Source organism: Pelobates fuscus, chromosome 5 (genome assembly GCF_036172605.1).
Source record: "Pelobates fuscus isolate aPelFus1 chromosome 5, aPelFus1.pri, whole genome shotgun sequence".
NCBI lineage: Eukaryota > Metazoa > Chordata > Amphibia > Anura > Pelobatidae > Pelobates > Pelobates fuscus.
This window is the reverse complement of record NC_086321.1, coordinates 281,311,713-281,372,660: the sequence shown is the minus strand read 5'-3', so window position 1 is coordinate 281,372,660 and position 60,948 is coordinate 281,311,713. Positions and strand designations below refer to the sequence as shown.

The 60,948-nt window shown below is 42.1% G+C and overlaps 1 protein-coding gene across 1 annotated transcript; it reads left to right on the top strand.

Annotated features, from left to right (window-relative positions):
• Window positions 1-6,993: 6,993 nt before the first annotated feature.
• Window positions 6,994-45,612, top strand: ABHD8 (abhydrolase domain containing 8). The gene is made up of 5 exons (XM_063457290.1): window positions 6,994-7,313; window positions 38,616-39,360; window positions 41,209-41,379; window positions 41,578-41,794; window positions 44,688-45,612. The coding sequence occupies exons 2-5, from the start codon at window positions 38,624-38,626 to the stop codon at window positions 44,838-44,840; spliced, it is 1,278 nt and encodes a 425-aa protein (XP_063313360.1). The 5' UTR covers window positions 6,994-7,313; window positions 38,616-38,623; the 3' UTR covers window positions 44,841-45,612.
• The last annotated feature ends 15,336 nt before the right edge of the window (window positions 45,613-60,948 follow it).

The window sequence follows — 60,948 nt, the reverse complement described above, 5'->3', positions numbered from 1 at the left end:
AGCCACTTAAAGTACTAGTTCCTCAATACGTCCCCAAATAGGACATTAGTAGATAAGGGCATTGCCGTGTTTAAAATTTACAAGGCAAACCTATGAAACCTACCAAATCAATTATCAGAGTATAATGGAAAAGATTGTTTATTTTAAGGACAGCAACATGGATACCTATAATAAGATATGGGCAAATCGGTCTGATTATTACAAATGATAGAGTTAATTCCTCCAAGTCAGCATTACCCTGGCATAGACACATCTACTTTGTAGTGTATTGATAAATCTTACTCCTAAGTGGCTCCGTTCTGATTTAATCTTGCTTAAGAAGTATCGCTGGAATTGAGCGTTTTCCCTGTTCTCTCTGGATATCTCCACAATCTATTTGTTTTATTTGTTGTATATATATTGTATGCTCTTGTGACGGATATACCTTTCGGGTGCAGTTTATTTTAGTACTATGGTATATTCTTAGTTATTCTTGTATAGATGTTATATATATTTGGATATATGCTGGAATACACTGGAATTACATATTTAATTTTGCTATATTAATATCAAACTGTTATGAAGCAACTTGTAAATATGAGGTCAGAATATACTTGTCATAATTGTCAATTATTAGGAAAATAAAATTATTAAAACAAATACTGATAAAAAAAAATTAATTTACAAGGCAAACCTACTTTTAATAATCCTTAAAAAAAAAAAAATACAGTTCAGAAGATGTGCCTATTAATTGGTTAATACTGTTAACCACGAGGGATACACTCCGGTAGCAAATTGGTTAGGATGCACGGAAATTGCTGAGCCCAATTATGTAAAATGCAGGGATTTTAATTATGGCAATAAAGAAGCTAATATGCCTAAGGCACCAAGAATACTTGGGCCTATCTTGCTTTATAAATATTTAATTCAATTCATCTCTCTTTTGACACCTGCCAACAATTTAATATATTTCTGCTGTTTGTAGTTGCTGGAAGTGCTTTTGAAATAAATGGTAGAGCTTGGCAAGTTTTGGCATGTTTTGTATGTTGACAATCTGCCACTACAAATTAATGTTTTGGTAATTTCTGAGATTTGAGCTGTGAAAAATATTTATTTATTTTTTCTCAAATTTAATCATATATGCTTTCATATGTATGTTTCTGGGATATAATATGGCTGTATTCTTTCCGGAAAGATATCATTTTCATGAGATATATTTTTATATATTTGGCTTGTAAACCATGTGCAATAGGTTTGAAGTTTTGTATGAATTGCTAAATGGCTGCCATGTGTTTAGTCATGCATTTATATTAATAATATCCAGTATTTAATCTCAATGACACATGACATAGATTTCTTCTGTAAATTTTGGGGGTTTATTAATTAAATATCTAATTGTAGTAAACTGAACCAACATGCTCACTTTGAGAGGGGGCGTGTTTATCATTGGTGTCCCCCTCTGTCCGTTTCGGCCCCCTGGGCCATGTGATCACGAGGTCCTTGCAGGGACCTCGCGATCACATGGACGGCATAGCCGTCCAAGACAGTGCCAGCTGGGGGAGTGCCTGTAATGACAGGTACTTCCCCTGCTGCTTGAAAAAAATAATAATAAATGTTAAAACAGTGTAAAATCAAATTATATATACTTACATCATATATATATTTATTATATATATGATCTAAGTATATATATACCCATACACATAAATACGCATACACTGTCTAAGTGTATTTTAATATTAAAGGACCACTCTAGGCACCCAGACCACATCAGCTTAATGAAGTGGTCTGGGCGCCAGGTCCCTCTAGGATTAACCCTTTTTATTATAAACATAGCAGTTTCAGAGAAACTGCTATGTTTATAATAGGGTTAATCTAGCCTCTAAATCCTCTAGTGGCTGTCTCATTGACAGCCGCTAGAGGCGCTTGCGTGATTCTCACTGTGAAAATCACAGTGAGAGCACGCAAGCGTCCATAGGAAAGCATTTTAAAAGGCACCCTCAGGGCACTATAGTGCCAGGAAAACAAGTATGTTTTCCTGGCACTATAGGGGTCCTTTAATATATATATATATATATATATATATATTAATATCAAAATACACGTAGAATAACATTGATTAAATATATATATATAATTATCATTATATTGATGATATTGATCCTGATGAAAGTCCTGAGAGAGGACTGAAACGTTGATCCTAGACCTTATGTTTTAATTCTTGACAAATAAAGAAGATTTTTAACTGAAGACCGTGAGTGCTACCATCACTACTTCTTGTTGGATATTGAAAGTCCCAGGTTTTAGCACCCGGCAAGTACCCTTTATAACTAGAGCCTGAGTGCAAGTTTTTTTTTACTATTTTGTAATTATCATTATATATATATATATATATATATATATATATAATATAAAATAAAAAATTAAAAATATATATGTGTAAATTCAATCTAACTGTATTTTAAAATAAATATATATTGATATATTATTGGTGTCCCCCTCTGTCCGTTTCAGCCCCCTGGGTCATGTGATCACGAGGTCCTTGCATAGCCGTCCAAGACAGTGCCAGCTGGGGGAGTGCCTGTAATGACAGGTACTTCCCCTGCTGCCTGAAAAAAAATAATAATAAATGTTAAAACAGTGTAAAATCAAATGATATATACTTACATCATATATATATATATATATTTATTTATTATATATATGATCTAAGTATATGTGGCACACACAGCTACTGTATGTTGTCCTTTAATGTATCTATCCTGTTATTACATGTGTATACACCTTTAAGAGAACCAAGCGTATGTATTATGTGTAATCTGGTTCAGGGGAACGATAGCGTTCGTATGCTGCCGGCATAAAAAAAAACGCCAGCATACATACAATCGTTTCATGAACGGTGAATTTCAACACCATTCGTGAAACGAACAAACTACCGAATGGAGACCACACACAGAAGGTAGTGTGGCTCCCATTAAGGATTGCAACATTGTTGCAATCGGTAATTAAGAGGATTCCGGGTGGCCATCGTTCGGCTACCACGCTACCACGCGGCGGTCGGCCATCTTGGATCCTTTGTTAGCCCAGCGGTATTTGGTCGTCGAGCGCCTGGAACTAAAATCGGCTACTCAGCGGCACGAATACCGCTGGACTTCCAAGCCGTTCGTATTTGTATTTCGTGCGGCGTTCGGTTATTTAAGCTGGGATCTGAGCGGCACTCTCACGAATTGTGCGCTCAGACCCCAGCTATCTACCGAACGTCCATTCGTTTGAATCTACCGAATAATATGCAAGTTATGTATTTTTATGTGAAATATTGGTTCTGCTGCACGAGGGGATAATCCACTTAACTGTATATTCTAGTGGGAGTGTCCCTCTCGTGCAGCAGTGTATTATGGGAGAAATGTCCAGGTTGTGAAGTCCCCCATGTAGTCCCCTACTGTACAACCCCTGTAATGTCAGTAGGGAAACCCCTTGCATGGGGAATCGCATAAATACTGTGACCTGTGAATAAAGCACGCAGTTGACTCCCAGCCTATGTTTCGTCTAGTTCTTGGGAGGGAAGGATTACTACACGCTACCGGGATTATTGTATGCTGTACCTGTCTATGTGGATTAATACCTGCTTTTCCTGTCTACCAGCGGAGACCTTGTGGATTATACTGCCTCTCCGCTACAGTGTATATATATACCCATACACATAAATACGCATACACTGTCTAAGTGTATTTTAATATTAAAGGACCACTCTAGGCACCCAGGCCACTTCAGCTTAATTAAGTGGTCTGGGTGCCAGGTCCCTCTAGGATTAACCCTTTTTATTATAGAAACTGCTATGTTTATAATAGGGTTAATCTAGCCTCCAAATCCTCTAGTGGCTGTCTCATTGACAGCCACTAGAAGCGCTTGCGTGATTCTCAGTGTGAAAATCACAGTGAGAGCACGCAAGCGTCCATAGGAAAGCATTTTAAATGCTTTCCTATGAGACCGGCTGAATGCGCGCGCAGCTCTTGCTGCGCATGCGCATTCAGCCGAAAGGGAGGATCGGAGGCGGAGAGGAGGAGGAGAGCTCCTCGCCCGGCGCTGGAGAAAGAGGTAAGTTTAACCCCTTCCTCTCCATCCAGCCCGGCGGGAGGGGGGCCCTGAGGGTGGGGGCACCCTCAGGGCACTATAGTGCCAGGAAAACGGGTATGTTTTCCTGGCACTATAGTGGTCCTTTAATATATATATATATATATATATATATTAATATCAAAATACACGTAGAATAACATTGATTAAATATATATATAATTAGCATTATATTGATGATATTGATCCTGATGAAAGTCCTGAGAGAGGACTGAAACGTTGATCCTAGACCTTATGTTTTAATTCTTGACAAATAAAGAAGATTTTTAACTGAAGACCGTGAGTGCTACCATCACTACTTCTTGTTGGATATTGAAAGTCCCAGGTTTGAGCACCCGGCAAGTACCCTTTATAACCAGAGCCTGAGTGCAAGTTTTTTTTTTTACTATTTTGTAATTATCATTATATATATATATATATATATATATATATATATATATTTATACATAATATAAAATAAATATGTAAATATGTAAAAAATAAATAAAAAATAAAAAATATATATGTGTAAATTCAATCTAACTGTATTTTAAAATAAATATATATTGATATCAAAATGTAGAACGAAATAATATATATATCACTATATATATATATACCTATATAAAATAATGAAAAAAAATATATGCATATATATATATGTGTATATATATAATATACACACGTATATATAATAATTCTATGTATATATTTATGTAATATTTTACATCATTAGGTCATTTTATTAATTAAATTTGTGGGACCTGCCTGACAACCCAGGCCAAATGTCCAGGGAATTTAATTTGCTAGAACTATTTTTAACCCTTTAACTTTCCAAGACATAAAACCTGTACATGGGTGGGTACTGTTTTACTCGGAAGACTTCGCTGATCACAAATATTAGTGTTTCAAAACAGTAAAATGTATTTCAACAACGATAACGTCAGTGAAAGTGAAATTTTTTACACACAAATGGCACTTACGATATAATTGTTGTGATACATTTTACTGTTTTGAAACACTAATATTTGTGTTCAGTGAAATCACCATGTACAGGTTTTATGCTGTTTTCAAAAGTTACAGAGCTTGCATTTCAGTTTTTTTCACATTGAAATTCGCTAGATTGGTTACGTTGCTTTTGAGACCGTATGATAGCCCAGGAATGAAAATTACCCTCATGATGATATACTATTTGCAATAGTAGACAATCCAAGGTATTGCAAATGGGGTATGTCCAGTCTTTTTTAGTAGCCACTTAGTCACAAACACTGGCCAAAATTGGCGTTCAAATTATTTTTTTGCATTTTTCACACTCAAACAAATATTAACACTAACTTTGGCCAGTGTTTGTGACCAAGTGGCTACTAAAAAATACATAACCCATAATGGTATAGTAATAGTTAATCTTCACTAATAATAAATAAAAATCTGTCTGTGTGTCTCTCTCTCTCCCTCTCTCTCTCTCCATTCTACATTGAAACTACCATAACACCTGTTTCCTTTCTGCCCAGTTACAAGACATATTTTCCTACTGTACACAACTATAATTACACCATCCAATGTAACAGCACATGCCAGAGGTCTGTTTCAGCTTCCAGTATCACTGGTCCATTTCCCATCTCCCTGGCAGAGAAAGGGTTACCTGTCACATACTATAGAACAGACAGAGAGCAGCACGGTTACTAAGTTACTCTCTCTATTTGCTCTACCCCATTGGCTGATACTAGCTGCCTGCAATGGATGCTGATAGGAGCTCTGTTCCCTCTGTCCTATCCTGTACACACCTTCAGGGGGTACAGGGGGTTTGTAAAAGGGGAGGGGGCAGTAGTTTGTAAAGGGATGGTGGATTGTAAAGGGAGGGGGGTTATAAAAGAGGGAGAGTTTAACAGGGGGGCAGAGGGGTCTGTTATAGGGGAGGGCAGGAGTTTGCAAAGGGGAGGGCAGCGGTTTTTGTAAAGGGGGGCAGTTTTTTTTAGAAGGGGTGGGTGGCAAGGAGTTTGTAGAAGGGGGACAGGGGTTTGTAAAAAGGGGAGGGGGGTTTGTAAAGGGAGGGGGGACTGTGAAAGGGTTGGCAGGGGGGGGGTTGTAAAGTCAGGGGGTTGTAAAAGAGGGAACGTTTAAAAGTGTGCAGGAGGGTCTATTATACGGGGGGCAGGGGGTTTGTAAAACTGGCAAGGGTTTGTAAAATGGAAGGGGAGTTTGAAAAAAATATCCAACTCAAGATACATACAGGGTTATTCACGAAACTTTTAACTGTTTTTAACGTTTAATGAAATCTGAATGGCAAAGTGTTGCCTTTAACCGGTGGTCCGTAAAAATTGTCTAATTCAGTAGTATTCAGAGCTTGACTATTTTAGCATGAAATTTACAATATAGATTAAATTCACTATATTTCATACATAACACTGTTGAGGTTTTCTTAAAATATACCCAGATCAATTCCTGACATTTACATGTTTAAAGCATAACTCATAATGGTATAGTAATCGTTAATCTTCACTAATAATAAATAAAAATCTGTCTGTCTGTGTGTCTCTCTATCTATGTCTGTCTGTCTGTCTGTCTGTCGATCTATCCACTCTACATTGAAACTACCATAACAACTGTTTCCTTTCTGCCCAGTTACAAGACATCTTTTCCTACTGTACACAACTATAATTACACCATCCAATGTAACAGCACATGCCAGAGGTCTGTTTCAGCTTCCAGTATCACTGGTCCATTTCCCATCTCCCTGGCAGAGAAAGGGTTACCTGTCACATACTATAGAACAGACAGAGAGCAGCACGGTTACTAAGTTACTCTCTCTATTTGCTCTCCCCCATTGGCTGATACAGCTGCCTGCAATGGATGCTGATAGGAGCTCTGTTCCCTCTGTCCTATCCTGTACACACCTTCAGGGAGGGATTCAGTGGGATTCTGTATGGCAACAGAATGTAAGGGATCAGGGGGAGGCTTAGATGTTTGGGGGTACAGGGTGACTGGGATGGAAAACACCGAGCAGGTAGCCAGACAGTGAAAAAGTAGCCCTATGCATCTAGCCTCATGTAGCACAGTGTGCATGTAGACCAATGAACTGGGTGCAGGATAAGAGAATTAGCCACAGAAGCAGATTTGCACTGCAGGATTTTCTCTCTTCATCCATTTCCCACCTAGATCTGTGTCTGCAAACAAATCCTTCCCAACGAATTCCTAAATTCTGAACCTTCTTGCAAATAAATGAGGTAAGCCTTCACCTATTCTATTGCATGCTGCTGAATGTGTTGGTCGAATTCCAGTGCATTGCATAACCTTTCATTCTTAGATGGGGGAGAAATAATCTCCCAGGTCACTTATTCTTAAGAAATAAATAAAAAAATATGCAAAATGTTTTGATTGACTCTGAAATATTCTGAAAGCTGATATCTTACTATCATTCAGAAGCATTATATTGTATAGCAGACCTTTGAATTCTTTTACATGCTGTGTGTTGTTATAATTTTATGCAAGAAAGTGTAAGTGTGTTAAACCAGTGAATTACAGGGCTTGATCTATGGTTTCAAAACAATGCAGGCTTCACTATAAAATGGTTACAATTTGATAATTGTCTTAGCTTGCAAAATGACATTGAATATAATGACACACACACACACACACACACACTCTCACACTCTGCATTCATTACACACACACACACACACACACACTATTTTACTGTATTTCTTTTATTCATATAGTCATATTAATGTTGATATTACTGTATGACCTTCTACCTGGAGCTAAAATGCAGACACATTAGGCCCAGACAAAGCATCACTTTGTGATGCAGGATTAAAAAGCATATTTAAACCACAACACTTACCCCTGATATTAACTAGAAATAAAAACTACACCACTTACACTCACAGTCACACACACACACACTGTTAGCTTTGAATCAGTCGCCAAGATCTGACTTTGTTCAGCTGGTTGTGATGATTCATGCAGTAACATATCTGTGACCTATTTATTCAAAATCAGGTGACACAGGGAGACGTTCTATACCTAGAAATCTTGGGATACAAAAAACTGGACATTCTGCAATAAATCCGAACCAATCTAACGCGCCTTAGTGATGGCCTGCTGTTAAAATGTGAATTAAATATATGAAAGGCCTTCTATATATGGTGTGTTGCTGTGTTGTTTACAAGTTTGGATATACAATATGCTCTGCAGTATTCTAAAGCCTAGTTCATTGTGAATGTAATCTGCAGAACACAATAAGCACTGCAGGTCTTTATTGAACCACCTATACAGTAAAAATGTAACTCAGGGCCAATAATAATTCAAAACAAGCTATAAAATGACTAGAGTTTTTTTTTTTTTAAATTAATGAGTATGCAGCCCTAGGCACAGCTATCAATGGCATTATAGGCCTCTAGTGACAGGAGTTAGTGAAGAGGAGACCTGGATGCAGGCTGTTTATGCCATAGGTTTGGTTAAATAAACTTACCAACTTTGAAATGGCTTTGTCACCTTGAGTGTTTTTTTTATTTTTTATTTTTTTTAAAGGATAAGATCTTCAATGAAATTAGCTATTGTTGGAAATTAACAAATGCATGTGTACATTTTCTCAACATATTACCTCAGAGTGTTGCTATTTGTTGGTAAATTTAGATATCAGTTTGCTTGTATTAGTGGTTGGGCTTTAAAGTGAACCTCCCACATTCACAAAATAAGGAAGGTATCGGTATGTATGATGGTTGAACTTTTTAAGTGCTTGCATGGTGTATGCATTCATTAGTGACCCGTAGTTCTGAATGTGTTGTTGAAAATTATGAAACCAGGTGGAGGATTGTTTGAAGTTGACCATCAAGTACCTGTCGGAAGTTTAGTTAAACATTTGCAACACATTGCAATGTAACTTGCATGCAATCACTTTGTGTAGCTTATTGTGCATGCATTGAATTACTGCATCTCTATGAGTGTCTCCATGCAGCACACACCAAGGAAGCTCCTCTAGTGGCCGTCTGAGTTACTGCCACTAGAGGTGTTCCTAGGCAGAAATGTAAACATTGCCTTTTCTCTGAAAAGATAGTGTTTTAATTAAAAAGCCTGCAGGGACAGGTAGTAGACTCCAGAACAACTACATTAAAGGGACACTATTGTCACCAAAACAACTTTAGCTTAACCCCTTCAGGACGGAGTCAATAGTGCACGTTCTGATCAAAACAAAACGTAAACAAAAACTGGAATTTGCGCTATATGTCTGTTCACCCGTAGTTCCCCTCTTTCAAATTATATGCACCCACACTTATTATATATCATTTTGTTCAGGAGAAACAGGGCTTTAATCTATCATTAACTATTCATATATGGGACATCATTTATTATGAATAAAAGTAAAAAAAATGTGAGAAAATAAGATTTTTTTTTAAATTTGCATTTCCGTCTGACATTTTAACTGTGAATGTCATAATACTGTTAGGTTTTACTGCAAAAAAATGCACATATTTGTAATCAGCGATGTCTCACGAGTACAACAGTACCCCCCATTAACAGGTTTTATGTTGTTTTGGAAAGTTACAGGGTCAAATATAGAACATTACATTTTCAAATTGAAATTTGCCAGATTGGTAATGTTACCTTTGAGACGGTGTGGTAGCCCAGGAATTAGAATTACGACCATAATGGCATACCATTTGAAAAAGTAGACAAGCCAAGGTATTGAAAGTGGGGTATGTTTAGTCTTTTTTAGTAGCCACTTAGTCACAAACACTGGCCAAAGTTAGCGTTCATATTTGTTTTTGTGTGAAAAAAGCAAAAAACGAATATTTGGCCAGTGTTTGTGACTAAGTGGCTACTAAGAAAGACTGGACATACCCCACTTGCAATACCTCGGGTTGTCTACTTTTGCAAATGGTATGCCATCATGGGGGTAATTCTCATTCCTGGGCTACCATACGCTCTCAAAGGCAACATAACCAATCTGGCAAATTTCAATGTGAAAAAAATGAAATGCAAGCCTTATATGTGACTCTCTAACTTTCCAAAACACCATAAAACCTGTATATGGGGGGTACTGTTATTCTCGGGAGACTTCACTAAACACAAATATTAGTGTTTTAAAACAGTAAAACATATTACAACAATAATATAGTCCATAAAAGTGCCGTTCGTTTGTAAAAAAATGCAAAAAACTTCACTTTTACTTAAAATATCATCGTTGTAATACAATTTACCAGTTTGAAACACGAATATTTGAGTTCAGCGAAGTCTCCCGAGTAAAACAGTACCCCCTATGTACAGGTTTTATGGTGTCTTGGAGAGTTACAGGGTCAAATATAGTGCTTGCAAATTAAATTCTCTGCACTTTCTCCCTGTGTTGTCAGGCATGTCAATCAAATTTTAATTAATCAAATCACATAATTACGTTAAAAGATTATTTAAATATACATGTAGAATTTTAATATATATGCATTTATAGGTATTTAAATTCTACGTGTATACTAATGTAATTTTTTATGTAATTATATGTATTTATCTATATATATATATTTGCGGTTATTTGTATTTTATATATATATAGATATATATAGAATGTCATTCTAAGTGTATTTTGTTACCGATATATATATATTAATAACAAAATACAGTTAGAATGAAATTACATATGCATATATAATTTATATTAAATTTTGTTTCAATATTTTATTTATTTATTTGATTATTTTATTTATTTATTATTTTAATTATACGTATTTATATATAATATATATATGTACATCTATTATATATATAATATATATACATATTATATATATGTAACGTCATTCTAAGTGTATTTTAATATTAATATATATACTTATATTAATATTAAAATACACTTTGTATGACGTTACATATATATAATATGTATATATATTATATATATAATATATATACATATTATATATATATAAAAATATATTTAATTTATTTTTACACTTGTCTTTTATTTATTTTTTATACTTCCCACCAGCAGGGGGACTGTCTGATATTTCAAACAGTCCCCCTGCTGGCATATCCACAGCCAGCTATAGGGGGCCATGTGATCGCTCTTTGAGAGCGATCACATGGCCCCCGGGGGCCTGATTTGCCGTGGGAGGGCTGCCTGGGCTGTGAGGCAGTCCTCCCGAAGCGGATCGCGGCGGAGGTAAGTATAACTTACCTCCTGGGGCTGCAAGCCGTTACGGCGTGCTATGCCGTCATAACGGCGTTAAAGCCCACTTAACCCGTGACGGCATAGCACGCCGTAACGGCGTTAAGGGGTTAATGAAGCAGTTTAGGTGTACTGATTCAAATCTAGTCCATTTAGGAGTCAAATCACTTTTGTTTCTGTTTATGCAGCCCTAACCACACCTCACCTGGCTGTGATTTACACAGTCTGCATGAAAAAAGGTTTAAAGGACCACTCTAGGCACCCAGACGACTTCAGCTTAATGAAGTGGTCTGGGTGCCAGGTACCTCTAGGATTAACCCTTTTTTTTATAAACATAGCAGTTTCAGAGAAACTGCTATGTTTATAATGAGGGTTAATCCAGCCCCCTCATTGACAGCCGCTAGAGGCGCTTGCGTGCTTCTCACTGTGAAAATCACAGTGAGAGCACGCAAGCGTCCATAGGAAAGCATTGTAAATGCTTTCCTATGCGACCGGCTGAATGCGAGCGCGGCTCCTGCCGCGCATGCGCATTCAGCCGATGACGTCGCGATCAAGATGGAGAGGAGGAGGAAAGCTCCCCGCCCGGCGCTGAAAAAGAGGTAAGTTTAACCCCTTCCTCTCTCCAGAGCCCGGCGGGAGGGGGTCCCTGAGGGTGGGGGCACCCTCAGGGTACTCTAGTGCCAGGAAAACGAGTATGTTTTCCTGGCACTAGAGTGGTCCTTTCACTTTTAATCAGATAGTAACTTACTTTAAATATTTGTATCTCCTGCTCTCTAAATTGACCTTTAATCACATACAGGGTCTAGCAAGCTTTTAACAGAGCAGGAGATAAGAACTTCTACTTTAAACAAAATTTGCAATAAAGGAAGTATAAATATTAGATGACTCTTTACAGGTAGTGTTAGGCAGTGTTAGTTAGGCACTAGGCTTGGACAAGGCTGTGCAAGTCATATGCAGGGAGGTGTGACTAGGGCTGCATAAACAAAGTGATTTAAGTCCGAAATGGCAGATAATTGAGTGGTAAGATTGCAGGAGCATGATCTATAAACTAGAACTGCTTTATTAAGCTGTTTTGTGACTATAGTGTCCCTTTAATATTTTTGGATTAGCTTTCAAATAATTTCATATTTTTGGATAAAGTTTTAAAATGATTTAAGATTTTGCCATTTTCAGATATGTTTGGGTATATTGATCATTTTATATATATATATATATATATATATATATATATATATATATATATATATATTTTAAAAAGATCAGTATCAAAGTTAATCGGAATATATTTAATCATTTGAAAAGCTTATCCAAAAATATTAACTAAAGGCACTCATTGTAACAAATTCTATGTTTTTGTGCCAAAATTTAATTGCATGCATTGCAAAATGTTTTTGTTTTTTCTGGCTGTATAATCCTTGTTATTTTTTGGAAAACTTTAATACACCTTTACTGGGGTAGACAACATTTGGCACTCCAGATGCTGTGGACTACATCCCCCATAATGCTCTTACAGCCATAATGCTGGCAAAGCATCATGGGAGGTGTAGTCCAAAACATCTACAGCGCCAAAGGTTGCCTATTCCTGACCTATACATAAAAAAAAAAAAGGTTCTGCAGGTTTTTGTACAATCTTTCAGTGCTCTGGCAGTTGTATCTCAAATGAATTGGAATTTATGTGTGACGGTGAACTGACAAGGCAATTGAAAAAGTTAGGGAAAAATAGACAAGTCAGAAAAATTCTTAAATATGGCAGTTCCACAATTTTGAGCTACTTTTTCAATTGCCTTGACAATTCATAGCAGTTCCATATTAAGCAAACCATATATTTTGGCCTGAATTGTGAAATTAGTATTCAGTTAAATTCACTGTTCAGTGGATAAATAGCTTTGGCCTTTACAGGCAGTATTTTAACATTTTGGTGTCACTGTTAATTTGTGCAGTGTTTTATTTACAAGTAGAGAAAACATTAAAGGAACACTATAGGGTCAGGAACACAAACATGTATTCCTGACCCTATAGTGTTCAAACCACCATTTAGCCCCCCTGGGCCCCTCATGCCTCCCTTAATATAGCAAAATCTTACTTGTATTCAAGCCTGAAGCTGTAGCTTTGCATGCTGTTTGCCTCAGAATAGCAAGCTGTCCACTGACATCATCACAAGTGGTGGCCTGATCCAGTCACAGTGCTTCTCTATAGGATTGGCTGAGACTGACAAGGAGGCAGATCAGGGGCAGAGCCAGCATGATTCAAACACAGCCCTGGCCAATCAGCATCTCCTCATAGAGATGAATTTAATCAATTAATCTCTATGAAGAAAGTTCAGTGTCTGCATGCAGAGGGTGGAGACACTGAATGTTTGGATGCATTTTAGGCAGCCATGACCCAGTAAGGATCTCTAACAGCCATCTGAGGAGTGGCCAGTGAAGTTATGACTAGGCTGTAATGTAAACACTGCATTTTCTCTGAAAAGACCGTGTTTACAGCAAAAAGTCTGAAGCTAATGATTCTACTCACCAGGACAAATTCAATAAGCTGTAGTTGTTCTGGTGACTATAGTGTATGTTTGCAGTGTTAATGCTGTTTGTTGTGAGCCAACAGAGAGGAGAAGTGTATGTGGCCAGCATTGCATCAGAAGGCAGGAGAATAAAAAAATACATAGGCATATTAGGAGCTGCTTATTGTTCTAGAATGGAATACATTTGAGGAACATTGAATAAAAACAGCAGAATCACAGAATCTGCTGTGCTTTGTTGGGTGGATTGTGGTTATTATCATTAACGGAAGCAAAGATATTAGTAGGATTAATAAAATAGATGAGCATGTCATATCTTTGGGTACAGAATAAATGCAGTTTGTATTGGAGTAGGAAGGAAGCAGGGGACTTTTGCTGGAGATAGCAATTAGAAATAGTAGGGGAGAATACACAATCAATAGAGCAAAGATAGACGTGTTGCCATGGCTTTTTATGGGTATTAGCCAATAAGGATAGAGTTATGGATCTCAATCAGTTACACTCTATTTGACTTCAGGGCAGTATATAGAAATATATTTTGTTATTACAAAGAAACACATCCTATCGTATGTTACTACTGTTGCCATGTGTTCGTTATCATTGTTATTTTATGGTTCTCATTAGATAGCCGAATAAATTTAACCCCCTAGTGACACTGCCAACATTTGTTTGTTTGGCATTTAAGGACCCAAACATTTGGTATTTTTCCTCTGTTTATTGAAATGTAATTAATTTCCCTTTGTCATTTAGCGCAAACACACATTTTAGTTCAGGGTCGTTTGGGATTTCTTTTTATTATATACGCTGATCAGTGACAACATTAAAACCAACTGCCTAATATAATGTTGGTCCCCTCATGCTGCCCGAACAGCTCTGATGTGTCAAGGCACGGAATTATAGGGTCCAAGGTTTCCCAGCAAAACATTGCCCATAGCATAACACTGCCTCAGCCAGCCTGCCTTTTTCCCATATTGCATCCTGCTGCAGTCTCTTCCCCAGGTAAATGATGCACACACACTCGGCCATCCACCTAAAAGAAAATGTGATTCATCAGACCAGGCAACCTTCTTCCAATGCTTCATTGTCCTGTTCTGATGCTCACATCCCCATTGAATTGCTACAAATGTTAGCATAGATTTGTGGAAAAATAGCCAAATGTTGATAGCCATTATGGAAGACACTTTTGGAGGTGTAGATGGTCATTATGACCAGTTTGTGGCTATGACACCTTTCCAGCATGGCCAGCATTAAGCATTAAAGGGAAACTATAGTGCCAGGAAAACAAAGTTGTTTTCCTAGCACAATAGCTCCCTGTAGTGCCTTCCCGCTCCTCCGTGGTGCAAAAGGAGTTAAAAAACCCTTCTGTCCCTTACCTTATTCCTGCGCTCATGTCCCTTGGCATTGGCTCGGGGTCTGCCTTTGCTGCTGCGCGGCAATGGCCATGCTCGCATTAGAGCAGCCCCATACGAATGCATTACACAATGCTTTCCTATAGGGTTTTGGATGATGCTGGATGTCCTCATGCATAGCGTAAGGACGTCCAGCCAGTGACGTTTTAGCCGCGAGGCAAACAAGGCATTTGCCTTGGGCGGCATTTTCCAGGGGGCGGCAAAAAACGCCTCCCCCAAATGCCCAGGGCAAATGCCTTGTTAGCCTTGCGGCTAATTGACATGCTGGGCTGGCGGGCGGCTGGCGAGGGAGAGCTCCCCATGAGCTGTCTGCTCAGCTCCCTCGTGCGCCGCAGAGTGAGGCTGGGAGCCGGAATATTACGTCATATTCCGGCACCCAGCCTCACTCTGCGGCGCGCGAGGGAGCTGAGCGGACAGCTCAGAGGAAGTGCTCCCTCGCCAGCGCCGCCCGCCAGTGCCGCCTGCTCGCCTAGCAGCCACTGGACCCCCAGGGAGAAAGAGAACCCCCCCCAGCATTCCCAAAGGTAAGGAGGCTGGGGGGAGGTTTTAAAAAAAAAGTGTTAATGTGAGTGTGTGTCTGTTAGTGTGTGTGTCTGACTGTGTGTGTGTTTGCCTGTTAGTGAGTGTGTGTGTGTGTGTCTGCTAGTGAGTAAGTGTGTGCCTGTTAGTGTGTGTGTGTCTGTTAGTGTGTGTGTTTGCCTGTTAGTGTGAGTGTGTGTGTCTGTTAGTGAGTGTGTGTGTGTGTGTGTGTCTGACTGTGTGTGTGTGTCTGACTGTGTGAGTGTGTTTGCCTGTGAGTGTTTGTGTCTGTTAGTGAGTGTGTGTTTCTGTTAGCCAGTGTATGCGTATCTGTCAGTGAATGTGTGTATGTGTATTTGGAAGGTGGGACGGGGCAAGGGGAAGGGTTGGTTGGGGATGGGGGGGAGGGGATGGGGGCGCCTGAGTTTTGTCCTGCCTAGGGCAGCACAAAACCAGGATACACCACTGCGTCCAGCATCAGTTAGGCGACCAAAAGTATGGTAGACAGGCACTAGAGGTGGAGTTAACGCATAAAGGTAGTTATTGCAGTTAATAAAAACTAAAATAATTACATTTCCAGGTTTAATGGACCTGGGAAATGCACAAAGACCACTTCAATGATCTGAAGTGGTCTGGGTGCCTATAGTATCCCTTTAAGTTTTTTCAGCAATTCGAGCTACAGTAGTTCTTCTATATGATCAGACCAGATGGGCTAGCCTTTGCTCCCCACGTGTATCAATGAGCCTTGGACACACATAATCCTGATGACGGTTCACCAGTTGTCCTTCCTTGCCCCACTTTTGGTAGGTACTATCCACTGTAAGACTTGCTGTTGCGGAAATGCCCTGACCCAGTTGTCTAGCCATCACTATTTGTCGATGTCACTCAGATCTTTTCGCTTGCCCAATTTTCCTGCTTCAAACACATACAATTCAAGAATTGATTGTTTAATTGCTTCCTTATATATATCCCACCCCTTGACAGGTGCCATTGTAACAATATAATCAATGTTATTCACTTCACCTGTCAATGGCTTTAATGTAGTGGCTGATCAGTGTATATAATTCTTTGTATAAATGCTTAGAAACTAGTTTTTACAGTGCCGGCCAGAAAGTGCAAGCAGGATAATAAAGTTGAAGAGCTGTTGTAGTCATGTTGCTTAAAGTGCCCCTTTAGAGATTTCTGAATTTGGAATGATTGGCCTCTAAGTTATTGATCAGTGGCAGAAACCAAAATAAACAATCTGTATTAAAGGGACACTCTCGGCACTAAAATAAATTTAGCTTAATGAAGATGTTTTGGTGTATAGATCATGCACATGCAGTCTCACTGTTCAATTCTCTACCATTAAGGAGTTAAATAATTTTGTTTTTGTGGCCCTAGCCACACCTCCTTGCACATGACCTTCTTGCACCACCTTTCTAAACACTTCCTGTGAAGAGTTTATTGCACAGCTTAATGTTCTTATCCTGCTCTGTTAATATCATTCTAGACCATGCACCTGCCTCCTGTGTGTTAATAAAGTTCAATTTACAGAGCAGGAAAAACTTCTAAAGCAAGTTAACATCTCATTGAAATAAAACCATATTTTTTAAATGCAGGCTGTGTCAGTGACAGCCAGGGGAGGTGTGGCTAGGGCTGCATAAACAGAAACAAAAGTGATTTAACCCCTAAATGCCATAGAATTGAGCAGTGATAATGCAGGGACAGCAAAAAACGGGGCGCAAGAGAATACTGAAAACAGGCAGCAGCTAAAATAGCCTGCCTTTCGGTGCATCCCCGCTCAGTTCTCAAGCTGGTTTTAGCTCAGCTTGTGCCATTACAGAGAGAACATCTCGGAAACATATCAGACTTGTCCCACCCATACGGGCAGTCCAGATGCCAGCAAGTTCCCTCTGCATGAGAGACACAGCAACTCCAGACGATCGTTTGAGCCTTGTTAGGCATCATCAGTGAGGCATAGCTGATATCTCTAGGCACCGTGAGCAAAGGGTCCACGTCTGGATTACCCTTTAAACTTATGGAGAGCAAAAAACGGCGCGCAAGAGAATACTGCAGGGACATGATCTGTGCACTAAAGCTACTTAATTATGCTAAAGTGGTTTTGAAACCTATAGTGTCCCTTTAAGCACTTAACAAATTGTGGTTAGCTACACCCCCAGAGCAATATCCTCCATATATAGCTTCCCTAGGGTTTTGTGAAGTTTCCTAGGGTTTCCTAGGGAACCTTTCCATTTCATATTTCAAATTTGGAATCTTGACCAATTGATTTGCTGGTATGTCTTACTTTTGGTCATTTTAGTATCTTACATACGGTATTTGAATTACTCCTTATATGCATACCATAAAAAAATAGGTCTCTCATATGATGTGTTTTAAGTCTTGTTTCTGTTATTATTTATTTACATATTATAGAGAAATACTAAAGTTTGCTGTGAATATCTTAAACATGAGGTATGCTACTCAAGTGAAACAAAAAACACAACAAAATTATGCTCTTAAAGGACCACTATAGTGCCAGGAAAACATACTCGTTTTCTTGGCACTATAGTGCCCTGAGGGTGTCCCCACCCTCAGGGTCCCACTCCCGCCGGACTGGATGGAGAGGAAGGGGTTAAAAACGTACCTCTCTCCAGCGCCGGGCTCCCTCGGCGCTGGGCACTCTCCTCCTCCTTCGGTCGTCATCGGCTGAATGCGCATGGACCTGGCACCCAGACCACTTCATTAAGCTGAAGTGGTCTGGGTGTCTATAGTGGTCCTTTAAGAACCACAGTACTCCCATGTATTCCTTGGTCAAGCTTTTCTGACGTTACACGGCCAAATTAGTAAACCTGACTTTTTGTTTGTGTTTGTTTTTTTCCATAAAAAATAGATATTACACACAACCTGTCACAGTAAATAACATTGTGAGGGGTGGGAATAAAACACATATATTTTAAAAAGGCCATGTACTAAATAAACTAGATGTAATTTTTGCACACGTTTAGGGTAGGTTAGAAGGAACCCGATCTAAACATGATGTGGACTATAACTCCCATCACTCTCAGGTAAAATAGTCCATCAGCTAATTTTCTTTGTACTCATAAGTGTGAAGGAATTAGGCACTTGTTACATTGGCTGTTACTATTATTCCCTTTCAAACTGTCTATCAACTGTCACAGTGAGTACATCACCATATAGATAGGCAAAGTATTTTTTTTCAAATGCATCTCTACAATTTGATACAATGTCTGGTGGAAAGTGTGTATGTTTGTATGTGTGTGCAGTGGTCAATCCAGGGGGCCCGGCTTCCCTGTTGACCCCTGCGACCGGGGTTCCTGCCGGCATTGTCGTCTAACCTCAGTCGCGTGGAACAATCGCCGGGGTCGCATTGAAGGGGCAATCGGGTGGCCCTTGCTCTTCGGGTCACCCGATGGCAATGGATTTCCTATGGCCCGGTCAGCGAAGTGGGGCTTTAAGAGCGCGATCAGGCCCCAGTGATGATGTCAGAGCTGGGAGGAAGCCGTCACTTCTCACCTGCTAACAGAGAGCCGCGCGGGTGAAGACTGCCGGGGAGGAGAGAAGGGAGTCAGAGTGGGAGCTCTGACTCCATCAGCATGAGGCAACAGGAGGATAACTTCATTTTTTAACAGTTTGCATGTGTGTATGTCTGTGTGTGTGTATCTCTTGTCTGTTTGTATCTGTTTGTCTGTATGTATATCTGTTTGCTTGTGTGTCAATGTGTGCCCTATGTGTGTGTATGTCTGTGTGTGTGTATCTCTTGTCTGTATGTGTATCTCTTTGTCTGCATGTGTGTCTGCACGTGTCTCTCTTTGTCTGCATGGGTATCTGTTTGTCTGTATATGTATCTGTTTGCATGTGTGTCAATATGTGCCCCTATGTATCTGTATGTTTGTCACTGTTTATATCTGTATGCGTGTCATTCTGTATATCTGAATGTTTGTCATCAAGTGTGTCTGTGTATCTGCATGCGTTTTTATATGTGTATCTGTATGTGCATCTGTTTGTGTATGTGTCTATATATGTGTCTATATGTGTATTTGTATGTCTCTATGTGTATCTGTGTCTGCATGTGTGTCTGTATGTGTATCTGTTTGTCTTTATGTGTATCTGTCTTTCTGCACGTGTGTCTGTGTGTGTGTGTATCTGTTTGTCTGCATGTGTATCTGCATGTTTGCCAGTGTATGCCCCTATGTATCTGTATGTGTGTCACTGTTTATATCTGTATGAGTGTCATCCTGTGTATGTGTGTCTGTGTATCCGCGTATCTGTATGTTTGTCAGTGTTTGTATCTCTAGAAGTGTTAGTCTGTGTATCTGAATGTGTGTCATTCTGTGTGTCAGTGTATTAGCATGTGTGTCCGTGTATATGTTATACAAAGAGGGGCGGGAAGTGAGGGAGGAGAAGATGCATGGGGGGCCCCAAGGCACTTTTCACACCGGGGTCCTGTGTATTCTAATTACGCCTCTGTGTGTGTGTCTGGCAAACAGAATAATCCTTAAATTGTGGAGTTTATTGAGTCTTTGAGTGTTCCCTCCCAACATCTACTTCAGTAGCCATCATTGATTCCAAGGTCTTCTGGACAAATTCCAGGAATTTAAAAATAAAAGCTTGCAATCTGATTTTCTACCCTTGGGAAGAGTTTGTACACAGTTTGCTTTTTCCTGGTACAATGGATATAAACTGTGCTAACATATGTTTTAAGAAGACCCATCAGGAGAGATTTGCACAGAGCCCATTAGTATTAAAGAGAGCCTTGGGCTAATGTATATCTAATTAGAATTTACCATTATCTTCACAATTTAAATAGTGTTGGAAAATTTATTTTAGAGATCTATTATTCATACTGCATCATCTGAATTTCTTTATAAATAACATTGTTTACATGCTTCTTAAAAATAAAACCATTGATAAAATTATTATCTGTCCTTGTATTTTCTAGCAATTTGCAGAATATGCATTATTATGCTGCCCTTTAGAGGTGCATCAATGTAAATCTGTTAATAGCCCTTACAGATCCAAACACAGGTACTGCACTTTCATGTCTTTACATTTATGTTATGCGTTATGCATATCCTTAACTCCTTTATAACAGTCATCACACAAGGTACTGCTGTATGTTATACGTTTAGTGATGGGGGCAGTAACCTGTACAGCAGCCATTACAAGTGGCCTTAGAAAGCCAGTCTGACCAGGATTGACGGGACCAGGCTAAAGGGTAATCCAGATGTGAATCCCTCGCTGACAGAGCCAAGAGGGGTATTAGCTATACCTCACTGACGAGGCTTAGGAAGGCCGAAACTATCATCTGGGGTTAATGTATCTCTCAAGCAGAGAAAAACGACCTGCATTTCAGATATAGACTGTCCTTTTGGGTGGGATCAGTCTGATATGCAAATGGTATAGGGTCTCTCTGTAATACCACAAAAGGAGCTAAAAGTAGCTTGAGATCTGAGGGGGGCCCACCGAAAGGCAAGCTACCGTACTTACTTGAGCTGTTGTCCGTTTTCAGTATTCTCTTGTACATTGTATTTTTGCTCTCCTCATAAGTGAGGTACCATTGAAATCCAGAATCTTGTCAATAGTATACATGTGGGATACTAATATACTTGAAAAATGCAGCTGAATACAAATCAAAGATCTTTAAAGTTTAATATGTATGTGAAAAAAATCAAAGTTGATCGCTAAAGTCAGCAGAAATTGGTGATGACATGGCCAAGGGAAAATGCTCAGAATGCTTCACATTAAATAGCTCAGTTTGTCTTCTTTTAAAAATGGTATGGCATGTTGCAGTTGGAGGCTACTATTTTGTCCCAAAGGGGGACATGAACCCTCTAAAAAATAAAGGAAACAAATTGAAAATTTGAAAACATTATTTGGCGTGTCTGCAATTTTGCCATATAAAGGGGTTAAATTACCATATACTTAAATAGTAACAGTACTGTATCTTAAATGCCCAAAAATCTCAGATTACTTTTTCTTCTCCACAAAATAATGTATTTATTTCTGAAAACAAAGAAATAATTTTTTTATTGCTTAAAGTACATTTTATTGCATTCACAGTGCATGTGTTATTTAAACACTAAGAATTTTCGTGGATTACATCCAAACACATTTTGTTCTTGCTGTGCTATTCTCAGCCTCCCAGCATCGCATCCTCTCCAATAAGTAGGTCAGAGCTATGTGTTCAAGAAGGGATTTGTACAAGTCTGAAAGATCACATCCCAGAGAATGGCTGTCAGTGACAAAGAATGTAGCCCATGGAACAGCCTAGTAGGTGGAATGGGCCTTGACAGAGCTAGGGGCAGGCATAGGAAGCAGATGAGGGGAAAGGGGGCGGGGGGTTAGAAGGATGGGCCCATAGGGGGTATATATGGCGGCCATCTTAGAAATTCCCCTCTTTTCTAATCAGCCTACCTTACCTGCAGGTGGCTTGAGGTGGTCAAGACCTGAGCTGTGGCAGGGTACAGTAAATTGAATTACATACAGGGTTAGGTTGAGTGGAAAATACACAGGGGGGTTACAGTGGCTTGGTACGTTCAAGCTCGTCAGTGGCTCCAAACCTGGGGGTGTAGGCGTGTCACAGTATACCCCTACGGTTGGTCATATATTGGAAAGCATGCCACTTGGTTGGTGTATTATGTGTTATGTAATTAAGTACTGTTATATCATGGTTTATATGTTTCGGTGTAGGTCATTGCCTGTGTTAATTACAGGTTGGACGAGGTTAGGATGTTTAAGTAACAGGTTTTGGTGGGGGCAATGATCTTATATTTATAATATGTTTTTAATAAAGCGGTGGACAAATATTTTCCAACTTTAAATTGTAGTCTGCGTTTTAATGGGTATGGGTAAGTGGTTAAGCTGGATATGCCGTAAACTATGCGCATGTCATGTAGCCCTTGAAACAGCATAGTAGGTGCAATGGACCTTGACAGAGCTAGGGACAGGCATAGGAAGCAGATGGGCGTGGGGGGGAGGGGTGGTTTGGAAGGATGGACCTATAGGGGGTATATATGGCGGCCATCTTATAGATTTCTCAGTCAATTACCTCTTCATTCCCTTTACATTTTACCAATAGCTTCTTCTCTGCTAACTCTTTTAGCCATCACCTCCAAATTTCCCCTTTTACCTTTTGTCTCAAATCCCCAGTTTATCCTTTAGATTGTAAGCTCACGGGATATCTAGCTAAGCACTTTGTATAAAAGAGCTTCAATGGCTAGATGTCAGCTTATAAATAAAAATAAGCAATAAATGAAAAGGAATGAGTATCAGGAGGTGCTGGTGGTGTGCTCAAATTCGCCTGAACGAGGACAAAAATATAAAATTTTAATGAAACTATATCAATCCGAGTAAGGACCAGGCTGACCAATGTTGTGAGAGTTGTAATGAGCTATAATGAGGTTTAGCTAGGTCATACCCTGAAAGTGCAGATGGGAAAGGTACACGTGCCTGATTTAACAGCTTGTACAGATTGTGTGGAATTAAAGAATGTTTATTGGTTGATTGAAACAAGACAATTTTACGCTGTCAGTCTAGGAAAGTGTTATTTGAAATTACCTAATGAGCGGTACATCTCAAAGTTCACAATTGTGTTGATCAGAGAAAACAAGGTTTGCACTAACTGACTCTAGATTGAAGATGTGTGTTATTTGTAGAATATTGCATATTCTATGTTTCTATATGGATGTCTGGATTGACATAATTAACAGATGGTCTTAGTCACATGGCTTTCTTTGTATGAGAAGTCTGGAATGTGGGTTGGGGGTCTTGTCATTATATGGCTATAGTTATACTCTGACGTCAGTAAGGGCACATCTATATAGTAACTGAACAAAGGGACACAAGGTCTCTCGAGGTCTCTTGATGTAACAATGTAACTTTCCCTTCAGGAGTCCAGCAATTACCATCTGCTGTTGAACATCCATGATCATGTAACATCCTTTGTTGCTTTATTATGTATCAGTAACTAAGAATAAACCTGAAGAAACCGTAAGTCAGATTGCGTATTAGTACTTTTCATTAATATAGACGTATATTAATGTTTCGAGCCTTTGACCCAAGACTATATATACAAAAGATGTATATATATCAATCAACTGGAAGAAATTAAGAAGAAGAAGCAGAAGATTTTACGGTCTTGACTGTACTAAGTCTGTCTAACTACTAGAAACAGAGTGAATGTTATGGTACTAAATCATTGAAGACATTGAGCAAACATTTGCAACCTTGATGGAGGACAATTTGCTAGTATGGCTACCCAAAGCAAATACAAATTTATGATATCCCTGACTGGATGTGAGCATTCCGTGTGCTCAGTATGATATCCCTGGCTGGATGTGATCATTCCATGTGCTCAGTATGATATCCCTGGCTGGATGGGAGCATTCCATGTGCTCAGTATGATATCCATAGCTAAATATGAGTATTCCATGTGCTTAGTATGATATCCCTTGCTGGATGGGAGCATTCCATGTGCTCAGTATGATATCCCTGGCTGGATGTGAGCATTCCGTGTGCTCATTATGATATCTCTGGCTGGATGTGAGCATTCCATGTGCTCAGTATGATATCCATAGCTACATATGAGTATTCCACGTGCTTAGTATGATATCCTTGGCTGGATGTGAGCATTCCATGCAGGGCCGGATTAACATAGGGGCTGATGGAGCTGCAGCTCCAGGCCCAGGCCCATGGAATAGGCCCATTTAAAAAAAAAAAAAAATCATTTTTTTTTTTTTTTACACACTACTCTTAGGTTTTACCAGCACAGACGGTATTTGAGGCTGCCTGGCCGTGTAGTAATACCGGAAATACAAATGCAGATATTTTTCTCAGTATAAACCATTGGTCGTCAACCTGGTCCCTACCGCCCACTAGTGGGTATTTCAGGATTCCAGGTGGGCGGTAGGGATTTCCTAATTTTGAGAGATTGGTCGGGCGGCAAACCACCGGGGTCGCCGTCCAAGGAGTTCATCGAGTGGCCCATGCTGCCAGGGTCACCCGATGGTTATGGATTGTAAGGGGGCCCGGTCAGCGATGGGCGGTCAGCGACCGGGCCCCCTGTGATTACATCACAGAGCTGGGAGGAAGTGACTGCACGTCACTTCTCCCAGCTAACACACAGACCGCGCAGGAGGAAGCAGAGGGAGTCAGAGTTCCCACTCCACCTAAGCCACCACTGGACCCCAGGGAAAGTCACCCTCCTGCACCTAAAAGGTAGGAAACAGGAGGGTGACTAAAATATTTTGTGTGTGTTTGTCTGTGTGTATGTGTCTTTGTATGTATGTATTGTGTGTCTGTCTGTATGTATGTCTTGTGTGTGTGTCTTTGTATGTATGTGTGTGTCTTTGTATGTATGTCTTGTGTGTGTCTGTCTGTATGTATGTGTCTGTATGTATGTGTGTATGCATGGGTCTTTGTATGTATGTGTCTTTGTATGTAAGTCTTGTGTGTGTGTGTGCCTGTTTGTATATGTGTGTGTATGTATGTGTGTCTTGTCTTTGTATGTGTGTGTTGTGTGTGTATGTGTCTTTGTTTGTATGTGTGTCTTGTGTCTGTCTGTATGTGTGTATGTGTCTTTGTATGTATGTATTTCTCAGTGTTTCCAAATATCTCAGTGTCCCCAGGTGTCTCACTGTGTCCCCATGTCTCTCAGTGTCCCCTAGTATCCTAGTGACACGGGAAACACTGACATGGGGACATAGGGAGAAATGAGGACACGGAGACACTGGGAGACTAGGGGACTGGGTGACGTGGGGACATGGACACTGTGATACATGGGGACACTGATGCCATGCTGGCCTTCCAGTTCTTTGGGCAGACATGCCTCCTTTTCGGACATTTTCACTCCTTGTGGCAGGTCTGGTCATGTGATTTGCATCAGTGGCCCACCCTTTTACCCTGCCCATTGGCTTCCTGCTTCACTGGACACTGCTGTTAGGGTGTATGGATTTACTCGAAAGATGAAAGCATAAATTAGAGAGAGATTAGCATAGAGTATGTGTTTTCTTATAGCTGCATCCTTTGAGTTTCCCTCCAACATCATCTCTATCAGATACATGATGCTTGGGAGGTATGATTGTTTTAGTGTTTTTAGTCGATAAGATTCCGTAATTAGGCCCATCATAATAGTCAGCACCAGGCCCACTGGGCTCTTAATCTGGCCCTGATTCCATGTGCTCAGTCTGATATCCCTGGCTGGATGGGAGCATTCCATGTGCTCAGTATGATATCCATAGCTACATATGAGTATTCCACGTGCTTAGTATGATATCTCTGGCTGGATGTGAGCATTCTATGTGCTCAGGATGATATCCCTGGCTGCTTAGAATTAAAATACTCCAGGCACCAAGACCACTTCTGCCCATTGGAGTGGTCTGGGTGCCAACTCCCACTACCCTTAACCCTGCAAGTGTAATTATTGCAGTTTTTTTTTTATAAACTGCAATAATTTCCTTGCAGGGTTAACTCCACCTCTAGTGGCTTTCTACTAGACAGCCACTAGAGGGCACTTCCTGCTCTATAGCATAGAAAACCTGTGCTAGAGCATCACATTTTTCTGAAAAGGCAGTGCTAACATTAAAAAGCATGCAGACATGCTATAGACACCAGAACTACTACATTTAGCTGTTGTGGTTCTGGTGACTATAGTGTTCCTTGAATCAGCACAAATGCATGAAATAAAATGTCTGCATCATTATTCTAAAAATAATTATAAAAAATAAATAAAATAAAACTATGCACATTCCTAGCTTGATTTTTAGCACAACTTCTGACACAAACATTTTGTACTTTGCAGGTTACTTTTTTTTTCTTTTTTGTAAATTTCGTTTTTATTAAGAGTTTGTTTTCATAGTGTATCAAGCATTTTTGTGAGTTTCAAGTACCGTACATCATTGCAGTAGGATAAGATATGCAGTATACTGAAAATACAAGGTTAAGCACAATGGGATGTGAATAGGTATACATTCATTTTTAGCTTACAGTGGACTCGCAGGTCCATGATTAGGTGTATAGCTTTTTGGCGCGCAGGCCTCAATTGCAAGATATGGTTCATTCACTTGTTGGGCGTTGTGTTATATATGGTGAATGGGTCCGTAAGCGCTCCGTTGACCAGTACTTGAGCTGTTGGCTCTAGATATAGTGCCTCTACCCATCTCCGTATATGCGGTCCTATTCCCAGGTGTGATAAGGTTTCGAACAGGTACGTCCACCGGACCCTGTCGAACGCCTTCTCCGCGTCTGTAGACAGCAGGAGAAGGCCCCCCTTTTGTCCCCTCTTTCTGTGTATAAGGGTCAGCGTTCGGATTGTGTTGTCTCTCGCCTCCCTGCCCCCCACGAACCCCACCTGGTCCGGGTGGACCAGTGAGAGGATGTGCGTTGTGAGCCGTGTTGCTAGGATTTTGGCCAAAAGTTTAATATCGCAATTGATGAGCGAGATGGGCCTGTAGTTCCCGCAATATTCCCCGTCCTTGCCCTCTTTAGGGATAATAGTAATATGGGCTGTTAAGGCTTGTTTGGGTATGTGTTGTCCGTCTCTGATTGCGTTGAACGCCTCTACCATTGGGGGGTATAGATGTTCTGCGTAGGTTTTGTAGTATGCTGTCGGGAGTCCATCCGGACCCGGGCTTTTGCCCTGTTTCGTGCGTTTGACTGCGAGTGCCAGTTCCTCTACTGTGATTGGTTCATCTATCAATGCTGATGTCTCCCTGTCTAGGGTTGGCATCGGAAATTTAGCGAGGTAAGCCCGGATAGAGTCCCGTAGCCGCGATTTCGCTGCTTCAGTTTGTGGTTGTGGCAGTGTGTACAGGTCTGAGTAATATGCGCGGATCGTCGTCATTATGTCCGTCGGAAGTCGGTGAACGTCCCGTGTTTGTCTCTGATTTTTTCGATGTATGTCTGTTGTCTCCTTTTGTTCAGCATCCTGGCCAATAGTTTGCCACTCTTATTCCCATGAAGGGCAAAGAAGGCTTTGTGTCTGGTTGCGTCCCTATAATGTTTGGAGTGTAGTAAAGTAGTAAGGTCTTGTCTCAATTGTAGCAGTTGGGCCTGTCTGGAGTGTGTCTGTGTATGTTTGTTCAGTTCCTCTAGTTTGTGTATGTCGGCAAGTATCTCGGATAAGCGGGCCTCGGATTGTCTCTTCAGTATCATCCCTTGTTGAATGCAGTGACCTCTTAGCACACTATTGTGTGCCTCCCACCTAATCATTGGCGATGTCTGTTCTGAGGTGTTAAGGTCGAAATATTCCTTGATCGTCTCACCTATGGAGACTTTGGTGTCTGATCTGGAGAGCAGATATTCGTTGAGTCGCCTTTTAGTGATGGTGGGGCGGAAGAGTTGGGATTTTAGTGTCAGTGTAACTGGGGCGTGATCCGACCACGTCGCTTCCCCTATGTTTACATCTGTTACCAAGGGTAGGTTATGGTGTGGTACATAGAAGTGGTCAATTCGGGAGTAGGAGCTGTGGGGGTAGGAATAGAAGGTGTAGTCCCTGCCTTCTGGATGGTGGGCTCTCCAGCTGTCTATGAGTCGGTGGTTGCGGAGTAAGGATTTTATGTCCCGGAGTTGGTATGAGGGAGTATGTGAGGTGCTTGCGGAGCAGTCCCATGTGGGGTCAAGTGCTATGTTGAAGTCCCCTCCCAGTATGAGTATCCCTTCTGTAAAGTCCTGGAGTTTGCAGAGTGTGTGTTTGAGGAAGCGGTAGTGGTTTTTATTCGGGGCGTATATGTTCGCAAATGTGTATGATTGGTTCGCAATTTTCCCTTTGAGGAATATATATCTGCCCTCTCTTTCTACCCTGCACCCCCCCCCTCCTGGAACGGCACTGTTTTGTGGAAAAGAATTGCGGTCCCCCTGGATTTACCACCGTGGTAGTCACTGTAGTATCCATGCGGGTAGTGGTGGTTGGTCATTTTAGGTCTGGCTCCCTCTCGGAAGTGTGTCTCTTGGATCATTACTATTGAGGCTCTGCGTCGGTGGAAGTCTCTCAGTGCCCCCGATCTTTTCTCTGGCCTATTCAGTCCTTTGGCATTAATCGTAAGGATAGTAAGGGGTTTGGGTGTTAGCGCCATGTCGTCTGGGTATTGTATTTGGGGTCACCTCGGTCGTCTCTGTCCGGTGTCGGTCCCGTCCGGGGGGGGGGAGGTAGACGATGGGTAGGGGAGGTTGTCTGTTGTTGGCCCCGGGGGCCTGGAGATGGGCGGGTCGTGAGGGAGGTCTTGGTGGGTAGTAGTGGGGGGTTATGGTAACCTTCCCCAGTGACCGTCGCTGGTCGGCGTCGGGGAGCAGTGTCTCACGCTACCACCTGTGGTTTGCGTGGTGTGCTCATGTGCTCACCTGTACGGTGACGCCTCTGCCTGTGGGGCGTCGGAAGGACGTCCAGATGTACCTGTCAGTATGGGTGTATGCTCGGTCTAATACCGGCAGGGTTTCCTGTTGTCCTTGGGGTGGATTGGATTGTGTCCCGTGTTGTCCCTTCTCGGCTCTGTAGAATGATGTATGGATTGGTGTTCTATAGTTCCTCGCCATGGTGTGTGTTGGCCTAAAGGGCCGGCATGGGTGTGTATGTGTCGGATTATGGGTGTGTTCCTGTTCGGCAGCAGAACATAATATAGGCATAAACACTCAATAACATTTCGTCAACATATTAAAACAAAACTGGTAATGAACAATTAAGCAAGCTTCAGGTATTGCCCTCTCTGGTTGGCCAGTGAGATTCCCACCCTTCTCCCCCTGTTTACGGTCTTGGCCTATGTTGCCGGATGAGGGGTGGCTAGGGGTCTCTCAGATGGGTCACCGGTGGTAGTGCGGCCCTTTTAGATTCCGGTCTACCAATGTATTGTGCCTGTTTCCTCCCAATGTGCCTCTCCCCCGGCCGGGGTGTACCTGTTCCCCCATTTCTATGCACTTTCCCCCCAGGAGGAGGCAGAGACATTGTGCGTCTCTTGTTTCATTGTCCTCTCGCCCGTGAAGGTGGTGGTCCCCACCCGGGTGAGCCCCGCCGGCGTTGCCCCCAGCCTGCTCCCCTAGGTTCGTTGCAGGTCGGGTAGCCCCGGCGGCTGGGCCCAGCCAGGCGGTTGGCCCCCCACCCCCCTACGTGATCATCTTATAGAGTTGCCACGTGGCACGGCCATTGTGCGTTTAACCCCTATGTGTGCCTGGGTCCCTGTAGTTACCCCTTATTAAATGCTCCGTAAATCTGTGATGTGGCAATACATAACACTCTCTACCCTCCAGTGGTATGCCCATTTGATCTTCGCATGTTTCAGGAGATCAGGAGATCAGGGAGAGGGAGGGGGGGAGCTCGGGCTCCGATATCTGTCTCCCTGGCCTCTCTTTCGTGTCCCTTGTTCCCGACCCCTCTCCCCCCCCTGGCTCTGTGAGCATAGTGTCCAAGTGGGTGTCTAGTGAGACCGCCAACATGGCGGTATACTTGCGGTTTGCAGGGTGTAGTCTTTGGTTAGTCCATAGGGTCTTGCGTGTGTCGTCTCTCAGAAGGGTCCGTGTAGGAGATGGTCTAGTTCTTAGGTGAAAGTCCGTGGTTCACCGGGAGGGCTTTCTGCTTTTTGGGTCTCAGACATTAGCTCCCGATGGGCGTGTAGCCTGTTGTCGGGTTCTCTTGGGTCGAGCGGCTTGCAAGGGTTGTTGCTGCGGGTCTGTCGGGAAGGCGTAGAAAGTCATCGGGTCTGGCCATGACATTTGTAGTGGTGGTACTTGTAGTTCCCTTTGTAGGTCGGTTAGATCTTCTTTGTTTTTCACATTGAATGGTCCGTTAGCTGTGGTGACCTGTATGCCGGTTGGGAAGTTCCAGCGGTATCTGGTCTTGTTGGCTTGCAGAGTCCTTGTTAGCGGGCGCAGTGCCTTGCGTTACGCCAGCGTTGCCGGTGATAGGTCTGGGTATAGTTAGATTTCTACCCCATTGAGCAGGATCTGTTTAGTGTCTCTCGCCTTACGGAGTATGTCTTCTTTTGTTTGAAAGTGTGCGAGACAGCATATTACATCTCTAGGCGGGGAGTCTGGTGGTCCACGCGGTCGGAGGGCCCTGTGTGCCCTAACAAATTCAATGTGCATTGTTTTCGGCCTATTTAGGAGGTCGTTGAACAGTTCAGTGAGGGTGTCTCTTAAGGGGGTGGTCTGGTCTGTTTCTTCCGGTAGGCCCCTTATTCTTATGTTTTGTCTACGTCCCCTATTGTCCAAGTCTTCTAAATGCAATGCCATTTGCCGGAGTTGTGTCTCCTGGCGCCTTATGACACCCGTGTTTGCGGCCTGCGCCGCTGTCATGTGGTCACAGTCCGCTTCCAGTTGTGCTAGTTTGGTCTGCATACCTTGCATGTCTTCTCTGAGAGCGTGCAGTTCTCCTGTGATAGTTTGCTGTAGTGCAGCATTTGCCTCCTGTAAGTCTGCCTTAGTGGGCAGATTCCGAATCAGGGCCACCCAGTCTGGTTGCGGTGGGCATGCTGGGTCCTGTGGGGAGTCGTGCGGCTGGCTCTCCAGCAGGGATGCCGGTGAGGAGAGGTCTGAGGCCTCTGTGTCTCTTGAGGCCTGTGCGGCGTGTTCCGCCGGCGCCGTGAGGAACTGGCGCATGCCCGCCGGGTGGGACCCCCGCGGGGTGTTAGCTGTGTGGGCGGCCTGCGTGGCCCTATGTGTCTTGCCCATGGTGCCGGGTATAAGTGCCGGTTCGGCGGATTAGTGCTGGGAGCCTGGAGGGAGCTCGCGGGTTACGCCGCCATCTTGTCCGGCGTCCAAGCCACGCCCCCTGCAGATTACTTTTTATATATTTTTTTTATACATATACAGATTGTGTAATAATGCCAATCAACCCCAACCAGGTGGGAGGGAGAGGGGACCTGCAGTGCCAGGAAAACGGATTGTTTTCCTGGCACTGGAGTTTCCCTTTAAACAAAAATTGGCCTGAATTAAAATCTAGCTAGAGAGTTAAACTTCTGCTTGAAAATGTAACATTATATAGGTCACAGTGAATGAGCTGTTTGGGCCAAATGATCCTTACATCATGCATTCGGTAACTATGGTGACTGCATTCTGTAACCATGGTGATGCCATCTCTCTTGTCACTTACATAATTTCTGAAATGATGTTGCCCTACTAACCGAGATGGAAATAAAAGCATTGCACGACTGCACTCTCGCTTCAACTACCTTTTTAATGCTAAACACCAGTTACAGCTTAACAGGAATTTCAAGCTGTCCTTTCAGCAGAGAGGAGGCAGGAAGCAGCACCTAAATGTTTGAAGAAATGGTTTGAATGCTCATGACCACTACTTGACTACTCCTGACACCATAAACACTCTCAGTGCTCTGTATGGTCTCTTTTGTATTATATATATATATATATATACGTTGGTTTCGGCACACCTCAACCAACTTTTGCTTCCCCTTTACATTAAATATATATATATTTAATGTAAAGGGGAAGCAAAAGTTGGTTGAGGTGTGCCGAAACCAACGTACGAGTAGGCCTGTAAAAAGAGGGCAAAAGAGGATTCAAAGATACCACACTTTATTGCAAGTTAATACAGCATGAGTAACAAAAGCTTGTAAGGTGCTTCACTCTGATTGAAGTATGTAAGTACCTGAGCTGAAGCTTTTTTGATGACCCCATTGTTTGTGATGTAGACTGGGGTGAAAGTGTTTGAAGCTGCTGGTGTAGTGCCTTTGAAGACGTAACCGCTGAATGACAGCATAGAAGGTTTTGAGTAAGAAGCTTGGTTGTGAGTTTTAGAAAAAGGCAAAAATTTTTACCATGATTATAACAGCGAGGTTCTCGAATTAAAGCCAGCTCCTGAATGTGTCATGGTGCAATATAGTAAGCCCTGGCGTATGTTAAGGGAAAGTCGTGACCCTGCGTGAAGCGTGCGTCCTTTTCTGAGGTGCAATTGTGTGCTTAGTCCCAGATTAGCTCGTGGAAAGGTGGTATCCTAGATGGAAAGTGGTGGGCCATGGGAAGTGCCTGGAAGACGGTATCAAATTGGGAGCGTGACAGAGCGTCAGCTGCTGTGTTGTGGACACCAGGAATGTGGATACAGAACTGAGAGGTAGCTGCCAACCACGTCAGCCTGCGAATCAGCCTCATCATTGTTAGGGAGGAGGACCGACCTTTGTTAATGATGTCGCAGGCTGCGGAGTTGTTGGAGAAGCATCTAACTGCCTTGCCGGTCCAAAGGTGACCCCACGTGTGGGCGGCCGCTACGATGGGGTAGATCTCGAGTAAAGTAGATGTTTCTCTAAAGGCCGGCAAGGCATCTGTCTCAGGGGGCCAGTTGTCCCTAAACCAGTGGTTGCTGCAGATGGCTGCGAACCCTGTGTGTGCCGCTGCGTCTGTGTGAATCAAAGAGATACCATTACAATCAGCCAGAAAACTACTCCACATGAGTAAATCCGCCCTAGCCGGATCGTCCAACACGATTGGGCATGAGTCGGGTACACCGTGGAGCAAGTTGAGAAACCTGGAGACAAAAGATCTACCCTGTGGAATGATGCGCATAGCAAAGTTAAGGGACCCCAATAAGGACTGGAGGCTCCTCCTAGTGCACGCAACACTCCGCAGGAACAGGACAATCTCGTTCTTAATGTAGGACAGCTTGTCTGGTGGTAAACTGGCTTGGAAGGTAGTGGTGTCGAGTACTATGCCCAAGAAAACGAGCATGGTGGAGGGGTCGAGTGTTTTGCTAGGTGACAAGGGGACCCCGAGTGTCGTGAAAAAAGCTGTGGTGGAGTGTATGAAGTGAGGGGATTTTGAACCTGGTTCTATCAATAGAAAATCGTCTAGGTAGTGGATGACAGAGGGGCACCGGAGTATATTTAGAAGCAGCCAGCAGAGGGTTTCTGCGAAGATATTGAATAACCTGGGGCTGCTCCTAGAGCCAAAAGTGAGCCGGGTGGCGAAAAAATACCTGTTTCTCCATTTAACACCATGTAAGTGCCATAGTGAGGAATAGGAAGCTCCACTACCATCTAATAAGATGGCCGGCTTGGCATCATCAATTTTAGCGTATTGCAGTGAGAACTCCGTGGCGGGAATGAGGGAGTTGATACTAGGAGTGGAGGAGGAGTGAGGTGCGGAGAGATCAATAATTAAACGTTTTTTGTTGGAGTATTTGTGAATGGCTATACCGATGGGATTGGTACGCCAAGATGAGAAAGGTGAAGATAGAAACGGATCGATCATAAAGCCGGCTGTGATTTCTGAAGACAGAAGGTGGTCCACCGTGAGTGGGTCAGTGGAAGCAGATAAAAGGTTAGGGCATTCAAGTGTACCTGTGGCTGTGGGGATGGCGATAAGGCCCGTGTGAATCCCCTGTGAAAAACCCGTCACCAGATAATCTACCAGGTGCCTAGCTGGATGTGACTGGAGATAGTATTCCAGTATGTCAATATTGACTTCGGTCAGACGTTTCTTAGGTGACAGAAGGGCTGGGAAAATTGGCTTGGTGTGGGTTCTGAAGCAAATGGAGCAGATGTGCAGTGCCCCGCATGTCGTGAGATTACATACTCCGGCGTTAAAGTCACTGCACACCCAAACCTTGCCTAGAAATGTGATGTGACTGTCTGGCGTGTCACTCCAACCGGCACCCTGACTAGTGTGTGGGGTGGGGGGTGGTGAGCCGTGGAAGTGACTGTCGTAATAGATAGTGAGCATAGTTTGGGAGGTCAGCAGTAGGGCCATGGAGTTGACATTATTACCCTTGGAAATGCCCTTACTGATGAAGTCAGGGACAGGGTGAGCCAGGGAAACGTAAGAAGTGGGTTTGGCTGAGACCGTCAGGGGAAGGTTTGCCGAGCCCGACAAGGCACCTTGTGTGGCTATAGCGGATTCCAGTTTTGCTAGTCTGTGATTGATTATTTGGAGGTTGGCGAGTATAGCAGCCAGGGTGTCTCGTGTGGAATACGAAGTGTGAGCAGCAATTTAGTAAATACAGTGTGTTTGTGTACCTCCAAACAATCCTGGATTTGATGGAACAGTCATGACTTGGATCGCTAACTGCCGATCTTGATAGATCGGTAGATACCATCCTGTATATTTTCTGTACCGTGTCACAAACTATGACATTATCTTTTCATTGTAGAAGATAAGGGAGGGATATAAAGACTGCAGTTTTAACAACAAACAAGCAGTATTGTGCTTTTAGAAATAGCTATTCATATTTATATATGACTACATAAGCATTGTTTACCAATGTAAATAGAGAAATTATGACACAGACTCCTATATTTTCACTGACAAACATAAGTATTACTCTGCTGAAGTACATCCTTACAAGTATACCCACAACATTTCCCTCAAAAAGTACACTTACAAAACAGTGATAGCTAACTTTGGTACTTAAAGAAACACTCTAATGTTAGGAACATAAACGTGTTTCTGCACATGCGCACTAGCCTCCTAATGCTTCACTATGGGAAAGCACTGGTTTAGCTGAGATCATCAAGATTGATGACTATACAGCTATAAGTGCCTGTGTATTGCTGGTACCTTGTCTTGAGATTCCAGGGAAATGAGAGACGCCAGAAAACTAAAGCAGAATGTAGGGACAGGACCCGAAATCGGGACTGTTCTGCAAAAACTGTCCTTGAGCAGCACACTGGGAGCGCGTCTAATGCTTTGCAGTGGGCATTAGAACCACGCAGAGAGCCATTTAACAGCGCGTTTCTGCATAGTCCTCCTCTAGTCTTCCATGTGGAGGCCCGGCCAGGAGGCTGTCTGAGAGAGCCTGGTGTGTTTGTCGTTAGGCACACACACCTCTTAAGTGGATGGACCAACTACTTTATGGGCATACCGACCGTTTAGAGCATCACCAGTGACGAGTTGGGTCCTGACTGTGCCCCCTTGGAAGGCTCGACCCCTTCCTGAATGCTGCCAAAGCAAAGTTGGGAGGTATGCATGCTGCATAGGATCAACTAACACAAGCAGGTTTATTCACTTAAGTGTGAATTGTGAGAAATTTTATGAAAATTCAGTCACACTAAAATTTATGGCCAAAATAACCAAATCTAGCTGGCTCTAAAAACTTTTACAATTCGAGGCCCCCTAACAGTCCAGAATTACTGGGACAGTGCTGATTTTTCACAATGCGAGTCGGTCTAATGATGTGCTCATGTCATGCTGCCTGGGGACAGTTCCCTGGTGTCCGCAAATGTGGGACACCAGGGAACAAAAGTGTGATGGTGGAGAGCGCCCCTAAAGCGGTTCCGTTGGGAGGCATGCACTCCTGAAACCATAACCACAGCCCATAGTGTTTATGGTTCTTGAAATGTTCTTTTAAGTGTGAGCAGGGAGGCCTTTCTTCCACCAAATTCTGTGCCTTAGTAAGATATCACAGTCCAGCACTTCTAGTCATGTTAGTGTGGACTAGTGTAGATCAAACAATGAGTTGTGAATTGAAAAACTAAATTAAAAAAATTAGGCAAAAAAAAAAAAAACTGATTCAGAATATTTCTCCAACCCAGCTAAAGTTACAGCTTTGCTATTTGAGTCTAATTGTTGCAGTTTAATTTTCAGATCACTACAATTTTATGTTTAGTGAATAACTCCTTAGAGATTTGTGTCTTAGTCAAGTGAAACATAACTTGCAGACCAAGGCAGCAGAAGATGACTATAGCTTTCACCATGGTACTTGTTTGGTAAGGAGGCATTCGTTTCGATAGAGTTCTTAATACAAATTAGGATTGTTCACTAAAGTGTAGACTGTCTAGAATTCAGTGCCTACAGTGTCCCTTTAAGTTTTACCAGACTGTGCATACGTGCAAACGATATTGTGGCCCTGACTTGATGTGTCTGCTTTCTCGAACAATGCTCTGTATTGGAGACAGCAGACAGGCAGATGTCACTTGACTATATTTGTGTGCACAAAATAAATAAAGGCTTCATGGAAATTTAGTAATTTTTAGTCTTTAAAACGTCGGTTTAAACAGTTGTTTCTTTTTTTGATCCTAGAAATATTTGTTTCCTTGGAGATCGGAAATTTAATGCAATGCATTGTGGTCTGTAGTTCATTTGCATTGTAGATGAGGCCAGGAGGAATATTGTGTGCTTGTGTGGGTGGTATAAAATGAATCCAGGCATCACAGATCCGAAAGTTGCAATACAGCCAAAGCGAAGTTAAAAGAATGTAATTGTATCTAAGATACATGTTGCATCTGATATGAAAGGACATCTTTAACATTAACATAACATTACATACATCCCAGATGTCCTCCTTCCACATCAAATTCTTACTGGCTTATTTTGTTGTTTTTAACTTTTATTTATTGAAAAGAAAAATTGAGTAGATAATATTGAATGTGTATAGTACAAAATAATTTCATATCAAAAGCAGATAAATAGATCATGATTGGTAAACTAGGTGTAAACTCCAAGTATAAAACAATATAATATATAAGGTTATGAAAGGATATATAATGAGGATAAAAGAAAAAAATATTACTGAAATAACATGTTTGTTACTGTACATCAGAACAAATACAGTACATATTATATACAATTATAGAATGCCATACGTGGAACATAAAATACAAAAATTGGCAACCGTGTTTCCCAAAATCTAGTAATGAATAAATTATAAGGTTTGAAGGTAAGATACACAGGGTGCCTATATAAGCAAATAATTATTATTTCGTTCTTAAACGACCATCTGAGCTCCTCGAAGAATTCACCTGTCTAATACCAGTCCTTTAGAGTTGGTCTGGACAAGTGATTCATCAAAGAGGTATTAAAGATATGCAAGCTTATTCACGAAAGTGAGAAATCAAAGGGAATTTCAAGTTTAAGGTCAAAGTAGCCAAACTGAAAAAATATTCTAAGTCAGCTATGCTTTCCATTAAGCTACTCTGGCCTTAAATTTAAAATTCACTTTAAATTCACCTTGAATTATCACTTTTGTAAATATCCCTGTTAGCATCCGACAATAGGTAGTTAATCAGTGAATACTTGAACATGCCATGATTTTAGAGATCGCCGAATTTGAGCAGGATGAGGAGGTAGGAAATAATTAAATAATTTATGTGGAACCGTGGCAAGTCATATACCATTGAAAAATCAGTTTGTGTTACTTGAAGTACCATAACCACTTCAGTGGTTGCGCAGCATTTCAAAAACCATTTTGTTTTCATGCAGGCTATGTCAGTCACAGCCAGAGGAGGAGTGGCTAGGAATGCATGAAAAAAAATAAACAAAAGTGATTTAACTCCTAAATGGCAGAGAATTAAGCAGTGAAACTTGGCATGATCTATACACCCAAACTATATAGGGTTAGAGCACAGAGGGAGATTATCTGTGGAGGAGTTTACTATATGTGGGGAAATGTGAATACGATACTATGGTTTTTTCCATATTCAACCTACACATCCTATTACCCACTTCTCTCCACCTATTCTCTCCACCCCTATTAGTGCTTCTATACCCTCAGCCCAAGCATCATTTAGTTATTTTCCTTTCTCTTTAGAAGGATTATATACAGTAGGCTATTATTTAGCCACTCTCTCTATTTTTGATGGTGGGTTATTCCTTTTGGCTGACTCTATCTATTTAGATTGGAACCTATGTATACATTGTACTATATACCTTAATAAAGTTATTTATTATTTTTTTCCTTTAAACATTTACTATCGGAATTGGACTGGGTACTTTTCCTCATGGTTGTCTCTTAGTTAGACCACCTTTGGATTTATTTTCTTTATTTTGTATACACCCAAACTGCTTAAGTAGGCTAAAGCTGTTTTGATGCCTATAGTGTCCCTTTAATTTTCATGAGAAAATCTAACTCATCCATATTCATGTGAGCAGCCTTTTTTGCTCTTTTCATGACCCAGGGACAAGGTGAGCTATCATATTTCCGCATAGTTAGTTATGAATCGTATTTCTATTCATCCCCTAATCCGAGGTTTCCTTATGCCATTTTGTCTGTTTGCAGGACACACCATGTTGACCAGCATAGCAGAACGCATTATGTATTGCCTAACTGGCAAAACACCAAATTCTGTGGGGCCTGTGGATATTTCAGAGACCAGCGATGGCTACGATTTCCTGGAAGTAAAACCTGGAAGGATCTTACGAGTGCGACATTATTTGCCTTCACGTCCAGGAGGGGGAGAGCAAGAAGAATTAGACAAAAAGAAAAATCCAGGACAAGGCATGGTCCCTTGCAAACGTCGTATCACCGTTTACCGCAATGGGCAACTGGTGATCGAAAATCTAGGTGCAAACCTGCGATCTGAGATATTTCATTGTCGCAATGGGAATTCTGAGCCTGCTGGGACAGTAGAGGTGGAATTATCTGATTTTACTAGCACGGGCAATGAAGGTGTATCTGGAAAAGAGAGTGATGTACCCCCTGGGAAGCGCCGAAAACGCAAACCAAAGAAGGTAGTGGTGGTCGACTGCCAAAGGCAGGTGACTGGATGTAAAGGAACCCATTCTGACGTGGTATTATTCTTTATACATGGCGTTGGAGGCTCTCTTGACATTTGGAAGGAACAACTTGAATTCTTCTCCAAGCTTGGCTATGAGGTAGTGGCCCCTGATTTGGTGGGGCACGGAGCCAGTGCCGCCCCCCAGATTGGCGCTGCCTACACTTTTTACGCACTTGCAGAGGACATGAGGTGCATGTTCAAACGCTATGCCAAGAAGAGGAACATATTGATTGGACATTCTTATGGGTGAGTTCTTGTTGATGTGCAGAGATATATATCCAATAGTGCTGATCAATGCACTGTGTGAAGAATATGCATTGATATTTAAATACTGTTAATATAAAATTAGCCATGCTAACAGTTTTCTACTAGTAACTAGCCAATAGAAAAATATGTGTCTTGTTTTCAAGACATAATATAATTAACTTTTTTTCCATCCACCAATTAATGTTTGCATACGATTCACTTTAAATATCTTAAATTCAAGGCTTTTAACAGATTTACAGCCCGCTGCATGTGTGTAGGCCCTCCTTATCGGTAATTTCTCCCAACCACATCTCCCTTGCAACCCTAAGTACTCTAAATCCTAGCAGGATATTTAACCCCTTAAGGACACATGACATGTGTGGCATGTCATGATTCCCTTTTATTCCAGAAGTTTGGTCCTTAAGGGGTTAAAGCACTGCTGTCAGAAAAGGCTCTGTAATTATATACTCGTATAAATGAAGCAACATGTCAGTGTCATGCAAACAACACAATGTTTTAAATGCATAATGAGCACAACATTCTAAATAACTTTTAGTTAATATTCGCCTCTTCCTAATGACATTTTAGATTCTTCTGTTTTCTTTTTTTCAAATTACTCTTGCCCAACAGAAGCCATTAATCTAAAAATACATATTTGTCAGGATTATTTACTAAAGTAAGAATTGAAAGTGAACTTCAAATGTAAGGCTATCTTGATCTTAAATTTGAAATTCACTTTAGTAATGTGTAATGTATTAATGTGAATCATCTCCTTAAAGACACAGTCATCAAAATCACTCCATCTTAGTGAAGTGATTTTTGGAGCATAGATGCTGCCTGCTGCCCCTGCAGATTTGTAAATGCACAGTGTTTGCGTCTTGCATTGCCTATGCTGTATCAATCAAGCAGCCAATATGGGCTTCAAACTAAAATAGATTCAGTTATCATTGAATCTATATGATGTGCGGCATCAGCATGCAAAGTATACTGATGAAACTAGGTGTGACCCGGTGTTTCTCACAGCGAAGCATCTGATTGGCTGATTGCAGCAACTACAGCTCATGTGCCATATGTCTGTAATACTTCTCTATGAGAAGCATTTGATTGGTCAAAAGTAATTAATCTTGCTGAGTTCAGCAATATTAGACTATAGTGATGGAATAAAGGTATAGTATAATGTGGATTTTTTTTAACACAGAAAGGAGGACCCTTTTCTAGTCTTTAAATTTAAATGTCAAGGAACAAAGGAAACTAAATGATATTTCAAATGTATAATTAAAGCTGAGAAACCTCTATAGAAGACCCTACTGCGTTATATTTTCAGTAAGATGAAATTACATATTAAATGCTAATTGTAGTAATAATATAATTAACCCCTTAAGGACCAAACTTCTGGAATAAAAGGGAATCATGACATGTCACACATGTCCTGTGTCCTTAAGGGGTTAAAGGGATACTATCAAGATAAAAAGTGATGTGCACAGAGAATAATTCTTCCATATTGCAGAAAAGCACATAGTGTTAACATGGGCTAAGTAGGAAAAAAAAAAAGTATTACGAGGCAAATATGTTGAGAAAACTATCCTAAGTAGATGAAAGGAAGTCTTTGTTTATACTTGGTGAACTATCAATTTTCAGTGGCTCAGAATCCACAGCATCCTCATTTTATTCCTTCAATTTTTCATAACCTTAAACCTGTTGTGTGGAAGGAACTGACATTGGGCAGAATAGGCATGAGAATCAGCAGCCCAGCATTTTAGGCCAAACACCTGAAGTTTGGCCTAAGACATCTTGAAGAAGGACCCAACAGTCAACTGTTAAACTTGTGTTTTATCTTTGTCTTTGTAGAGTCTCATTCTGCACTTTCCTAGCCCATGAATATCCTGACTTGGTCCACAAGGTGGTTATGGTAAATGGGGGAGGTCCCACAGCACTTGAACCAAGCCTGTGCTCCATCTTCAATATGCCCACTTGTGTCCTACACTGCCTGTCACCATGTCTGGCCTGGAGCTTCCTCAAGTAAGTAGTCACTAGTTATGGTCTTTAAGAGTGGTGTATCTCTCTAACGTCATTTTCTCTCAGATGGGAAAATTAGTCTAGCCAGATGCAGTGGTGAAATTGTACGTGTTTTGATATTGTAGAACTGTTCTTACACAATTTACTGGTCAAGTTTGGATAGCTGAGGGTGTGTGGTTAATTCTCAAATTATTTTGCCAGGGCTGGCTTTGCACGACAAGGTGCCAAAGAGAAGCAGCTTCTACGGGAGGGTAATGCCTTCAACGTGTCATCTTTTGTTTTACGAGCCATGATGAGTGGTCAGTACTGGCCAGAAGGGGATGAAGTTTACCACGCAGAACTTACTGTTCCCGTCCTCTTGGTGCATGGCATGCATGACAAGTTTGTTCCACTCGATGAAGACCAAAGAATGGCAGAGGTACAGATTTCATTGCAACAGCGCCTGGTGTTGGTGCCTTATGTGTAGTACTACCAAAGCAGTGGTTTTGACATGTATAGCTCAGCTTGGAAGGGGAAAGTGGGATTGGAGGTTGCAGCACCAAATGGAACTTTAGAAAACAAGTAAAGAGTGAAGACTACATCTTATGAAAAAGCACAATGGAACTTTATATTCTTGTAAGTCCTTAAAAACAAGATACATTTGGCAGGTAAAAACTTCTCACATGAAAAGGTGTGTCCATTCCAAAAGGAGCTTATAATAGAGTAGAAAAAAAATATTGATTTAAAGCAGACATATCTCTAGAGGTTTTCCTTTTTTTTTTTTTACAAAACCCAGCAAGTTTTTTTCGTAAAATGTCACTATAGTGAGATAAAAAGTACAATATGACTTTTTTGATGCCACCGTCTTCTCTATTCTTTATCTCTTTTATGTTTTATTTTGCAGGTTGCAACTTTAAATGATTATTTTGGTCTTTCTCTTTTTCCATGTTTTTTTCAGCTTAGTTTATTAGATATACATAGGAAAAAGTAGGGATTACCTCTTCGTATAGGGAGCATAATCTTTGACAGTCTTTAGCTATGTTCCATTTGAGTTGTGAAGGTAATTCACCCACAATCCATCAGTCAAAAGAATCCAACAGACGCAACCTGCAGTGTTAGGGTTTGGTCAGAAAGTGGTGCTGACAGTGTATCAGCAATAAAACAGTTACGTTAGAACCCAATATGCAGGGAATACGGACACAATGCAATGAGATAATGTCAAACAAATATATTAATGGTTAGAGCAAAAAAGTGTCAAACATATTTAAAAACAGAAATAGAAGCATACAAAACATAGAATGTGACGGCAGATAAGAACCATTCGGCCCATCTAGCCTGGCCAATTTTCTAAATACTTTCATTAGTCCCTGGCCTTATCTTATAGTTAGGATAGCCTTATGCCTATCCCACGCATGCTTAAACTCCTTTACTGTGTTAACCTCTACCACTTCAGATGGAAGGCTATTCCATGCATCCACTACCATCTCAGTAAAGTAATACTTCCTGATATTATTTTTAAACCTTTGTCCCTCTAATTTGAGACTATGTCCTCTTGTTGTGGTAGTTTTTCTTCTTTTAAATATAGTCTCCTCCTTTACTGTGTTGATTCCCTTATGTATTTAAATGTTTCTATCATATCCCCCCTGTCTCTTCTTTCCTCCAAGCTATACATGTTAAGATCCTTTAACCTTTCTTCGTACATTTTATCCTGTAATCCAGTGGTTCCCAAACATTTTAGGTTCAGGGCGCATTTAATATTTCAGTATTTTTCCAAGGCATCCCAAGTCAAAATTTCTAGGTTGTATATCTGCACAGTGCTGCTGCATTTACTGGCGCTATAGTGTAATATACAGTGTTGGTGTTTGAAGGGTGCTTGTATACATTTATTGTGTTTTAATACAGGGGTTATGTAATGTTTGCGTTTGATTGCAGGGGAGTGTCTGAATGTAATGTTCACTTTTAAATGTGGATGTACATTTGTGTGAAGTATTTGTGTTTGAGTGAAGGGGTGTGTTTGTATATTTTTTGTTTTTCTTTGAATGCAGATGTGTGTTTGTATGTAATATTTGTGTTAGATTGCAGGAGTGTGCTTGTATGTTGAGCTGATGTTTGACTGCTTGGATGTATCCACATACATACTTACACAGATATTAATGCACATTAACACACAGATGCATATAAATCCAGTACTGCGTACAATACAAGTGAGGTCTCACCAGTGTCACCCCTAAATCCCTTTCCTCAGATGTTGAGGTTAGGACTCTATCAAATATTCTGTACTCTGCCCTTGGGTTATGCATTATCTTGCACTTATCCACATTAAATGTCTGCTGCCACAGCTCTGACCATGTTTCTAGTTTACCTCAATCTTTTGCCATTTGGTTTATCCCTCCTGGAACATCAACCCTGTTACATATCTTAGTATCATTAGCAAATGATTAGCTAATAAACAGGGGTTAAATACTAGGATGCAGACAGAAAGCATGGTTTGAGATATTGGTAGAGGCCTGCCACATGAACTGACAGTGAGACTTCAGTGTACAAGATATTCCTCTGGAATCAAGGACCAGGCCTTCTGGGAACAGGATACAAGGCAGGGCTTTGAAATGAAGGAGTTGGCCTCTGGCATAATATAGGAAAAACAGCCAGACATTAGTACATTATACCAACCGTAAACAAATATTCTGCTACCTAACTAAGGGAAAGCCTGGTCTTCCAAAGTAAATTAACAGAAGAGGACTAGCTGGGAGCAGAATCAGATCTCTCCAGCCTGCAACAGCACTACAGCAAGTAGTGGCACTGTGAGATACTGCATCAGACCTAGAGATCACAAAACCAGGGTGCTTTCATGGAACCCAGAGATATAGATAGACAGAAGAGAACAATATGGTATTGAAAATCCCTCACATGTATTGAAATCCCTCACGAGAACAAAAGGATAAAAAAAAGTCAGGAGGATGAGGGGGGTTGGTGGTAAAATGTTCAAGATACAAGGGGCCTTAGCAAAGGAAAAACAAAACAAAATACAAAAGTCCGACTTTAAGTCATCAGGATTTTCCACAGATCATGTTGCTTATATGCTATAGGCATCTAGCGCACATATTGGTACATGACATTAGTTGCCATGTTTGATGTCTCACTAATATATATATTTTTTTGCTTTGCTCGTTTCATAGACCCATATAAGAATTCAGATATAACCCACAGAAAGTGTGTTCTATCTGTAAATAAACTAAACAAAAACCATTGACATTCATTTAAAAAAAAAACGTACAAGCATGTAAAACCTTATGTAAATATTTAATCAATTGATATATTCAATGTTTCCACAGATCCTCCTGATCTCGTTCTTAAAGGTTATAGAAGAAGGTAGTCACATGGTCATGCTGGAATGTCCAGAAGCTGTCAACACTCTCCTCCATGAGTTCTTTCTATGGGAGCCAGATGTCCAAAATCAAGGAGTGGAGGAGTCTGGCAATGAGTGAATGTGAGCAGAACATCAGATCGGCAAGACACAGAAGATGAACTTTTGTGGTGTTTACCCAAGCAATGGGCATTAGTCTAAGTTTGGAGAAGATGCCCAGTGGTCTTTCTACCACCGGCCAAGGTTTTTAAGACTTTGGCCCCGAGAGGATGGCGTCAAGGGAACATATTATTCCAGAGAATAAAGCAAGTTTCTATAGAGCAGGGCTCATCAGCTCTTTGTCTGTTATTTTCTCTACCCACAGCAAGTTGCTGGATCTAGAGAGAGGTTGTAAAGGTCCATTGTGGGTAACACATTGGAATGTCAGTCATTGCAGAATTGGGTGGGTTATTGGCCAAAAATCCAAAATAAGAAGGGAGGTTTTCAAATGTGGAGGACTGACAAGCTGGAAAGAGGAGAATGAAGACTTTAAAGGAAAATTACCTATTGTCTGTTTTAAAAGAATAAAATGACATATAGATTTATATCTGCAAAATATCTCATGTCATGACAAATATTTACCCCATTTCTTTCCAATGAAATACTGCTGACAGCAAACGGGTTATGTCTATGAACAATCCATACTGCAAATCAAATACAGTGGGCAATAAACAACAACAAAAATAATAATTTAGACATTGCATAGAAAACATGAAAAAACAAAATTAAACAAAATTGTCTACAATGCATTTTCTGTGCTCACGTTTGTTTGATACCCTGTCTTTTTGCTTCTTTTGCAAATATGTTGGGGACTTCTTAAAATCAGTATTAATACAAGTAAACGTGTAATTTATTCATAATTTGTGTTGTTTTTTCTTTTCTACCATTCAATGTAAAAGTGTCATAAGAATACATCAAGTGAGATATGTAAAATATAATAGAACGGTATCCAGATCGATGTTGAATGGTGAAATCTTACACTTACAGTTTGTGGCCCAGTACTTTATTTTAATCCATCAGTTCTACTTACTCATCCTATGATACTTTCTGTCCTTAAAACATGTTTTGCTCCATAGTACTCTAACTACTAATACTCTGGGTTGATATTACCTGTTCTAATAACTCTTCTTATGAAAAACAAAGGCCCATTTCGGTAAACAAGGAGAGCCCTTTGAATACCCCCATCCTTCCTCCATCCTATTTGTTGAGTGATGGAATTAAACAAATACTGAGTAGTCAGCTATCATTTTCTCCACCCCTTCCCCCAAGCTCTCTAGCCCTATAGTAGTGGGTGCCTAGTCCCTCATGAAAAAACAAAACAAAACAGGTTGCGCCAGATGAAAACGAATTATTGTGGAAAATCAGGTATGAAATAAGCAATAACAGATATTATGGTATAGTCCTGGGTATAATTATCTTGTAGTTCAGGGAAGATAGTCTAGCTTCTTACAGATGCTTAAGGTATAACCAAGAATACATGTACAGAAAACCAGAAAATAAAATCCAATAGTGCAGTCTTGATAAGTGAGATGCACACAACATGCAGAATCGTGAATGCCAACTCACATGGGGTGGAGCTCATGGCCAGCTCTAATATATGCAGTGGTACAGATCCGCACAGATGCATACAACAGCGTCGGTGTGGTTTTGTAACAGCAGGATTGGGACCATAAAAAAAAAGAGTAAACAATATAGTGCTCTCTGTTTGATTAAAACTGTAAATAATACTTGGAGTCTTACTTATATTTTATAGAGCAGGTAAACCGCTCTATGATAATAGCATAGGTGGTATTATCCCCACCGCAGGATTCTTTGTCCAGGGATCATCAGTGAAGATGTATCTCAGGACCCCACAATTCAATTTAGAAATAATGGTAAAATAGAAAAAAAAAAGTTTTAAACTTTTTTGCTATTTTACCATAATATCTAATTTGAATCTTGGCATCCTGAAACATGTCTTCACTGCTGATCCCTGGACAAAGAATCCTGTGGTGGGGATTATACCACCTACACTACGATCATAGTATTTAATTATATCTCTACCTCTTATCGCAACATCTAATATGATCTAATTTGTATAGGGTGTAAGAGTTATTTTGAAAACTCAGAAGACCTTCCTTCAAAGGGACACTATAGTAACCAAAACAACTCTATCTAAATGAAGCAGTTTTGGTGTATAGATCTCTGCTCTGCAGCCTCACTGATCAAATCGCTGCCATTTAGGATTTAAATCACTTAGTTTATGCACTCCTAGTCACACCTTCCTGTATGTGACTTGCACAGACTTCATAAACAATTCCTGTAAAGAGTCATCTAATGTTTATACTTACTTTATTGCAAATTCTGTTTAATTTAGAATTTCTTATCTTATTAGCTTGCTAGACCCAGCAGATGCCTCCTGTGTGTGGTTAAAGCTCAATTAAGAGGGCAGGAAAAAAAAAATGTAAAATAAGTTACATCTGATTAAAAGTGAAACCATTTTTTTTTAATGCAGACTGAGTTAGTCACAGGCAGGGGAGGCGTGGCTAGGGCTGCATTGACAGAAACAAAAATGATTTAACTCCTAAATGGCAGTGAAAATGCATGATCAATGCAACCAAATGACTTCATTAAAGGACCACTCTAGTGCCAGGAAAACATACTCGTTTTCCTGGCACTAGAGTGCCCTGAGGGCGCCCAGGGAACCCTAGGAAAGTTTTAATATCATTCACAAAAAGTTTGACTACTTATCTTCGCAGAGTGCAGATCACTCACGGCACCATAACAACTTCAGCACTCCAAATACACTTCGCCAAGGTTTGATCAATACATTTTTTTTCCATACTTGCTGTAATTTTCTAGTCTTAGTTAATAAATATAATTATGTATTTTTATTTGCATATTGTTAAGCTGACAAACTGTCTTTCCACAATGGGGCAATAGGTGTTGTGGAGATCCAGATTTGTGTCTACAGATTGGATCATTGACTGAATAGTGTTCAAGAAAGCATCTTGGGTCTGAAGGAGCTGTGCAGTGAATGTGTACACATACAGCACTGTGCTGTGCTATGAATCAGGAAGGAAACTACTGATCCATGAATTGCCTGCTAAGACCGTACATGAACTTGGATGAAGTGGTTCTCCTAAATTATATCAGAGTGATGGTAGCAGTGTGTTTGGACACAGCAGATTTATGTTAGAGTAATGAAATGGTCAGGGAAACAGAGCAAGATTGCAGGCACAGCTTTACAGCATCAAATCTACTATAAAAAACGTAAATTGTTATAGTGCTTGGAGGGGCTACCAAAATAATCAAGTATATCTGTTAATTATTGCGTACTCTAGTCTGACCTTGAACTCGTTACTTTTGGTTCATGATAAGGGCAGACTTACAGAGTATTAACGGTACTTACTGCTCATCAAAGAAAAACGCAATAATCTGGAATTTATTGGATTACCTAAAAAAAAATCCCTAGAAGGCTAATTAATGCTCTTTAAAGGTCATCTGTGAACTTCATTAATTCTAGCACACAGCTACTAGTTTCTTTAATACCTATTAATCTTTACAGATCATATAATATAAAGCTGATGTAATTATTTTTGACACTAACTGTGAGATATTTTAATAGTCAAATATTAAGAATTCACATTCATTTTTTACATGTTTGCTGCATTTTTCATCCCTTAATCATGCTATTGGTGAATTGAGCATTTTTCTTTATACAATTAATTCCCAGATTTTACTAGTAACATGACGTAAAGTCATGATTTTATTAAAGACACGGAGGCGAGTATTATGCATAACTCTTTCTTTATTTCCTCAGCAGCAAAGATAGAGGAATATAAATATTGTCAAAAATGAAAGAAAAACTGTATAGGCATAACGGGTAGCCGATCACATGGTAGAGGAAGTGGCTGTATAAGTCCTGTGTCTCCCACAATCCCCCTCTTTCTTGCGAAAACCGAAGACCAGGTAAGAAGAACGATGTCCTACTTGATCAGCACAGGAAACAGGAACAATGCGACAACATCAAGCTAAAAAAGACAGAGAAATATGGTAATTTCCAGACTCAAAACTGTAGACTTACCAAACAACATAGTAAGGAGTCACAAACAACAAACTGGATTCTGAAATACAAAAGATAAATAATTAGTAAACATAATAAGACGTACCAAACCATCCAATCATATAAATAAACACATATAATCAATACATACCTAATTGAACAGCAAAAACCCGTAGAGTCTCAAGCATCTCGTATCCCCATTCCACACCGGGAGGGCGGGAGGGAATAATACTCGCCTCCCTGTCTTTAATAAAATCATGACTTTACGTCATGTTACTAGTAAAATCTGGGAATTTTATTAAAGACACGGAGGCTCATATTATGCAAGTTCAAAGCTGTGCAACTACTCGAGATGCGATGTGTTCAATAGGTCTGAAATAGAAGTCTCTAAAAGTCGATTCTCTGGACCAATCTGCCGCCCGCATAATATCCTCCAGACGACACCCGACTGAGGAGGCTTTAGAAGCCATCGCTCCTCGTACAGAATGGGGCGTAAATACAGAGGTGTCTATACCCGCAGAGGATAACAGTTCACGTATCCAACGTGCCAGGGTAGGTGTAGAAACCGGTCGATGAGGCGACTTGAAAGATATGAACAAATCGTGTAGATCGGCAGAGCGAAGGGAACTCGTGACATCCAGGTAAACTCTGAGGCAATCCACCGGACAGAGCGCCGGACAGCCAGAAAACCTGGGATACGAAAAAGACTTGGATGCAGATTTAGTCCTCCTGGATATATCAAAAGTAACACCCTCCGGGGTGAATGCAACGGCGTCCCAATCCATGGCCCTGACGTCAGAGACCCTCTTGCAAGAGATCAAACAGAGTAACATTACCAACTTGGATGACAGACGTTTCAAAGTCAGCTCCTGATTAGGGTACCATGAGGAGAGGAACTGCAACATCACGTTAACGTCCCAAAAGGCAGAGAAGCGAGGCCGAGGAGGACGATACCCTTGAGAAGATGACATACCCTTGAGAAGACGACATACAAAAGGATGTCTGCCGACAGGGGAACCATCCAAACCCCTGTGTCCGGCCGAGATAGCCGAGCGGGAGAGGTTAATCGTGCGGTACGCCTTGCCTGAGTCAAACAGGGACGTGAGGAATTCCAGGATCAAAGGTAGAGGGGCAGATACGGGATCCACTGCCCGTTCCATGCACCAACCAGACCACGATCTCCATGAAGTTCGATAGGCAGTTTGTGTGCCTGGGGCCCAGGCGTTATCGAGGAGTAGGAGAGTTGTCTGCGGAACGTCTGGGACAATCCAAGGTCCCCTGAAAGGAACCACGCTATCAGGGGTAGCTGGTGTTGTAATACTAGCCCGTGAGGGTTCCCATCCGGGTCTAGAAGGAGGTCCTGGAAGATTGGTATCAACCGAGGATAATCGATCGACAACTCCATCAAGCGGGGAAACCATGGTCGAGATCTCCAAAGCGGGGTGATTAGCGCTACACGACAGTCGTGGCGAACCAGTTTCGAGATCGTGCGCGCTATCATGTTGAATGGAGGAAATGCGTATAGCAGACCCCGCGGCCATTCTTGAAGGAAGGCATCGGTCGCCACCGCTGCCGGATCCGGCCTCCAACTGAAGAACTTCGGCAGTTGAGTGTTCAGTCGAGATGCGAACAGATCCATCTGGAACTTTCCCCACAACATGTCCAGGCTCTGGAACACCGAAGTGTGTAGACGCCAATCTCCAGAGTCTCTTAAGTGTCTGGAATTCCAATCCGCTCCCGAATTGTCTAGGCCCGGAATGTGTTCCGCTGTTACCGAAACGTTGTTGAAGAGGCAGAATTGCCAGAAATCTTTCGCCAGAATTGCCAACATCTTGGACTTCGTACCCCCCAGGTGGTTTATGTAGCGGACCGCTGATACGTTGTCCATCTTGAGGAGAACGCAGCAATTCGCCCGTCCTGGGGTAAGGCTGCGGACCGCGAAAGCCCCAGCCAGGAGTTCCAGGCAGTTGATGTGCAACGATTTCTCCACGTCGGACCATCTGCCTCCTGTGGAAACGTCGCCACAACGAGCACCCCAGCCGTGCAAGCTGGCATCGGATTCGATCACTACGTCCGGGATGGAGCCGAAGATGGCTCTCCCATTCCACGCCTCCATGTGTGCTAACCACCACACCAACTCGTCTTTGGACTCTGCGTCCAAGCGTATCCGAGACTCGTAGGAGTGACCTGACCGAAGGTGTGACCCTTTGAGTCGTTGAAGGGCCCGGTAGTGTAGCGGGCCCGGGAAGATCGCCTGAATAGAGGCTGCGAGAAGGCCAATTATTCTCGCCAGCTGTCTGATGGACAAGTCTGTGACACGCAGAGCTCTTCGAATCTCCTTCTGAATGGCCTTCACCTTGGAACTCGGTAGAAACAGGAACTGTTGGACGGAGTCCACTCTGAACCCCAGGAACTCTATGGACTGGGCGGGATCCAGGACCGATTTGTCCCAGTTGATCAGAAAACCCAATTTCTGTAGCAGGGCGGTAGTCCATTCCAGGTGTAGAAGGAGATCCTCCTTCGATTGGGACAAAATCAGAATGTCGTCCAGGTAAACAATGAGGCGAACCCCTCGGGTACGGAGGAACGCCACTACAGGCTTCATAAGCTTCATAAGAGACCGAAAGGCAGGCAGGTGAAGCGCCAACGCCGCCCGTGCCATGTGAAATGGAGATAATCTCTGAATTCCAGAGCAATGGGGACCGTGAAGTAAGCGTCCTTCAGGTCTAGTTTGGCCAGCCAGTCCGACTGGCGCAGAAGGTCCCTGAGGCAGTGTATACCTTCCATCTGGAAGTGTTGGTAACGTAGGAAGGCGTTGAGGGGACGAAGATTTATTACAGGGCGAACTCCGCCTCCTTTCTTGGGCACCAGGAACAGATTGCTCGTAAAGCCCTTGGCGGCGAAAGGCAGTTCCTCTATAGCGCCCTTGGAGAGCATTTCCCCGACCTCCGCGGAGATCCTCTCGTCTTGTTCCCGTGGAAGGGACAGTTCTCTGGGGGAATAAAACTGGACAGGCACTGAAACAAAATCTAGGCGATACCCCTTTACACACTGCAGAACCCAAGCATGCGAGGTGAGCTTCGTCCACTCTCGGTAAAATAAGGCCAGCCTCCCTGCTACCTGAACGGGAGGGAAAGAAAGGGTACTTACCGTAAGGACGTCTGCTGGTGGTACCACTGCGGGGGTAACTGGAGCCCCAAGCCCGACCTCTGGCTGGGAAGAAGGGAGGGGTCCTTTGGTCCTGAAATCCCCGGGAGGGAAAAAAGGAACCTCTGGTAGCGCGGAATGCGCCTCGGAAACCCCGGCCGGGTGGACGGTTCCTGCTACGCCCGGCCCCTCCGAAAACCTTAGGCGCGAACACACGTTTCATGCTCGCCTGCGCCTTGTCAATCGCCGTGAAGGTCTTGACATACGACCCCATGTCCTTAACGAAGGAGGTACCAAACAGTAAACCCTCTTCAGTCGGGTCAGGTTCCGCCACAGTCATAGTGGCCAGTTTAGGGTCGATTTTTAATAATATCGCCTTACGCCTTTCCGTAGACATCGCCGTATTGGCGTTCCCCAGCAAGCATATGGCCCGTTGGACCCAACCTATGGCCACGTCCACGTCCAAAACTGAATCCCCAGCTTTAGCAGCATCTAGAAGCTCATAGAGCTTCGAGAGGGGTCCCAGTGTATCCAGGATCTTGTCCTGGCATCCCTTCAGGGAATTGTCAAGACCCTTTTTGGGCTTCCAGCCCGACTTACCCAGGAACTGGGCAATCTGTGGGTCAATATCTGGGGTTTTACCCGCAGCGCCCGGTAGAGAAGGGCGTGGGCATTCGGCCCGTAGTTTATTGCGGCCTTCTCTGGAAAGGGGTGTGCGGATACGTTTGGCCACATACTGGGCAATATGATCCGGGGGGACCCATTCAGCGGACCGGGGGTGACGCAGGTCGTCTGGGTCGAACAGGGGGTTACCCTGAGGATCAAGGATCGTTTTGTCATCCCCAGAGGGGCCTAATACTGGACCCCGGGCCTTGGCGGAGGACTCTGATGGGTTAACGCTCGTAAGGGGCAAATCCTCGCCAGATACATCATCATCATCAAAGGAGTCATACTCCATATAGTCGGATTCCTCCTCCACACTCCGGTCGGTATCCGACCCATCATCAAGGGCTCTAGCCCGTTTCCATAATCTAGCCTTTTTAGCCCGGCCAGGGGCTCTTTTGCGCGTGGGGTGCGCGCCATCTGTGACCGCCTCAAGCATGTCAGTCATGGCAGGTAGAACCTGCATCGAGGAGTGGGAGCCGACATGTTTGGACTTGGCCTTTGCCTTACGGGCTCCAGGCACAGTCTGAGCAGGGGAGGGGGACCCCACACCCGTAGGGGCGGGGGAGGCCAGAGCAGGCAAAACCAGGGAGTGCATGGATTGCGAAAAAGAAGTAGTAACAGCCCCCATGGCCGAGGCAATAGCCTTCTGAATGGAGGAGGCCATAGTGGCTTCCATCATAGCCTGAAACTCTTGGGAGGCCATAGCACCCACAGCACTGTCTGAGTGAAAATCCCCAGGGGAACCTGTAGGCCCATCCTCCCTATCCTGCATGATGTAAAGTTGTAGTGGGCAATAAAACAAAATAAACCGCTAAATGACACTAAGGTGAGTAAAGGAGAGCAAAGGGTTGATTAACCCACAGAAAGCAATACACACAGACCGTCTAGCGTTCCCAGGGGACCCGGCAAAGCAAAGGTGACCGCACGGCAGCACAGGGGAAGGATCGAGGTCCGCCCAAGATGGCCGCCGCACGTGAGGGAAGGCGCACGCGACCGGGCACCCGGCGGGGGAAGGGGCTCGTGCACCCGACCCGCCGAGCCCGCCCGCGAGCGGGAAGAATGCGTGCGCAGCCGCGGCCGAAAACAGAGCAGTCGCGGCAAAAGCACAGAGCCGGGAGCCGTGCGGAAGCACGAGGAGGAGGGAAGGGCAGGCTACAGGAATCCCCGGGTAGGGAGAAGAGCACTAAGGGGTCCCAGGGGGAACGCTAGCGGTAACAGGTAAAGACTGTACAAGCCATAAGTCAGTATACAACGAAAAATCAATACAAGTAAACGATTATCAAAATTGAGTCAGAGAGAAGCAAAAACACGTATCTGTCTGAGGAAGCAGCAAAGAAAGAGGGGGATTGTGGGAGACACAGGACTTATATAGCCACTTCCTCTACCATGTGATCGGCTACCCGTTATGCCTATACAGTTTTTCTTTCATTTTTGACAATATTTATATTCCTCTATCTTTGCTGCTGAGGAAATAAAGAAAGAGTTATGCATAATATGAGCCTCCGTGTCTTTAATAAAATTGCAATCATGCAAAAATCACAGCGTATGCATACATCTCTACTGACATTTGCACGAATTGCATCATTGAGGACCAGAAGCAGGGCCATATTAAGAGCCCATTGGTCCTGGTGCTGACAATTATAATGGGCCAAATTATAGAATTGTATCGACAGAAAACACTAAAGCAGTTATACCTCCCAAGCGTCATGTATCTGGTGGAGGGAAACTCACAGGATATAGCTTTAAAACAAAAAATACCCTGTGCTAATGTCTCGCTCTCATCTTTGAAGGAAATCTATACCCCCTAAGAGCAGTGTCCAGTGAAGCAGGATTTTGGTGGGCGGGGTAAATGGATGGTCCACTGATGCGACTCAAGTAACCAGAACCGCCCAACAAAATCTGCCCGAGGAATTAGCAGGTCAGCCTGGCGCAAATGCATTTCAGGCTGCCTGCCAATCATGCAGGCTGGCCAACTAAGGGCATACTATGCAGACAGCACCCTGAGCTTGGCATAAATGCATCTAATGATAAGCTCGCTCCATGCTTTCTAAGGACTGTCCCCAAGCACTCACTTGTCCACTCCTTTCCTTACTTTCTTACTAGCAAGCTGAAGCTCCTTTTACACAGTCTGGGACAGAAAAAATGTGTATGTAGTGAGTGTAGAAGAAAGGGAACAGAGTTAGAGAGACTAAAGCAGCAAGAGCAATTGCATAGTGCCCAAAGTCAGCTTTACATGAACTAATTTCATTGTTAGCCAGTCCACACCAGTTTTGATTTCCTACAAATCTTTTTTTGTAGCAATGGGCCTATTCCATGGGCATGGGCCTGGAGCTTCAGCTCCATCAGCCCCTATGTAAACCCAGCCCTGAACAGAAGTACAAATATATGTATGAACTAATATTATTTATATGATCAATTATGCACACATTTTGTATTTATATTGGGACAAATTTCCTCCCAAGTCCTGGTGTGACCAAATGGTCAGTAATATTGTAATCCATAAACACACAGACTACACTGATAATCCGAATGCAGTGTGGCCAGTCCTGTCTATACTCACCAAAAGGGATTGCAATAAAAGCCTGCAAAAGAACAAGAAATATAGTTGATTGCCTAAGCATATCGCCCAACTTGATTACATTCTATCAGCAAAATCTAGCTGAAAATTATCAACTGGTTTCAGCTATTATTTTTATTGGATTTTGACTGGATTTAGTGCCAGACAAAATGCTAGCAGAGCCAATGCAGCAGCTGGGGGCTCATCTGCATGCATGTTGTCCTCATCGGGGTCTCAACCTGACTGCAGTTCGTCGTCCTAACCGACTTCAGTGAGCAAATGCTCACATTCGATGGCGTCTGGCATTTTGGAGAGGTGTTCTCTTCATGGATAAAACAAAGATAGCAAACAGCGTGTATGGCGTTGTGTGGGTGAGCGATTTGCTGATGTCAACGTTGTGGATCGAGTGACCCATGGTGGTGGGGTCATGGTATGGGCAGGCGTATGTTATGGACAACGAACACAGGTGCATTTTATTGATGGCATTTTGAATGCATAGATACTGTGCGGCCTATTGTTGTGCCATTCATCCACCACCATCACCTCATGCTGTAGCATGCTAATGCACAGCTCCATGTTGCAAGGATCTGTACACAATTCCTGGAAGCTGAAAACATCCCAGTTCTTGCATGGCCACCTAGCTCACCAGACATGTCACCAATTGAGCATGTTTGGGATGCTCTGGATCTGCGTATACGACAGCGTTCCAGGTCCTGCCAATATCCAGCAACTTCGTACAGCCATTGAAGAGGAGTAGACCAACATTCCACAGGCCACAATCAACAACCCGATCAACTCTATGTGATGGAGATGGTGATCACACCAGATACAGACATTTTCAGACCCTACCCCCCACCCCCCGGTCACCCTAATACAGTTAAACTGCACATTTTAGAGTGGACTTTTATTGTGGCCAGCCTAAGGCACACCTGGGAAATAATCATGCTGTCTAATCAGTCGATATGAACCTCTTGTCGTTTCTACTTTTGAGGTATCTTCTGTGGTAACAACACATCATAGCTAATACTAGTATCAAGATACAGTTTCCCCTGGTGACAGATATTGTTGCTAAATAGTCACAGGCGCCTGGGGTTATCCCAGAAGGATGTCTATATGTTCCTCCTGAACACCAGAATGAGATACTCGTCCATTTTCATGACAGTAAAATCGCGGGTCATCCATGTATTTGCAAGACATATTCCCTAATGCCAAAGAATTCTTGTGGCCTTCATTGTGAAAAGATAGTAAGGAATATGTTAATTCTTGTACTAAATTGCGCAAAACAAAACTGTCTCATGCTCTCCCATGTGGCCTGCTTCAACCCTTAGATATTCCTAACAAACCCTGGGTCAGTATATCCATGGACTTCATTGTCCACTTACCTACTTCCGAAAAGAAAACTTATCTTGACTGTCATTGACAGGTTCACAAAATGGCGCATTTCGTACCTCTGGCGAAGTTACCCATTTCACCAGAATTGGCGAAGATCTTTGCCAGGGAAATATTCCGGATCCATGGAATACCTAGAGAAATTATATCTGACAGGGGTTCGCAGTTTATCTCTAAATTTGGAGGGCTTTCTGTAAACAATTTGGTATAACTCAGTTTTTCTTCAGCTTATCATCCCCAATCTAAAGGGGCAGCAGAACATACTAATCAGAAGTCTGAGCAATACCTGTGATGTTTTGTATCTGCTTATCAGGATGACTGCATTGGCTTGCTTCCTTGGGCGGAGTTTGCACACAACAGCTTAGTTTCCGATGCTACTCAACTCAGCCCATTCTTCTTAAATTATGGTTTTCATCCAGATTTTTATCGCAGGGAATGCCGATGGTTGATGTACACATTGAAAACCTAAGGAAGGCCTGGGAGAAAGCTCAATATCTCCTCTCTAGCAAATCCAACCTCGATAAAAAACATGCTGATAAGTGTAGACGTACTACTTCTGTATTTCAAACGCATGATAAGGTCTGGTTAAGCACAAAACCTATCCGCCTGAAGGTACCTCCAATGAAACTGGCTCCTAAGTTTATTGGTCCTTATAAGGTGGTAGCCCATATTAACCCTGTTGCTTATCGTCTTGATTTACCCCCTACCTTGCAAATTCCTAAGGTGTTTCATGTCTCTTTATTAAAGCCTTTGATCTGTAATAGGTTTACCAGTCATATTGTTGTCCCTTCATCAATGCATGTGGAGTGTCGGGAGTAATAAGAGATCCAATCTCTTCTTGATTCTCGTTTCTCTCATGGTAAATTGCAATATCTGGTAGATTGGAAAGGCTATGGTCCTGAAGACAGGTCTTGGGTTGTCTGTTCCGATATCCATGATCCTCGTCTTCTCCATTCTTTCCATTTCCGTTTTCTGTCTCATCCAGGGCCCTTCTGCCCAGTAGGTGGTTCTGGAAGGTGGGGGTACTGTCAGGGTGCCTTCTGTGGTGACCAGGGATGTCCCCCATGGTACTCACCTCTTACAGGAGGAGAAGGATCCTCTCCAGCATCCCTCTTTGTTCTCCAGCGGTTTTCACGCCGGCTGCGATAGCCCCACCCCCTTTTATGATGCATCGCGGGTGCGTTGACATCATGACGTTAATGACATCATGGCCAGCCGAAATGTTCGCATTCAGAAACCACCCTAATGAGCCACAATATGAAAAGGACTCAGAGGGCAAGGTTCATTGCCCTGTTGTGGTTCATTATTGCTCCCAGTAGTGCTTTATCGGTATTCTGTATTCTGGTTATTGACTTTGGCTCCATTTTGACTACTCTCCATTCTATACTCCTTTGACCCGGCTTTAGTATTCTTGTTTACCCTGATCTCTATACACCTTGACCTTGGCTTGACTCTGACTACTCTGTGTTCTTCTAGCATTAGTTCGGCCATTCTAAGGTCCGGTATACGTTACCTTTTGTCTACATTCTGTGTGTTGGATCCCATTCCATTCCTGACACATGTCCACACCCTTCTGTAGGTAATTGTAGCCCATATCCATTGCTAATGGTGGGGTTTGGAGGGGGATATTAGGTCCCACCTGCCTTATTAAAATAATTAGACCCACATCTGCCACCAATGGATGACGGCTGGGAGGGGACACTAAGTTCTCCTGGGTTCATTGGTAATATTAAAGTCACTACCTGTCGCTCTGGGTGGGAGATAGAGGGGACAATAGGTCCCTGTAGCAGCCACCTGCTGACCATGGGTGGGGACCGAGGGGACACTAACTCAATTATTTAATTAATTGTCCAAATTGGGGCGATGAGACACTAGAATGACAGTGAATGGTCGACTCCTTATTTTTTAAATTGAAGATTCCACCTGATGCCCATGGGTGGAGGCTGCATGTTAAAAGGTACGGGGCATTAATAGCTGTCCAGTCGCAAGTCTCTTACTACAGTGAGCAGCCACTAGCTGCTCATAGTTTAGTGGACATGGGCATGGGGGATGTACTAAATCTCCATTATACTAATGTGGGAGTCATATTAACCCCCACATGCTTTCTTTAACAATTTGCCCACCGGCTGCTACTGGCAAACAGTCAAAAGAAGCATTTATTAACAGATTTTGTGGCACTGAATCACCAAATCCGATATTTTAATTTCATTTTTATATAGATTTTTTTTAAAATTCAATAATATTCTATAAGCCTTTTTAATGGCAGTATTATAATCGATTCGAAATGATGAAAGGCTTTTTAAGAGCCAATACACAGCTGATAAATTTATTGAGTGGAACGTAATTAAGGCCTTTGTCAATTTAGTTTCTACATCACAGCGGGTCATGGCCAATGGAGTGAGCATTTCAATCATCCTGAACATGCTATGTTGGATACATACAGTGGACAAAGCTAGCAAAAGTGGGCAATGTGAGTGTATATGACAAAGTGACATAAAGGTGCGCATGTGTATTGTGAACATTGAATTACTGTGTTTTAGGAAAACTAAATATGTCATGTTGTAAGGTTTTGCTCTTCTATTACTACTAAGTCCCCCCAGAGACCAATGTCTTTCAATCATCCAACTATCAATGCATAACACTAACCCTCAGCTGTATTAATTCCCATCACACCCAGCTTGACAAATATCTCTTTAATATCTAATTGTTGGATGGTGTAGGTCAAAAGGAAAAGGGGCTGGGACAAGTTGTATTATTCTATCCTACCACTAGATGTCAGTATTGTATTTTCTATTTTGGCATGTACTCTAGCCAGTTTTCTATTTTCCCCATCAATCTGAGTGTGCATGTACAGTGTTATTATTAGTATAACTTGTCAACAAATTCTGCAGCACTGTACAATATGTGGACAAGTCTCTGCAACAGGATAAGTTGGACACACAGGCAAACAAGCTTACATTCTAGGGGTATAACAAAATACATTTCACAGCTTAAATTTTAACTTCTGAAGAGGCTTTTTTCTTTCTGTTTTTTTTTTTTTTTTTTTTTAATTCTTTATTTTTTATTGTGCAAGTGATAACAAACGAGCCCGTGTAGCCATAACAGCAATCACAAGCTTAGTATATCATACATTGTCAAACATGGCAAATAGAAAGTCAGCACAGTTTTATAATATTAATGATCAAATGTTAATCTGCTAAGGTATGCGTGACTAAACAGTACATGCTAATGTCAAAGACAGAAAAAATTGAGTTAATGCTGGTCTATCTGTTACCGCCTGTATATAACCTAATAACTGACTGTCTGATATTTAAACGTTAACAAGAGTTTTGCTAGGACTATCAAGTTGTTCTATACAGTGGTCTACAGTAACTAACGTGAATCAGCGTGATGTGTACCGTGAAGAAATAACAATAAAGTTAAGGCAAGGTTTACACAATGTAGCTTAAGTTTAACAGCTTATTATAAACTATAAAGCCTGTACACTATATGCAATGTGATTAGCTATGCTATCATGCTTAGTAAAATGCAGGATTAACAGACAGCACGTTATGCCTTATAATGCTACAGCAGCAGATGCGAGTCAAGAGAGTGAGACAGAAGGAGAGCAATATTATGACATACTAAAGACTAACCCCATTTTAGTTTTCCAAAGTTTTCAATTTGGGTAAATAATCAGATTAGCAATTGCATCCTTTATGGCAAGAGAGTGGGTCAGAGATGTTAAACTATTAAGCTAAGGATTGTTGCTTGCGTTTTGCGGGTATGCCGAGCTGGTACCAGGGGCTGCCTTGTGTAAGGCTTGAGTCCTGTGGCCTCCAGATAGCTCAGAGTCTGTGGGTCCCGGATCAGGTCCTCTGGAGTTACATAGCTGCACATTCATCCCATACCAGTGCGGTGCTTGAGTCCCAGGTTGTTGCTCAGATTGGCAGAGTGGAGCTCAGATGAGAAGACGTCCCTGCTCCAGCTTTGCCGGTTAGCAAACACCGACCTCTCAAAGATTTGGCATCTGGCAGTGTTCAGACTCAACCTCAGTGGGGTAAGCCGTTGGGATTTGTGGGTCAGTCGTGTGGGTCTCATGCGGTGCTTTGCCTTCTGTTTTGTTTAAATCAACATCGTTATTTTCTTTTTAATTGGAACTAGAGTGCTGGAGTCTGGAGACCACTCTGCCTGACTATAGTGGTGACACGTGACAGGAGTATTTTTGTTACAAGACAATTTTTTAGAGTATTATCGCATTTCCTAGTGGGGCTATCCGACTCCAATGAATCCTCCAACAAAACCAAGGGTAGGAAGGAGCTGTAGACCCATGTGTAGGCCCAAATGACCCATCCTCTACTGACTTAGAGCCCCCTTTAGCGATTTCAGCTCAGAATGTTTGGGTGT

Coding starts and splice junctions, on each gene's coding strand:
- ABHD8 (XM_063457290.1), top strand. CDS start 38,624: ATGTTGACCAGCATAGCAGAACGCATTATGTATTGCCTAACTGGCAAA. Junction 39,361..41,208: donor TTGATTGGACATTCTTATGG/GTGAGTTCTTGT, acceptor TTGTCTTTGTAG/AGTCTCATTCTGCACTTTCC. Junction 41,795..44,687: donor AAGACCAAAGAATGGCAGAG/GTACAGATTTCA, acceptor ATGTTTCCACAG/ATCCTCCTGATCTCGTTCTT.